The following is a 54,390-nucleotide window of genomic DNA, read 5'->3' as shown; positions in this document are numbered from 1 at the left end:
TTAATGCAGACCACAAAGAAGAGCCTTCTTTTAAATAGCCTCTGGACGATTCCTGAATCACCAATTTAGAAATCACACAGGGGTGAGGAGTTGAATTGGACTGGAGTTAACACAGGGGGATACACATAAGTAGTTTTTTATATAGTGAGTGCACACATTTGATTTCCGAATTTCATGGCTTTGCATTTTGACTGATAGAAGATCAAAACATGGAGGAAATTTCTCCAACCTGACAGCACAGTTTACCGGCCACAAGACGCAAAACAAAAGAGCAGACTGGAGCGAGCACAAACCAGCTGAAACCAGATTTATCCAGGCGGTTAGGGGTGGCCTTGAGTATCACCAATTTACAGTAAGTGGCAAATGCACGAGAACATAAAATGTAATTGTAAAGGATGCCTGTTAGAATGCATTCTCAGGTCCTTTTGGGACCCTGTTGATGTGAGCAGCCACTCGCGTCCACGCCCAGGAGATGCATGACCCAGATGTTTGATGAATTGACCTGACTGTGTAGGTGTGGTGGAGGTCAGAAGACGTTCATCAGGAATGAACAGGAAACAAGCAACTTATTTTGAAATCTACTGTGCTCACGCAAAGCTTAGATTAAAAAAACCAAAATGAACGTTTTTATAGATTTAGAAGCACAAAATGGAAATCCCAACACAACGTTCAGTCAATACAAGACTCACTGAATAAGTGGTAAGGGGCCAAAAACATGCATTATCAATAAAATGCTTTACTTTACGTGCTGCTGAAATGCTAAACCCTGACAAGTTGCTTGATAATATAAATTTATGACTAGATATCGAAGGCACTTTGCCCCTGAAGAGAAAAAAAAACATTCATAACTCCACAAGTTATGTTTCGGTGAAAAGGCAAACAATACTCTGACAAAACAAGGAGAGACACTAATGGATAGAGACGAGCATCAAGCGGAAAGGGCAGGGAGACACGAGGAGAGGTTTGGCATCCAGCAGTTGGCCTCGTGGACAAGGTCACTCCCAAAGCAACTTTCTATGGGGGGTCAGGACAAGCATCCCATAAAGCAGATAAAGAACAATAACAGGAACTATAGGCCACAACGTAACTGGAGACTCTCTGTGGAAGAGAATAATTGAAAGACCCTGTAAGACCAGGACACACGCTCAGCATGAAGGAGACAGGGTGGATAAGATATTTATATAATGTGATTAAAGCTAATGCAATGAAGAAAGTGGGATCATTGGGTCTGCTGCCAAACATGATAACAATTACCATCAAAGTGTGTGGTTTTAATAGCCTTGCAACATTTCAAGACGTTATTTTTTATAAACAATATTGCAATGTTTTCTCCAGTGAGGCACTGTAGAAACATCAACAACACTAAAAATGGAAACATAAAAAGTCTCTGCTTAAGTTGTGCAAGCAGATCGGTACGACAAATGGGCAAGCTTTAAAAATATTTCACCTCAAGTGTTTGAATACATAGGAGAAAATCAGTGAAAAGATTAGGTGAATTTTTTTTTTAAAGAGCTTAAGTGTTTAAGAACTCTTTTTACTTAATTTTCCTTCTGTTTGATAGTGCTGGCAAGTTTTCTGAAAATGCCCTTAATCATGAAATTAAAGGTTTGTCTAAGTTTGCCAATCACTTATTTTGTTATATAAGGACTATTTCATGCAAATAGCCCTTTTTATGTAAATGGGTTTCCAAAGTGATCAGCTGTTTGTGTTCAGCATCATGTCCAGGCCTCTGGAGCAGATCTGCCTGCAGAAATAATCTTTAATCTCTCATTGAAGCAATTTGGATAAAAAAACACAACAACAAAAAAAAACATATCTTTAGCATAAATTTAACTCTCCTCTCAAGATTCACCTCAAAGCCACCAAATGATTTGCATGATTTGCTGCAATAGTTCAAATCTGGAAATTAGTGGAGAGGTCCATGTACCTTATCCACACACGCTGGTAACATTGAATAAAAAAAGTTTATATCAAGGATGAAAAATACACAACATTGTAGCATTGTGTGTGTGTTTTGTGCTCAGGCATTTGCACAATTAAAACACATGATGGGTTGTCATTTATGAAAGAGTGAAAGGACTTAATCTAGTTTTGGGTTGACACTCCATATCCTTTTCCATCCGGCGCATTGTTCCTTTAACAACTGACTAATATCTTGTTTAAACAGTCTGCAGACACATCACTCTGTTGGTGTGTTTATAAATGCTCTGGAGCTAATCAACACAATGGCTCACATTCTTGGAATTTAAAGGAAGTCCCTTATATCACAGCGTCTGCTCTCCACCAGAGACATAAAGATTCTAGGAATATGACTCAGGAACAAAAACAACGCTGCACATGAATGTCTGCTTATTGCATTCATTTTGAAAGGTGGGGGTGCTTCGGCCTTCTGACAGTCCCAGAGTTTTAGCTGCTCTTTGCACCAACACATCCGTGAACCTTTCACCTACTCCCCCCGTTTGACTCTGCTGCTGAATTTGTGGAATAACAACAGCGCACGCAGAGAGGAATAAGTGCAAATTAGCTCGTGTTTTCTGTTTTTAGATTTCTAAGTAAATAAAAATAGACAAGCGATCAGAATTTAATATTTTGGGTGGGTCCCAAAATATTAATGTGATGTGTGCACCATTAGAGGGGGGGTAAAGACTTGCTTCTACTCTGCAACAGGAACAACAGAAAGACAGAGTACAAATACCAGTTCATTTCCACACTTGCACTTTCTTGATCATTTTAGATTCTTCGACTTACCTTGCATTCATATCTTCGACTTATCTTGCATTCATAGGACACAGGGACTCTTTTGCTGTGGTTAAAAAACTGACTTGGAAGACAACATTATCAATAAAATGTGGTAACATTGAAAGAAAAAAGGGAAACCCTTTGACATGGTGAAGACCACTGTAAGTGAGAATATAGATGTTGCCAATCCAATACGTGGATATTTGTTTTTGCATGAAGGTGATTTTATGTTAGAAAATAGGCTATCCAGATTGAAACCTCTTTAATAATCAATCCTTGAAACATATTTATATTCTACAAATTTCATGGACATTCCCTTAGCATTTTCTCTAAGGTTCACCAGACAATCTTCTAGTGTTGTCTGCAGTTAGCAAGTAAGCTAAGAATGTTTACCAGTAAATAAAAATAGGGTGGGCAAAAGAATATTTCAATGAAACTGCATAATGCTGCTGATTCCTTTCAAGTGTTTTTACACTTGAAAGGAATTCTATTACAAACACTATAAAAATTAAAATCTTGTAGTTTTCTTCAACATCTTCTCTCTGTTTGGATTGCTTTATGTTTTCTAATACAAATACCAGTAATATGCTAAAAAAATAGTCTAAAATGATACTTGCAAAGAACATGATTATCAGGATTTGCCAGCTAATGAGTGAGATTTATTGTATTTTTGAACCAGTTGAACTCCTCAAAAAAGGCAGTGTGCCTTTTCCTATTCTCACTGCTAACTGAACATGTATTATTGTGCTTTTTTGATTTCTTATCTATGAATTTTCTTTCCTTTGAGCCGGGGTCCTTTCAGGTTAAAATCTTTGGGTGGTGTCCAGTGCAACGGTTAAAAAAAATAGCCACTGCCTGCCCTTAATCACGTAGCCTCCTGGGATGACAGACGGTACTCGTGAGACGGCGTTGATTTGGTTGCAGCGTGGATAAACAGGGTCTGCATCAGACATAAATTCTCACTTCCTTTTGCTTTATATTCACCAGCCAAAATGAAACTTTCTTTTGTTTGTGATTTCCTTGCGATTAATCCTTCCTAATCGTTTCAAGAGGAGCTATGTGCAATCTGTCCATAAACTGTTTGTTTTCACTGTTCCAACATTCATTTTACAAGTACACTGATTTCCAAAAGTAGCTACACCACTTAAGATTTTTTTTCACAGTTTATTGTATTACAATCACAAACTTTTATGCACATTACAGGAATTAACACATCCTGGGACAATGCAACTCTAAGAAACTCTGAGAAGGATGGAGAGCATTCATATTAGATTCACCCCATATTATTATTTTGTAGAAAGAAATTCAATTGCAAAAAAGTACAGGTGCAAGAGTAAAACTGTCTATAAGTTTTGCACATTTAAATACATTCTTGCTCATTCGCCTTTAAAAGATAGCTCAGAGTAAAATTAGACATCAAGGATTTACAAACACCAATTTTGACGATTTGAACCAGATTCTCCCTTGAATTTTGGTGAGAACTTTGACTGGACCATCCTTACACATGGATATGTTTTGATCCAAACGTGCTGACATTCAGGCACCCATACGTTTCAAAACCATTCCTTCAAGCAGCCTCACTGGTTAAAATGATATATTGCTCAAACCTAGAAGTCTTTCGCATAACAGTTGGATTCACACTGGAATTGATCTACAAACAGGCGCAATCTAATTATCAAGCATACAACCAGGGTTCCAAAGCAAAGATTTAAATTAAAGGGTGTTAGAATGTCCTAGTCAAAGTCTCAACCTAAATCCAACTGGTAATCAGTAACAAAATTGAAAATCTGAAGCTAAGCTGCTCCAATGCAGCTACAATGCATGCATCACTCGTCAGAAGTTAATGACTGTGTGTCTTACTTGGTCTGTCATATAAAATAACAAAAAACATTGAGGTTTGTAGATAAGACAGATTTTTTAAAAGTTCTCCAGAAGGCTGCCATAACAGCATAATATGCATATATAAACATATATGTATATATATATATATATATATATATATATATATATATATATATATACACCTTGATTTATCTTCTTTAATCTTGTATTTGTTCAGAGCTCTCATGTTTTCACTCATCCCCAACAAAGAACATCTCACTCATCAAATTCAGTCTCTGTTCATAGTCTAGTTGTGTTTTGATCCATGAACCAGGTTTCCATGTGGGATTGAGTTTCACAGAGGTCTCATAGGTACCTATGACTTTCCTTTTACCTCATGGCTACACAGTTTAAACACCCCCCCGGCCCCCCGCCCCCATTACAGACATCCATCCCTCTCGGAAATGAACATAAGACAAGGTTTGAGGTTACACCTCACCTCCACATACAATACAACTTTGATCTTTTTGGGCGTCTCAAAGTCCTACACAATGTCTCAACTGTGCCTGCTCTGAGTTTGTACCCACCACTTAGCTGTGCATTGGAAAGTGTGCGTGTGGGAGTGTGTTTGACTTTTTCTCCTGGAGGATGAGAAAAAAAAATCCCTTTAGCAATAGGACCCAGAGAATCTCTGCTGGCAAAATTGAACGGGTACATCTTTATGTTGTCCGAGGCAGGGCCCAAGATGAGGAAAAAAGTTGGTCAGTACTGTAACTAAAAAAAAAAAAAGTTGAGCTTTCTGCCTTGTCATTGGCTGAGAAGAGTCTGACAGGAAAATGCAATGGCTCCTAGAGTGAGGACAGTCTGCCCTTATATTTATTGCAACTTAAAATATACACTTTGACTAATTCAGCTGCAGCATCTGAAGGGATAACCACCCTCAGCTCGACATGAGCGCTTCCGTAGCCGTATACAGGAACATTTACACGGAGGACCGCTTCAAGCAGGCCTATGGCTCCGATGACACCGCGTCTGGGAGTCTGCGGCTGCGGGAGAAACTGGCCGGAAAGTGCAGGTGTTCAAGGCGAGCTTGCCTTCACCTGCTCGGTGAGAGAGTCCCGCTTTTCAGCTGGCTGCCGAGGTACAGACTGAGGAAATGGATAGTCGGAGACGCTATCGCCGGGCTGACTGTTGGTATTCTTCATATTCCTCAAGGTATGCGCAATCTACTTAATAATAATAATAATAATAATAATAATAATAATAATAATAATAATAATAATTGTGTATTAGTATGAGGATAACATCATCAGTATAATTATTTATTAAATACATTTATTTAGAATTGCTCAGACTTTTCCTCCATCTCATTTTCTGACTCTGTCCTTATAAATCTCACTGCTGGCCAAAAATAAATATATCATGAAACTAATAATTACATTGATAAAATAGTTAAGGGGAAGTTGTCCAATACAAGATGTTCCTCATCCAAGTCTATTAGTCTTATTTACAGCAAAACGAGTCACACTCTTAGGATCACATACATAACCCTGTCTTAAAAAATAAATAAAAAAAACTCTTGCACCATGACATGGAGTCAACTGGACCCGTGGACAACAACAAAAATAAACAAACAATGGCCCCAGGCTGTTTATGTGCAATACGTGTGCTTACATTGAAATTTCACCTTAGACTATATGCTTTTTTGTACTTACTTTGATTTAAGAAGGAAGTGGTGACATTAAAAATGGGACAAATGAAATGTTCTTAAAATTTGATTTATTTACTTTTTTCCAACCAGGTATGGCCTTTGCTTTGCTAACATCCGTGGCTCCAATTTTTGGCCTCTACACCTCCTTCTTCCCAGTCGTCCTGTATATGATCTTTGGCACTGGGCGCCACGTGTCCACAGGTAAGATCTCTGTCTACATTTTATGTTTTGCTAAAGTCCCTGTTGAATTTTTCCACATTTTGTAACATTACAACCACAAACCTAAAAATTATTTTATTTTAATTTTTTTTTGTAATAGACAAACACAAAGCAGTGGTTAACTCTTTTTTCGTTAAAGTTAGCACTGCTTTAAGATTCTCCACAACTTCATCCCTGACCTGTCTGCTGTGTTCTTTGACCTTAGTGATGCTTGTTCAGTGATGTTGTCTAACGAACCTCTGTGACCTTCACAGAACTGATGGGTTTATGCTAATACTAGGTGACCTCTCAAACATTTTTGTTGCTCTACCTCTTAAATGTTGTGAGGACACTGGTGTCCTCATAAACCCATTGAGTAACATGTAAGTGTATTGAGGTGATGGTTAAGGGGTTAATGAATATATTTAGAGGCAATATTTTTAGAGTTTTATTTTGAAAAATCCTTTCACTCTTCAACTATGCAATACCTTATTTTTGTCGGTCACAAAAATCCTAATAAATAGCATGTATGTTTTCACTTGTAACATAAGAAAATGTGATAAAGTTCAATAGGCATTTGCTGAGAAGACTTTGTCTTCACAGGTACCTTTGCTGTAGTGAGTCTGATGACTGGTTCTGTGGTGGAGCAGCTGGTTCCTACTCCTCTGGCCTTCAACTCCAGCTCATCTGAAGCAGCAAACTTCGAGGCCCAGCGGATTGGAGTGGCTTCTGCTGTAGCACTACTTTCAGGAATCGTCATGGTTTGTGAGACACAAATTTTCCATCTCATGTGAATGCTTTGTCTTTGTGCGGATCCGGCTTGATTACATGTCTCTCATATTTTGTCCGGCTTCATCCCAGCTCTGCATGTTTGGTCTTCAGCTCGGCTTCCTCTCCACCTATCTGTCAGAGCCGATTGTTAAGGCTTTCACCAGTGCTGCTGCCTTCCATGTCACCGTTTCGCAGCTGCAAAGCATGCTGGGCCTGAGACTCCCTCGCCACACTGGGACCTTCTCTCTCTTCAAGGTGATCTGTGTTTCTTATTCTCATACTGTTCTAGAAAAAAAATAACAAATAAGTGAAGCGGTTTCAGGTTTATCACTTCTTTGTGGGCTCAGACTTTAGCCTCAGTGTTGGAGAACCTTTCTCACACCAACATGGCTGAGCTGCTGATCTCTGTGGTCTGTCTGGCTGTACTGGTCCCAGTTAAGGAGATCAACACACGTTTCCGGCACCACTTGCGCACGCCCATCCCTGTGGAGATCTTCACGGTCAGTCAGTTGGCTTCTAATGGATAAGACTTGTTACTTACATTACAATGAACAAGTACTAATTTATGATTTTATGTTCTGCTCTCCAGGTGATTATCGCTACATGTGTAGCCTATTTCTCCTCGCTAGATTCCAATTACAGCATCGAGATAGTTGGCCATATTCCTGCTGGGTAAAACTTTAAATGACAAAAAAAAAAATAAAAAATCTTACAAGCCTTTTAATTTAAAATAAAAATCAAACACATTTTCTACGTTTAGATTCCCAAAGCCCCAGTTGCCTGCTTTCCACACTTTTCCCGCCATTGCTGGAGACACGATTGCCATAACTTTTGTTGGATACGCTGTTTCGGTCTCACTGGCGATGATTTATGCTGACAAACATGGATATTCTATACATCCTAACCAGGTAGAACCCATGACTGATATACCTGCTTCCTGAACCATTTGCTCTGAGCCCAACCAATCTGTGAACATTGCATCGAATCAACGGATTTTTGTTTTTCAGGAGCTGCTAGCTCATGGGATCTCCAACACCGTGTCTTCGTTTTTCACTTGTTTCCCCAGCTCAGCCACTCTGGCCACCACCAACATACTGGAGAGCGCAGGAGGATACACACAGGTATGGGCTGCAATCATAACCATAACAACACAGTTGTTTGTTCACGTCTGGACTGAGGTCCTTCGGTCCAGGACAGAAGAGTTACACTAAAAGGATAACACTGTGTTTGATTCCTTCTATGCTAACAGCTATTTTTAAGTAAAAATCCTGCTTTGAACTAATAAATATATTAGCACATAATCAGAAAAAAGTGAAATTCAATTATTGATTCATTACACACAGTGATGGATCCAAACATCTCAACAGAAAGTTAAGTGGAATGAAAAAGTGAAGCTAGAGAGATACACAAGCAATATATAATTGTAAAGCCATGGATATTCAGGAGTTTGGGAGATACAGATGGCCTGGAATTCGACTGGAGTCAATTCTTCAAGAGCAACCACATTCAGTCATGATAAAGCTGCGGTAGGCAACTTTCATAAAAATGTATTTTTGTTAAAACTGTTATTATGTCATGGCAACAGAATATGAGACAGATAATTTGTGATAAGATCAAGCTCTTATGGCTCCTCTAAGTGGTCCTACAGCCGTTCGCAGAAATACACTACAATACTACAGCTCAGAAACAACCAATCAGAGCCAGGAAGAAGGTCTTAGGAATGTCAATTGTGCTCATGTACGTGCTGCTTACTTCCTTCTGTAACCTTCCCCCGTTCCGCACGTGCAGTCATTCAAGCTCAAGTTTACAGATCAGCTTCAATTGTGCTAATGGTGGAGAAACAATTGAACATTACAGGAAATACGATAATTTCTGAAGTTCTGGGCACGCACCGCTGCAGAGAGCAAGGCTGGGACCTGTAGGGTGTGCTTGTTCAAATCATCAGGCTTGGAACTCCCTACTGCAACATTAACATGGTCTAAAACTATAGCATTTCTTGTACTTATATATATATGTATATATATATATATATACATAACTTTTTAATCCAGTGGTACCCATTTTTGACACTTATCATACTGAAAATTGGTGAAGTGGATAGACATGCAGGAAAGATCTTGAATTTGAAAATTCAACAAGGGACAACTGTGTGAAAGATCATTAGCCTCATATATAGCAAGGCTATTAATCAGTACTGCTATGCTACGAGCCATCCTTGAGCCAGAGGCAACATCAGAAGTGTCTCACTTGGACAAAGAAAAAAAAGACTGGGTTGTTTCTCATTGGTCCAAAGTTGTCGTCTGAGATGAAAGTAAATTTTGCACTTGGTTAGACAATCAAGATCCAAGAATCCAGAGCATATTCAATAATTTTAATCATTTAAAACCAATTAAGTCTTTAAGTTTCTTTAACATCATGATTACATTTATATTTGTGTGTTCTTGCAGCTCTCAGGCCTTTTCACCAGTCTGGTTGTATTGATCGTCCTGCTGCTGATCGGACCCCTGTTCTACTTCCTGCCTAAGGTGTGCTCTCATGACTGTCTCTGTACATGAAGAAAAAGGAAGGAGGATATCTCCACTTATCTTCCTTTTTATCTCTCCCCGCAGGCTGTGCTGGCATGCATCAATGTTACCAGCCTCAGGCAAATGTTCTTGCAGTTCCAAGACTTACCCGAGCTTTGGAGGATCAGCAGGCTAGACTTTGTAAGACTGCTTCATAGATATTTTTGTTCAGAAGAAAAAGGAAAAAGAAAACAGACGGCTTAATACTGTAGCTTGTTTGGCTGCTGGCGAACTAGCGGGTGCATCTTTAACTGCAACGTCACCCTTTTCAGATTTTTGGAATCAAGTATCTCCACTGAATATTTTTTCAATAATTATGTTTTTTTAATTAATCAAGTTGTATTTACTTAGACTGACCTGTTCAGTTTGATTTGCTAAGCTTGGTGGGGATGTTGTCTCTGTCTTTAGATGGTTTGGGTTGTAACCTGGCTGTCTGTGGTGGTACTGAACGTGGACCTTGGCCTGGCCATCGGCGTGGTTTTCTCCATGATGACCGTCATCTGTCGAACACAAAGGTGCAATTTCTGTCAGAAAGTATCATTGTTAAATCCAGGAACTGAGGCTAAGTGCTTGTTTCTGCCAAGCTAGAACTGCAACCTCCAATGTGTTTTGTTGAGATTTTCCATGTTGCTAAAGTTATGCGTGACCTTGTATTTTCACAAATTACTATCTGGAATAACATGAAATGAATTTCTGTTGAGCACCTTTATTATGAATCTCCCAAATAAAGTCCAGTTCAAGCAGCTGCCTCCAGAAATCACCTAGTTAATAGAGTCCACTTGTGTGCAGGGTTAGGTTATAAAGCAATATACCAAGATTTGAACCTCTGTACAAAAAAGGGGTAAAACATGGCCGCCCACCTAAACTGAAAAAAGATGGGGATTGATCATAGGCGAATGGCACCACTGAAGGAGATTCAAAAATCCACAGTACAGTTAGGAGAAGAAATCCATAAGAAGTTGCTTTAGAGCTGTGACAAACTGAAAAAGTTGTATGAGTCTGAATACATAAACTTGATACATATGTAAACAGATGATCAATGCTTTAACAGGGCTGATTGCTCAGTTCTTGGGCGGGCGAGCAACACAGAAATATACAGACCTCTGGAGAGCCACAGCAAGGTGAGTAGAGCTTGTAATTCTTTCACTTGCTGCAAATGGTCAGTGCACTTAAAGTTGAGGTGAACGTGTCTGTAAAATGTCCATTAAAGGAAATGAATTCCAGCACCATGACCCTTAATCTGAGAGATGATCAGACATTGTTTTATCAAAACAATAAAGATGAGACTTTTTTTTTTTTTTTTTTCTTATCCAGTGCTATGAAGTGCCTGGTGTGAAAATCTTGACATACAACGGGCCCATCTACTACGGCAATCGCAGCTTCTTCAGGGAGAAAATGAGCAGGGTGTTGGGTCTGACGCCCGAAGAGATCCGCAGCCGGGAAAAGGCCAGGAAAGCTTTGGAGAAACGAGAGAGCGAGGCCTCTGTCAGCACCGTGGTATGAGTCATCAATAACCATTAGTTGGGACAAATGTGACATATTTATAAACTGTGAAATGTAACTTCATTCAGCCGTCTTCTTGTTTTCTCCCTATGCTGTTGTTTAGGAGAGAGGCATAGCAAACACATCATTTTCTTCAGTAAATGAGTTCTTTGAATCAGGTTCGTAGTTGCTTTGTGAAATCACTCAGCTTGGATGTGCTCACACAGCAGACATTATGAAACGGTGTATTTTCACCCTATAGAAACACCAGAGACAGAGGTCCAGGCTGTGCTAATTGACTGCAGCAGAGTCGTATTTGTTGATGTTGCTGGAGCGAGGCTCTTCACACAGGTCGGCCTTCAACAAAAGGACATGGTTCCCCCTCGTGATTTGGTCACGTAATGTGATTTTCTTCCTGCAGATGTGCACCGAGTGCCAGAAAATTGGAGTTCGTGTCTATTTGGCAAATTGCAATGGTAAGCCTTTTTAATGTCAGATATTTCTCTCATACATTTTTTTTCCTGTTATGCTATAGTATAGGTTGGGTTAAATGTGTTAAGTGTGTGTGGATTTATCTTGTTCCCTTTAGAGAGTGTCTTAAAGATCTTGACATCAAGCGGCCTGATGAGTCACATGAATCCTCAGCATATTTTCATCACCGTTCACGATGCCGTAATGTACATTCAGCAACAGAGGGTACAAATAGTAATCGCTTTCAATATAACCAAAGAATAAATTATTTTCACATTTAAATAACAATGTTATCCTCTGCCATAGGAAAAACCTCCAGAGAACAACACAACAGTTTGGGTATGAACCAAGAGCCCAGTGTCTGGGACCTGAGACATCAGCTGGAGCAGAAGAGCAGCTGGTTTGGACTTTACAGTAGGGGAGTCATTCAAAGACACAGTGGCCTGTTGCAGCAGCATTTAGTATTTTTAATGGTTATATTCCAGCATTAGCCGTTCTTTTTCAGATACCACACTCCCTGCTGGCACACTTAAATCGATCCTAGCTGGATTTAACTAAAGGAAATGCTGTTCCTCAACACTGTATAACTCTTCTGGTCTCTCTCTTCTTCAAGATTTCATTTTTACAGTCACGTGTATTCTGTATTTTGGCATTGTAATATTTATATGTGTTTGTTGTTCGCTACCTTTATGTAATAAAATACCAAGTGCATCTGAAGAATTTGTTCTATGTTTGTTAATCGTCTGCAGCTGGTCCAAGACGCTGCTGCCCGTCTGCTTATAGGTAACAAACAACGCAAGAACATTACAGTACCTCCATATTGCTTTGGATGCATGCAAGTTTTAGGATTGATTTTTAATTTTGTTTTTAAATGTTTAAGCAGTCTGTCACCTCATTTATGTAACAGAGTTTTTACACAAGCATCCTCTCACACTCAAACAGTCTCCTTATTTGAATGATGGCTAATATTTTTGAATGATTTTAAGGCCCTTTTGAAAACCCATCTTTTTAACTTGGCTTTAATGCCAGTTCAGCAGTTGTCTGTTTCTGTCTCTTTTTTTTAAGTTGATCTTTTTTTTCATCTGTCTGTTTTATTACAGGTGTTTGTGATTAATTGGTCGTGTTTTAAATTATGGATCTCTTTGGCCACTCAGGCTAAAGTGTAAAATGCTCTAAAAATTGTTGATTGATTCCAGTAGCTTAGATGACATTACATTACAACAGCTGTGTAGAGTTCAATTAATGCTGACACCCACGTGGTGACCCATGATGTTGGCAACATCATGCCAGGGGCATGCTTCAGCAGGGACAGGGCACCCGGCCAGAAACGGTGGGAAGATGGATGGACTCAAATGCAGGACAATTCTGAAGAAAAACCTGTGAGAGAGGCTCCAAAATACTTTGGTAGAGATTACCCTGTTTAACAGGATAATAACCCTGAACAACGATAGAATTAAATGGCCTGAGAATAAAACATATTCATGTGTTAGAAAGGGCTAGTCCTAGTCTGGACTTAAACCCACTTTAGAATCTATTTTGGACAGAAAAATGGGCAAAAAATTCATTGTCTCTATGTGCAAAGCTGCAGAAAAATTGATTTTTTCCCCTTTTTCATCCAGGGAATTGCAGAAAAAGGGAGAGCTCAATACAAATACACAACACACTTCATATATGATCTTTGCATAACCATCCAGTAGCCAGCGATTGTTCTTTTTATCTTCTCACAAGAATTACAGTCAATACATAATAAAAGGTGGATTTCTTCCTATATTATGGAAGAAATATAGGAATATATATTTTCCCCTGGAAAACTTTTTTTCCCCAGGGGATTGAAATGGAGGGTGGTGTGGAATGTGAAGCATGCCAACCTTGTCAAATTTTGAAGAGGGAAGAGGAGGTGTCTTTGTACGCACTTAGATAATAATTATAAAAAATATGCCTCGGATTTGAAAAATTAAGAAAAAAAAACAAACTAATTTGAATATGGAACAATGACAGGAGATTTGTTTACTGTCTGACAAAGACAAAAACAGAGTAATTACATCCACAGAGTTGGTTCAGTGCGATTAAAGATACAGTGTAAAAAGATTCACAAGAATCATATTTCCTTCCAACTATTGTTTTCTTAAAAGTTGGTCAATTCATTTCAAAACCTTCCATGATGGAAACTGCCTCTTTCTTGCCACGTTGCTGCCCTCTGCTGACCAACATCTGATACTTTCACAACCCCGCTTATACCTGATGCCTTGGCCTGATAAAACTACATCCAGTTTTGAGTTCAAAACTACGGTAAAAAATAAAGCAAATAAATAATTATGTCCTTGTTGTGTGTTTGATAACCAAGTTGATCACATTTCCTCTTTTTTTTTTCTCTCGGCATATTTTAAGTAATCCTCCTGACACTGTACCCGCTGGGGTTTTCCCTTTAAAGCTCAAGGAGTATTTCACTAATTGGCAGGAAGTAGTCCACTTCAATTAGGACGTGATGCACGAGTATCTGGCCAAATGTTTATTAAGCCAGATTCTACAGTAAGACCTAGTAACGTGAACACACATGGAGAGGAATTTTAAAAATAACCCTGCAAAATCCTCAACAAATCTCAGACTGAGTTGTCATTTTAATAAACTCTCACAGGCAATAGTGCAACAAGATCTATATATATATACTTAAAATGACCAAATCCCCGCATATGACGGGAGAAATTAAGATATTAGAATTGCAGCCAATGTTTTCCACCACAAAGTGACAAAAAGGAAGCTAAAATAATGAAATATAATGAACACGTGTTAATATTTCTTAAATGTTCCTCCATCCGATAATTAATTACTTACAAATGATTTGTTCAAATATACTGCAAAACATTTTACCTGATCTTTTGTTTCCCTCTGCTGGTGAAACATTGTAATTAATTTCTTTTCTTCGTCACTTGACTTTTAAATACGAGTGCTTATCAAATTTTACATTCATTTACTGTCAGATTTTCAAATGTTTTCATCTGGAAATGTAATATAGGGCAGTGTCCTCACGGCACACTGCCCTATATATTTTTTAGATGTTTCCCTCATTTAAGATACTTGGTTCAAATGACTGAAGTTCAGCAAAAGCCTGTTAACCAGTCATTAATTGAAATCATGTGCAATTGAAGCAGGGAGACATTTAAAACCTGCAGGGCGGTGTCCCTTGAAGACCAGGGCTGGGATCTAACATAATAAAAACATTTGGAAATCTGACATTTTTACATGATGTAAGAAAACAAATAACTTGATGAATTGGGAATAAGAGTCCAATGTGGACTTTTGTGACATTTTCTGGAATTTATTATCATAAATAATAAACATATTTATTATTTATGTATGATAACAGAGTGTTACCTGACTTCTGACTTAAGCGTGTAAAATAAAAATAGAAAAAGAAAATGTGCTCATTTTACATACCCGTCCCGGTGTGGTCCCGGGTGACCTTTGGTTTCCCGGGATGTATGTAAAACCCAGGATGTTTTACATGCATCCCGGGACGTTTTACATACATCCTGGGAAACCAAAGGTCATTAATTAATAATTAGTTAAATGAGGAAGTAGACTAAAAACTACTTGTGCTATTATAAATGTGTCACAAGAACTGTTCATTATTGTTGCAACCTGTATAGACACTATAACAGAATTTGTAATTTGAGTTAACATAAAGACAACAAGTTTAGCGTTTTCTTTTTCCATTTTTTTGTGTACAAATTAAATACATTCCCTCCTCTGGAGGATCAATGCATCCTGACAACTTATAATAGCCCATTTACACACAAAAATACATATTAACAACACAAAGTTAAAACTGATCTGAAATTCAAATTACTAGCTCAGTGCAATTAGCATCAGCATTGTACCTTACAAATTCAAATGTAAACTTCAAAAGAAAACATGTGAAAACAGTAAACAAATTGCAAAAAATGAGGATTGTTTCAAACAACAAGAACAGGCTGGATTGTTAACATCACAACAGGTTGTTTAAAAAAAAAAAAAAAAAATCTGGTTGTCACCAGAAAAAACAAAATATCTCTTAACCAAGAGCAACAACTATTTGTTCTCATGAAACCAGTGGAAGTGTATTTTTATTGACTGGTCATGCACTTGAATCTGTTCTTAAAGTAAAAGATCTCATTATGGTTAATACCCGTATTTCTAGAAGAGTATCGGAACTGTTCATAGGCCTTCTGTGTTTCTGTTTTAGTCCATGGCAGCTTGATCTTTGACGCATGGTTAATGATGACGTCACTGCAGGAGCCGACGTGCATGGTGCCCAGAGCATCTACAAAAAACTCTGCAGAAATAAAAGGCAAAAATAAGTTATGCATGTATTTAAAGCTTTACTCTAAGATATTAGCATATTTAATGGCCTCTAACCTAGATGGCCTGTTCTTGACAGGCGCGGGTCAAAGCCAACTTGCCGAACTTTGTCAGTTCGAGCCATGAAGAAGTTGATGACGGCGTCTGCTACTACACAGTTGGGAAATCCCTCTACAGCATGGTAGAATCCGTTCCTCATATTTAAACAGTCGCCTTCCTTTCCGCCTTCTTCCACTGAAATGGTGTGACGGTATGTGGCAGTGTAACCAGTAAACTCTCTCACTGCACCACCAACCTGACATTTGTGAGAAAAAAGAGATAAATATGTTCACTTTTTTTATTTTGTTGTTTTATTCTCAAAATAAAAAAAGAAAAAAAAATAGCAAGAAACGGTGGACAGTCTGGTAGGGTCAGTGCACACTATCTGAATATCGAGTTTATTTGTTCATCTTATACCCTACTTGACTTTGTATAGGCTAAGATATGACACTTTTACACCTTGTTGAGTCATCTAATATAAATTATTAGTGGCGACATGCAGATGTCTCTGTCTATTGCCTTATACAGAATGAACTCCATCAAGCAAGCATAAGTACGGTTTATGGTGGCTCCAAAACCATTTAGGCCGTTTACGTTATGGCCTAAACACATGTTTAGACCGCATGTTAGACCACAGACCGCATTTTAAACTGTTTGACTTGAGTCATAACTTTCAGATACCCAACAACAAGCCATACCTGTCAAGACTTCCACATTGTCTGGGAAAGTACTGTTTTTCTGCCCCCCCTTCCCACCGTGCTCACGTATTAGTATTTTCCTGTAAATAACTCACATTATTGTGTGGAAATTTCTATGTTCCACAGTAGGAAGCTGTAGGTGGGTGTGAGAATGTGGAAGTTTGTATTTTAATTCAAGTACAAAATCATTAACTTCTTAAGAAGTGTTAATACCTAGATGGTTACCTAGTCAGAGATCAGAAAGAAAGTTGTGACTTGACTCTTGGCCTCCTAACAGTTTGAGATTCATATGGATTCAACAGACAGGTAGTAATTACATAGATCTAAGCCCTTTGATCTTTCTTAAATATACTAGTCAGTGGTGTAATTTATATTTTTTAAACACAAATATACACTGACAAGAAAAAAGACAGGATAATGAATCCATAACAAGATTTTACAAAGCATGATATTTCTATTTCTAAACGTTTACTGGAAAACAATCAAATTCCTCTACAGTAGGTGTGTATAGGGCAAATGACCTGACATGAAGTACAGAAATTGAGGTTTGCAATTAGAGGGCCGGCAATACACCGGCCCTCTAATCTGGGCCGGTGTATTGCCCAGGTTTGAAGGGTTGAAAGAAGGCTTTGAAAAGTATGCAATAAGAAATATAACAAATTACCAAATCAGAGCAGCTGATTTGTTTTGATCAACTTACCAGATCCAGTGTGGTTTTCTCCAGGATGTCCACCATCTTTTCCAGCTTGGTATTTGCAGTAAAGATAAAATCATCATCCACCCAGAGCACATACTTGGTGATCACTTGAGACACTGCCAGATTTCTTCCTGCAAACCAACCCTACAAAGAGAAATTGAGTTACCTTGACTGAATCATTATATTTTTACCAGAACATAGGATCAAGCAAACATTTTACCTTTCCAAATGGCATAATGTATTGCTCAATATGAGGGCCGGTCACTGGTTGGGTGTGTTCGTTATCATCCGCTATAATTATGAGGATGGTGGGATAAAACTCCCTTATGCTGGCGATGAGATCTTTGAGCTTGTCGTAGCGCAAAAAGGTCTTGGTAGCGATGGTAACCAGAGAGGTAATGTTGTACCCTGAGTGACAACAGAAACAAAGCAAATAATAAACATGATAAAATGCGTTCTACTATAAATTGTTAATGAAATACAATATGTGCTCACAAACCTTTACTTTGTCCAGAGTTGTAAAGTTTCGGAATGACTCTGTGTCCAACCTTGATGGTGAAAAATGACTCGTGGCCTTCAGTCACAAACTGAACTGCCGGATGAAGCAAAAGCTGATAAGTGAAAGTACATAAGAGGCAATGAGCTTAATAAAGAATTGAAGGCACAGCAAATTATTCTTCCTCATATTTCCTGCATAGTTAGTATGATGGTCAAGAATTTAGAGTAAAGTGTACGCATCTCAAAATCTTGTAACCAATCAGATTATCATCTTAGCTATGGTGAAATGTTTCTGCATACATGTTTCCCTCTACATTAACAAACCCTGCAGGGTTTGGTATTGAGAAACATTCTCAGATCATGATGTTGCCGCTGATGTTTACAGTGATGTACTCTCGGGTCTTCTCCATTTTCACCAAATGTGGGACTGTTAGCTGTAGCAGACAAATAGCTGCTCAATTATGAAGTCAGTTAAAATTCATGCAAACACTTATTTTACACAATGTAATGTAAAGATGTGTTTTAACTTTTACATCAGTCAGATTACATTGACAATTGTTTTACTCATAAACGCAACTAAATATGAAAACATCTGAGGGGTGAAAATTATTTGTAGACATTTTAAAAATTGTTGCACTCAATTCCTTGAGACGTCTCTTGAAAATGCGTTAATGTTGTTTAAATGCTTAGGATTCTCAATTGGCTTGTATTCGCTCTACGCATCTTTCTTTTCCATCTCCATGTCAATTACATTTGAAATAAACACAAAGCAATTTCTATAAAAGTTTCATATATATCAAGTTCAGTATCTTAGCGAAAGCCACAAAGCTGCGCATGTGGAAGTAAATGTGCTGGGCCTCAACTTGGCACTCAGACAACAAATCTAAGTCCCACCCTGCAGGAAATGATACAGTCTAAAAAAAGAAAACCGAGAAAAAAAGCACAAAAAAAAAAGCAAGAATGAGAATTCGTTATACAAGAAAAAGAGGAAGTTCTCTTTCGATTTGGAATCTTTCCTACATTTTGTTTTAAAAATCGCTCCTGATACAGTGTCATGGTATTAAAACGTGAACTTTACCTAGGTCTGATGTCATCGGATGAAATATGGTGTTGGTATATGTGACAAACTGGAGCTGCCTGTTCAGAGCGTAGAGAGCTGGACTCAACAGTGAAATGTGCTTTTCACCCATTCCTTTTACAGAGACCCTGTCCACTGTGGCAGCAACGTCAAAAGTCCCCATTGTGGCTGTCAAATTTACCTGTTTTTTTTTATAAGTATTAGCCACATTAGACAATCTGTGTAAAAAACAAACAACAAAAAAGTTACCATATAGCTGCTTCTGCCTTCCAGCCTTAGACCCAGACCTGTGGAGAGAGTGGTGATGTGGATGGAACGCATTAATGGAGCAGAAGATGTTCACTAGTAAACTCAAGATTGGATATTATGGTGAACTGCTTATACCACAGTTTCTGACACTATCACATGTAATTAAGTATTATTACCTGGGATGATGATTGTTTTGAGGGGTTGCACCTTCACACCTTGGGTCGGATACTGAAGAGGATTGTCAGCCTCGGCAATGACGAGCATATCTGCTGCAGTATGGGACCTGCACGGAAAGGCAAATGGGAAAAAACAGGTTGTTGTGACTGAAGCTACTATTGAGTTCACCAGGCTGATCTCTTTTTTACAAAATAATGCAGTTAGCCTGCTGATGCTTCCGCACTGATAGCAGAAATACACCCGCACAGAAAGTTTCAATTTACATATGACTCAAGCATTTCCATCAATTACTAGTGCAAAGCAGTACGATTAACTGATCAGGTTAATAAAATAATGACATGCAATAAAGTTCCTTTATCTAAAATAATAGACTAAAGAACAATTTTCTACTTTCTTCATTATTTGACCAATTAAAAACCTTGGATATCCTACTTCTTGGATAGCAACACAAAGCTTACTTTTGGTGTTGTAAAGAAAAAAAAAGATAATTTAAGTGTTGAATTACTCAAAAGTCAGATTTCTTTTCCAATGTCCTTGGGATGAAGTGTTAATTGTTAATGACCAGCAGCCTGGTTTTTTATGTCCCTATGATTAAGAGCTATTTGTGTGAGCTTCATAGATCAGTGCTCAATTTGTGGTATTGGAGGAGACGTTTAAATGGCTCTGAAAAAACTTGTGGCTTTCATTGTGAGAGTAGCTGCTTGCTGCAAAGCCAGACAGTCTATCACAGAAAGCTGCAATCTGAAAGACAAAAAGATACGTTGCTCTTGTAGGTGTAGGTGGCATTGATGCTCTTTGAAATACTTTCACTTTCAAAGTGACTCCAGCTCACTCACTTGATCCACGGATCAAACTGTTAATGTTTTTCCACAACAACTGGTTTGTTTAAACAAGTTTAAACTAGATCCCAAATTCTTCAGCGCCCACATTGCGTATTGAGATAAGAGAAGGGTAAGGTCACAATAATCTTATCCGGATTTTTACCTTCTCAAAAACTGGTGGTACTCCTCTGCTCTCTGTTGCTGTACACTCTCAGGATCAGATTGTATTTCTAAGAACGCCTCCTGGAGGTTGTGAGCCCAAACACGAGGGAAGAGTAGATTGGAGAATGGTAAATGAAAGGTTTCCTCTCCGGCCTGGCACACACATGCGTTCTGAGACAAATGACTGTGGGAAAAGTTGAAGGAAATTAGCAAGGATGAAAAGATGAATTTACAGTTAAAGAAAAAAGTAATAATACTGACACCTTGCCACATTTTCTTTGATCTTGTAGGGAATGTCACAGTAATCTGTTATGATGCTTTGACTTTTCTCAATGAGCAGTTTCTGGATTCGACTGCCTTGTCTTGGTTGTATATTGACTCCTAAGGTGTTTGAAGGGCTCCAGAAGTAATAGAGGACAATTAGCAACAAAGCAAGATATGGAATCACTTTAAGGCCCCATCTGCAGTTAAAACGCATCTGGAGAAAAATGACAGGAATATCAAAATGACATGACAGAAACACATAAATGGAGATAGATGACATTATATTGTTTTACAAAGCAGGATTGTAACTTCCCTCCCTATAAAGAGGAAATGTCTCTCCTAGGGACGAGTTTCACTTGCTGGAAATCTGCTAGTGTCGGGAACTAGAAGATTTCACAACTGACTTAGCCTGCTGGTTTTTTTTTTATCAGTGAATGGACCACAAATAAGACTTTACCATAGCTGCTCAGTGTAAATATATTTGTAAAAAGCAGCAGCTGATGCAGATAAAGTTTCAACTCTTCTGTTCAAAGAGCTCACCCTACCATTATCCAAAGTGGTGTTGTGGACGGATTCCACCACCATCCTAACATGGATTCAGTCAGATTCCTGCCACTTCAAGGTATTCGTAGGAACTCGAATAGCTGAAATCCAAGAACTGACAGATAGCTGGGCTTGGCAGTATGTGACAACATCTGACAACCCCACAGATGATCTAACTAGGGGCAAAAGACTGCAAGACCTCACATCCCAGTCCCAGTGGGCATGTGGACCATCATTTCTGCAGCTACCGCAGGACCAGTGGCCGGAGCATCCAATTACACCATGCACCAACTTTGCTGAGGAGCAGCGTATCAGCAACTTGCTTGGTTGTAACCTCTGAACCCTGTCTGCTCCCAGATGCACAGAAATTTACCGGTTTTAATGACCTCTTAAAGGAAACTGCCAAATGCCTTCAGGGGTCAACTGGTGACAACCTCACAGCAGAGAACTACAAAGAGGCTGAACTTACTCTCCTGAAATCTGCTCAAAGAGACAATCTCCCAGATGAGATCCAGTGGTTGACCACTGGGAACCACCGTCCACCGTCCAGTCGTTTAGTCACCCTGGCTCTGGAATATGACAAGTCACTCCAATTCATCAGAGTAGGAGGCAGACTGATTTTGTACCTGCTCTGACTCATCCAGTAGTCTTGGACCCAAAACATCCTGTCACTAAAATACTCATTCGACAGGCTGACAGAGATTTAAAGCACCCAGGAGCAGAGGGATTGTTTGCCGAGTTGAGAAGGAAATACTGGATTCTTAGGAGCCGTGAAGCCATAAGGAGTGAACAGTGCTGTTGCCCCGAGTGCAACCTGTCAATCCAAAGGTGGCAGACCTTCCCATTGCACGCCTTCGACTGAGCCAGCCAGCCTTCTTTTCAACACAAATCGACTGTTTTGGTCCAATGCAAGTGAACGTTGGTCGGCGAACTGAAAAACGCTGGGACCTGCTCTTCAAATGCTTGACAACTCGTGCCATTCGTATTGAGGTGCTGTCTATCCTCAGTTCTGACTCATTTCTCATGGCATTAAGAACATTTGTCTTTCGTCATGGTAAACCAATTGAGATACTCTGCGACCAAGAAACTAATTTTCGCAGAGGAGAGAAAGAGCTGCAGGAATCCTTTAATGCTCTACACCCCTCCTTGTAATCCCAATTAGCAGAACATCAAATCACGTTTCGATTTAATCCTCCCAGTGCTCCCCACTTTGGAGGATCCTGGGAGCGGGAAATCAGATCCATAAAAGCAGCCCTGAAATCCACAATAGGCTCGCAGGTTTACTAGAAGAAATCCTGCAAACAGTGCTGATCGAGATTGAGGGAATGCTCAATTTGAAACCTTTGGAGTACGTATCATCAGATCTAGCCGACTCAGACCCCATTACCCCAAATATGTTGCTGATGACGTTTATTGCTACCCCAAGTGTTATAACATGACTCAGAGCTCATTGGACAGCGACATTGGAGGAAATGTCAAGTGCTATCCGATCGTTTCTGGACACAGTTCATACGTCACTACCTGCCTACATTACAGACTCGGTCAAAGTGGCAAAAGTGGCACTTCTCCTATCCAGTTGGGTACTGTGGTGACGATAGTGGATCCCCAACTCCCCAGAGCCTCATGGCCTATTGGAGAGATCAGCAGAGTATTCCCGGGAGCTGATGGCTTGATCAGGACCGCAGAGGTCAAGGTGAAAGACCGCATGTACATACGACCAGTGAGCCGCCTTATCTGACTGTGAGGTTTAAACTGCAAACTGCAAGTTTGGGGGCGGCTATTCTGAAGGCCATGTTGTAGTTCCTAGCTTCACAACCAGGTGGCGTGGCCATTTGTGGGTAGTATTTCTTTTTCATATACCAAAACATTGTTTGAGAAGCCGTGCCGGTCAGTGGACATAGTGTTTGAGGGTGGTTTTGTGATTTCGCTAAGAGTGTGCGTCCATATGAGTGGTAGGTTGCAGTGGCATTTTATCAAATTTGATATAATAGATATAATGTGTCTTATTCTATAATGTTAACCTGCTTTAGCCAGAAAATCTTAAGGACAGAAATGCTTTAATTCAAAATAAACTTGCTGATATCACTCATTTTAAGTCTTATAATAAAGTGACATCAAATTAACTGCTAGTCACTCACAGCAGCAGCACAGGTTGTGGATATATGAATGTGTGGAGAGGGTAGCTGATTTCCGTTTCCTGGCGGCCTCACATGGAACATGAACACCTTCGAGCTGATAAAAAAGGCCCAGCAAAGACTGTACTTCCTGAGGGTTCTCAGGAGGAACAACATCAAGGAGAAGCTGCTGGTGTCCTTCTACAAGTGCTCCATAGAGAGCATACTGACTTACTGTATCTGCGTATGGTATAACAGCAGCACTACGGCTCAAAGGAAAACTCTCCAAAGGGTTGTGAATACAGCCCAAAAAGTCATTGGCTGCCCTCTCCCCTCACTGGAGGACCTGCACAGCGACCGCTGTCTAAGAAAAGCACAACACATCACAAAGGACACTTCTCACCCCGGACATTCTCTGTTCACACTGCTGCCTTCAGGCAGAAGATACAGAGCAACCAGAACAAGAACCAACCGTCTCAGAGACAGTTTTTACCCGATAGCAATAACAAAACTAAATGCAATCAAAAACAAACATTAATCATCATGAATGATATATGTGAGAATGTGGCTATTCTTATTTATTAGGGTTTTTTGGGGGGGGTGTTTCCAGTTATTTGTTATTTCTTACATTGTGTGTGAATTGTGAGACAGTTATTTTTTGTTTTTAAGCATATGCACTGACTGATGGCACTTTTTAAATTCCGTTGTTCTTGTGACAATGACAATAAAGATTTATCTATCTATCCATCTATCTATCTATCTATCTAGGTTGCACGCTCTATACACTTTTTCTGCAAGCAACACAACAAAGAACATCTGTTAGTAATCTCAAAACCACATCTTTCTCACTCTGCATTGGCCAGTCTGTGCTGTGGCACAGACTTATTGCCATAGCAACTGACAGCAACGCCCCTAAAAAAATACTGAAATATTTCCCACACAAAGAGCAGAACATTCAGTCTGTTGCAGTGGTATGGTTTTAGGCTTAATGTTTATTTTGCGATTATTAATAAGTGATTGATGTGGTAAGAGGAGAAATCTATAAATATTTCGCTGCACTTTACTGTATGGCTAGCTCGCTATTACTGTCTCTTACTCTGCAGTTGTGGAGTCACAATGTCTGGGATCATGAGCGCCCCCTGCCATGAGGCAAGAAAACTGCCTGCCTCACCTCGAATAAGTTGTCTGCAGTTTCTGATCGCTCCTCAGCACACGAAACACGTTACACACAGAGTTGGTGAAAAAGCTTATGTACATTATATACATAAGCTAAATTATGGAAAATCAGTTCATATATTAAATGTTTTTTAACCACTTTATTGGCGACGTATAGACAGGAGGAGAATGCTCTCATAGAATGGCAGTAAGCGAGAGGTTGCGCAATCCAAGGTGAGGGTCAGCGCGATGCTGCCTCACCAGCTGCGCTTCCGAGCATTTGAATGGGAAAATGCAAAAATTCAGCGATTTTGAAGGAAAAATAATCAAAATTTGTTAAGCTAATACTTTACAGTACAAACCACAGGGTGAAAAATAGCAATATAAATCATTTTATCATTATATTTTTCCATTATGACAGGTGAGACTCTGTCTCACTTGCCTCCCCTGACCGCACGTCACTTATATATATATTTATATATATATACATACTGTATATATATACTGTATATATATACTGTATATATATGGTAATTTTTCATAATAGGTTGGCTCCCTGGTTTAACTGAGAACATCAGAAAAATTTTTGATAAAATGTCAATCTACATATCTAGAGTCCTACTTGGAGAGATAGTCCATTGCAGTATAAAAAGTCTTCTGTTCATCACCTACTTGTGTGCTTTAAGGGCAGGATGTGGTCAAATGTGAAGTGTGAATGTGAAGTGAAATAACTCTGTACAACGTACAGAATAGACTGACTAGTTCCGTGTCAGAGTGTTTGAACGCTGTTTGCCTTTGAATAAACCATCTAAAGACACAGGTCGACCTGTCTCTAATTTATTGAGCTGTTTCCTTTCCCTTTTGATAAATAATTTTCACAACACCTTCTTGTCCCTCGTCAGTGTGTGACCTCTGAAATATATTTATGAAAGAATAGACAAAACTTCTAATGAAAACATTCCTAAACCTTGTGGAGAGCCTTTCTGGAAAGTCACGGCCATTTTGGCTGCAACAGGCTGACATCACTATAAATTTTATGATTTATTATAGAATATCATTATAACTCATATATGTGTGTATATGCTTAAAAATATTAACACAGTTGAATAAAACATTGTGATCCCTCAGCATGAGAGATCACAAAGTGGGAGCAAATTAGATGCAAATAGTGGATGGTTCTGAGTCACCACAGCACAAAGTTTACTCTGTGAATCCAGGGTTGCCTAGGGCAGCGGTTCCCAACTGGAACTACTGCTCCTGCAGTAGCGCTGGAATGCTGCCAATCATGCTATAGATGTGTGTCTGTTACAGCACACTTGATTCAAATGACTGCAGATCTCCTCTGCAGCCACTAAATGCTGCAGAAGCCTCTTGATAACCTATTCATTTAAGTCAGGTATTTGGAAGCAAGAAGACACCTAAAACATGCAGAGCAGGGTTACTTGAAGACTAGGTTTGGGAACCACCGGCTTAGGGTGACCATGTTTTGATTCCCAAAAAAAAGAGGACACTTGACCCAGTCCTGAAACAGACTAGGGATGCACAATATTAACGTTGGTATTCGCCGAAGTTAGTCATTTTCAAACAAAATCAGTATCAGTTTAATACAAAACACAAAAACAAAAACTGGAATGTTTATTTCTACCTTTGTATCATTTGTAAATGTGTTTCAAGAGGGGGATATGGTTGACCATATGGTACTTGTTTGGTCATGTGTAGAGATTGACCAGTGCAGGTTTTTTAAAGCCTATACCATTTATTTTATGGTCTGTCAGGTTTTGAAAATGGGCAGACAGTTCTAAGATCGTAGATCTTGTAGTGTGCGCTGGGCTTTACACTAAGGAAATGAGGAAGGGGGGGTCAGTGGAGAGCACCGGAGTTGAGCCTTTTTTCATTCAGTGTCATTAACAGAAAGAGAAAAAGGCCGGAAGAGACGATAATGCCGATAATTAAAATGACGTCGATAGTTTTAATTTATCGTACGATTAATTGATTTGTCGTTTATCGCGACAGGCCTACAGGAGTTGTAAGTACTGCAAAGTTGTCTGTTATTATTAAATCTTAAAACAAGTGAATTTTGCTCTTGTCATTTACAATATCTTTCAGAAAGTAATAGTTTGTGTCACATCTACAGGTTCATAACACCAAGAGTAATAACCAAATCTTACTCAAGAGTTTAATAAAAATAAGTGCCATAAATCCAAGTGCATAAATGTTCTTTTGGCTTTTCATTGTTGATAGTGACAGATGTTACTGTTCAAAATACTCAATTTCAGATTGATCAAGAAACAACAACTTGCTGACACTAATGAGAAGGGTGATGCTGAGATCTGGATTTCAGTAAAGAGGCCAGGTCTGGTTTGTGGGCAGTGGTTGAAATGCGTAAAATGTCATGCAAGTGGGAGTCACTTAGTCTCCCAACAAGAACCAATTGAGGTTCTTGTTTAAACAAGAACCAATTGACACTGTTTGGTAACACTGTTATGTGTGAGAATGTCTTCTCAGACAAATATGTGGAGCCAAATAAGCTCAGCATTTTCTTAGTAAATGTTCGCATTTCTGGAAACCTATCTTTATCCAGCTTGCTGGTGTTTGCCGCGCCATTCATCGTCACACTGCAGCTCAATGAGCTCCAGCTGCAGCTGTGGAGGAGCATCATCAGGGTCCACAGAGAAGGGAGAAGAGAAAAGCAGCATGTCCTTTTCAATAACTGCAAAATCCCAAAAGTTTTTTTCGAGAGAAGAACATAGGTATCGGTAGTTGTTGTCGCTCTTTTTTCTTCTGGGCAAAAGAATTCTTATAAACCGACATGCCACCATCGATTATGTGAAATCTGGCAAGATGTTTTACGTACGTGTACATATTAAACCACAACGTTATTGACACACAGGTAGAGAAGAAGTGGAGAGACTGTTTAGCCAATCAGAATGCAGAACACAATGCACGATGCAAATCCGAGAAGCAGCGAGACCGCGAAAGGTGAACCGTGATATAGCGAGGGTTCACTGTATAGCAGGAAAGTTGCTGAACTGTCAACAGTGGAGTAATTATTGTTAACATGACTTGGTGGGCCGGTGTATTAATTTTTCCACAACACAGGTAAACCTCTCTCATAGGAGCGCCAAGGACAGTAATTTTAAGAAATTTTGACATGGTTTATAAATCGTCCGATCACCGATCTCCCGTAACTAAGAAAATTGGCACAGATAAATCGGTTGGTCAATAAATCGGTGCACCCATAGAGAAAATGGAAAGAGGAAATGTTAGCGTAGAAAATAAATCAATGTATGTTTTAAAAAAGTGACTGCAAATGAAAAAAAATACAGAAAATGGAAAAAAATAATTAGGTGAAATGTCACAATAAATAAAAATATTGCATTAAATAAATACTGAATATGAAAAATGGAAAAAGTAACTGAAAAACAAAACTAATAAAAACTTTAAGATTGGGTAAAAATGAAAGAACACTGGTAATGTTATGCTGTTGAAAATTATAAACAAATATTACTTCATTACTTCACATTGTATAATTGAAGAAGTTTGGGAAGTTCTATATTTTGGATGCAATATTTGCCACATTAATTATGTTATCCAGCCCGTTATTTATTTTAATAGTTATTGGGAATTTTGTGCTGGTATGATTTTTTAATTTTTTTTTTTGCCAAATCGAAATAGATGTGTTTCGTAGAACTGTAATTGAAGCACTTTTTCCACATGTGTCACGTGATCAACAGCCGGATACTAGGGTAAAAACCTCGAAAAACAGGAAGGATCTCAGTTGCACTCAGTTGCCAAACCAACTGAGAGCCTTGCCACCTCTGTTGCCACCCTAGCTGGCGTCTATAAATTCAAGAAATAGTTATGGCAAATCGGACATTAAGAGCATGAATCTCTTTTTTCTGGCAATATGAATGCAACACAATGTAACCCGACACCTACTCCTAAGTAGCGGCAAGTACAAGAGAAGCTGCAAGGATAGAGATTGAACATTACGTCACTTATGGATAGATAGATAGATGGATGGATGGATGGATGGATGGATAGATGGATCTTTATTGTCATTGTCACAAGGACAACGAAATTTAAAAGGTGCCATCAGTCAGTGCATATGCTTAAAAACAAAAAATAACTGTCTCACAATTCACACACAATGTAAGAATTAACAAATAACTGGTAAAAAGACAACAAAAAACTAATAAATAAGAACAGCCACATTCTCACATACATCATTTATGATGATTAATGGTTGTTTTTGATTGCATTTAGTTTTGTTATTGCTATCAGGTAAAAACTGTCTCTGAGACGTGCGCCACATATGCGCTATTGCTATGCTCAGGCGAAAACTTGATAGTAATCGCAATATAACGGACTGAATGATCTATTTTGTTTTTACGTACTTTGTGTGTCTGGTGTTGACTGACTCCACCTGACAGGCTTGAACGCAATCTCTGCTCTAGATGCTCATTGAGCTGGTGTCTGTCTGTTGCCATGGCAACGGGTCGGCGTGTAGGGTCGAAGGTCACACGGAGCGAGAAAAAGGTGGTTTTGTTCTTCATCGGTTTATCAGTGTTACTGTACCTTTATTGTGGCGCACTGAAGCAGCTGCAATTTCTTAAACTTAAACAAGCGACCAAACTGAACTAATTCCCTGCTTTGTTTGTCAAACGTGACGATATAACAATCATCAAACTATGGCTCCTACAGCAGCGATCAATCATGCAAAATAAAATGATTGACCAACATAAGAGAAATTCGCCCCTTCTTGCAACTTGACAGAACTAACAGAAACCAATTTTTTTTATAGATTTGCATCAGGGAGAATTTATGTATCAAACATTATCTTAAGCCATATTTAATAAATGTCTCTGATAATAAATGATGGTGCTACTAATATTTTTGTGACAGATTTCTGGTCATCCTGCATTGGAATAGAATGGTTTTATGGACATAACTCAATGGCGTAATACACAGCGACAAATAAGCGCTGTCAAATCCAGTAATACATATCAATTGGAAGCAGTACAAAAGACGTAAAAATAACTCACTATACTACATTAAGAAATTATATTTAATCCTCTGTGTTACATGAAGCAGATTTTGAAACAATGAAAGTCAAAAACAATATTTTGCTACAAATAAATAAAGTCCAATGTTAGGTCATTTGATTACTGTTTCTCCAGATGTGGGCAGAATGCCTGAAAATTATACTCATGTATAACAATATATATATATGGTTCAATATTGAAGAACCCCGGTGCCACACACTAATCAGCTAATTAACTCAAAACACCTGCAAACGCTTTTAAATTGTCTATCGGTCCAGTTCTGCAGGCTACACAATCATAGGGACGACTGCTGACCTGACAGTTGTCCAAAAGATGAACTTTGACACCTTGTACAAGATGGCAAGACGCACAAGTCACTGCTAAAGAGGCTGGCTGTGCACAGAGCTCGGTGTTCAAGCACATAGAGGTGAATAGGAGGAAAAGGTGTGGTAGAAAAAAAGTGGACAACCATTTGTGATAACTGCATCCTGGAGGGGATTGTGAAACAAAACCCATTTAAAATGTGGGGATAATTCACAAAGAGTGGACTGCAGCTGGAGTCAGTGCTTCAAGAACCACCACACACAGATGTATCCAAGATAAGGGTTTCAGCTGTCGCATTCCTTGTCAAGCCACTCATGAACAAGAAACGGCGTCAGAAGTGTCTCACCTGGGCTGAAGACAAACAGGATTGGACTGCTGCTGAGTGATCCAAAGTTATGTTTTCTGATTAAAGTAAATTTTGCATTTCCTTCGGAAATCAAGGTCCCAGAGTCTGCAGGAAGAGAGAAGAGGCAGAGAATCCACGTTGCTTGAGGAACAGTCAAGTTTCCACAGTCGGTGATGGTTTGGGTGTCGTGTCATCTGCTGGTGTTAGTCCACTGTGTTTTCTGAGGTCCAAGGACAATGCAACCACCAGGAGGTTTTAGGGCACCTAATGCTTCCTACTGCTGACCAACTTTATGGAGATGCAGATGTGAAGGAAAACTTTAGTAACAATGTTTAAATAAATTTGAATGTACACTTTATGATGTTTTTATTAAAGGTTTGCACTCAGTTGCAGCTCAACAGGACATATGCTCTTCTGACCCTCCTCAAAAAAGTGAAGAACAGATGAGGGGACGTTCAGCCCCAAGTCAGAACTCATCCGATTCTCACTGAGATGTGAGCTTTGTATGTTTTCTCCATTTGCAAATGATATTCAAATCTTTTGACCAGACCCTGTAAAAGTAAAATGTTCAGCATAGTAAAAATACCCCTGGAAGTACATTTGTTTTTCAAAAAGTATATGTAATTGAGTAAATTTAACTAGTCACTCCCAAACTCTTCCCTTGTCAGGGAACAGAAGAAAGCGGCCATGGCTGACATGGTGATCTCCTTCAGGAAGAAGCAGCCATCAGCAGAGAGATGGCAGATCTCCACAGAAAAGAGTTCAGCCAAAAGCCAGAGGAAAAATAAATTCTGTTGTGCTCAAACATAGCAGCCTTTTTTCTTAAACCCACCACACACACGTTATAGCTTCCATGGTGTTGTGGTCCTCCTAAAAACCTCTGCAAACTTAACTTTTATTGAAACACAGAACATCCAGAAATGTGATGAACTGCAGAGTGAAAACACAATGAGATGAAAATATCTGTCTATATTATACTAAAGACATTAACACTACCCTGCACATTTTAAAATGTCTGTTCCAGAACAGCTGATACATATGATAGCATTAGCTCATCCATTCCACTCAGAAACCTGTTAAAGTGTCTATGTGAGACTGTTTTTAATTTTTGTTATCATATTGAATAATTTCAGATTTTTGTCTTATTTTTTTGTTCTAAAATGGATTGCTTGGGGGGTTAAAATAGCTTAAGCTCAATATAATCTTCAAACAACAAAGCTACAAAAATAGAATACAGTATTGATTGAAAGTTTTAAACCCATTTTCCTATTTTGGTTTCATGTTACACTGAAGATTCTTCAACACAACAACTAAACAGTGAGTGGATAGAAATATATAATGCAAGGTAGAAATGAACAAACAAGCCATCTTCTTAATAGCAACCCTAACAGTTATTTTAAACTGGTTTATTGAATAATGCATGTGTTATCTTGTGGATGCCTTCATTTGGAAATCTATTATGTGAAATTATCAGTAAAATACTTTAATCCACTCAGTTCTCAGGTCGGTCTGCCCTGCATGTTTCAGGTGTTTCCCTTCTCCCACACAATTAGACAAAATATTGTCATCAAACAGCCAGTTAGTGAGCCTGGGACACAGGAGAAACAAACCTGTCAGACCAGCCATCCTGCCCCAAAAAGGAAAACAAAATGTGCACCAATTCACGAACAAACGAGGCTGCAAACGTCAAAAGTTACATCCCGCGAGTTTAAGAAAACTGCTTTACTTGTTGATGGGAAGCTTATACAATAATGATGTTTAGACGAGGTCATGTTTGTATTACAGCATAATTAAAACAATAATAATTATGTAGACGTTCTCAGAGAAGAGAGGTCTCGTAGATAGGCTAAATTCTACCTGCATCTGTTTTCTGCAGAAACAAATGCAAGCATATCCTAATGTTCGCCTATCGGAAGATTTTCCGAAATAATACAATTCGCGTCATTTTTAAACACGTTTTCAAAGGCCAGGTCTACAAATAAAGCTCAAACATAAGGGGCAAAAAAGTTTAAATCTTACTGTAATTATTCTCGTTAAAGTTTGCATCTGGTCCAGACTTCCTCTTAACTCAGATTAGAGAAATCCAGTGGCTGTCTGTGTTTGGGTGTCGCAACCTTGCGCACAGTCGGTCTGGGCGTGACGAAGTAATTAAACGGGCTCAGGTGCTGCAGGGCCACTCATACAAATAGCTCAGAGTCACAACTGTAATACATTTTACATGGAGTGCAATGTAAAAAAAAAATAAAATAAAATAAAAAATGTAATTGAAGAAACCTCACTTCCATTATAATGTCTGTTTGACAAAAAGGTCAAACTGATCGTCATATTCAATACATCGGAATATTATTGAAACGCTGTCTGTGTTTATTAACCTTAATGTACCATTAGTTTATGTTTACAACCTTTTGCTGTTTGTGATTATCTTCTGCTTACAGACAAGACTTTTATCAGACCATTAAAAATAATACAGAAATATTATATTAAAAGCTGTTATTCAAAAGGTATTTAAAATCTGACAAGCGATCAATGTTACGTGTATTCTAATTTTTTAAATTATGATTTTACTGAAAGGTTTAATACTGCCTATTTCTGGATTCAAACGTCAATTCGTGTTGCTTGCATAAAAACGTTAGGGCGACCTCCAGCGGTAAAGAGTTGTACAGCTACATGTTTGCCTCCATTTCTTTTCCTTTTGCATCTTGCATTTCTAATAAAACGTGTCTTGTTTACAATTAAACAAAACATCGCATATCTAAAGCAAAAACGAAATAAATAAATCTATACATATATTATGTACATATCTAAAACGTTTGAAGCCTTCTTCCTTATGCGTCACTGTCTGTTAGCCAATGAGAAACCGCATATGCAGAGCTAAGCCGTGTGGGTTTTGAATGGTGTAAATCTGGACGCTGTGTGGCTTTTCTCACTGTAATCAGCTTATTCAGCCACGCAAAAAAACAAAAACAAAAAAAAAAAAAACGCAGAGAACCTCAGTCATGAAGAACTGTTCGTTGGCTGAACGTGTGCAGCATTTACCGATGCGTTGTGTGCCCATTCGAGGAAACACTCACAAGCTTTAGGAAAGCAGTCCGTGTCCACAAATGACTGATCCCACAGCGAAGGTAATAAAACACACACACTGGATTTATATTGGTCTTTAGCCATCTGTGCAAATAGAAACATGATACTTTTGCTATTTCTGATGATTTACGGCGAAACGTGGAGTTCATTTTGTTTCTTTTTGTGAGCTCATACCGCATGTCAGATTGCTCACTATATGTGTATTTTCTTTTCTTGTGTGAGGATTCAAGTAAAAGACAATAAATACATGCAAAATAAATCCTTTCATTCCAATAAAAAAATTATAATTAGGTTCATTATGTTTATTGGGGTGCTTAGTTGACAGTAAATCATAATATTTTTATTTCAAGAAGCATCATAAGTGAAGCTGAAGGACATAAGCCACCTTTTCAGTTGCAATATGCAAAGTTTTTTAGACTCTCTTTGTAAATGAGTCTCTTACTTTCAGCTGGAAATATGTAGTTGTACACTATCAGGCCATGACTCCCTAAGCCACAAAACTTCACTGGATTCCTGAAGGTGAAACGTGTCTGACAGCAAGATGTTTGCAGCGGAAACTTTTAGCCTTCCCATAACTATTGTGTAAGTGCAGATAGGATTTGACATTTGGGATGAATTGTTGCTTTACCATTAGTTCTGTGATATAAATGTAACTGCATAAATACTACAAGTTAAAAGTATTATTTTTTTTTAAAGGTGAAGACACACTTGTATATTAAGTATTATAAGTTGTAAAGCCAGTTGCACTTTGTTTCCCCTGCACATAGCCAATTACTTTTGCTGGATTGCCAATATATCTTCCATGGGTTATTTCTGATAGTCATTATGACCACTGCAGATCAAGAGGACTCCAATAAAGCTGTGGTTGTGGAGAAGTTCGACTTGGAAATGACCCAGACGTCTCGCCGTGACTATTTGACCCTTTCCAAACTTAACAGCCAAAAATTTACCTTTACTTTTTTTTTTTTTTTGCTCCAAACACATAATTTTAAGTCCAGTTCCGCAATGTGGGGAAGGTCAACAGTTAGTGTTATTGTTCTTGTCATTGTTTGAAAACCTGTCAAATGCAACTGTGGCAGAAAGCAGCAGGTGAAACAAGAAAAACCAGTTTGAGTAGAACATTTTTCTCACCACAAGCCTAACTTGACATGAGGGTTGTGTATAGTTTCTCAATCTTGGGAAACTGTCTCTATGATCAAGATTACAGACGTTAAAGCAATACAAGTAGGCATTGTTGAAGGAACGGTAAGTATGCAAAGTTTACTTATAAAACGCCTCTACAAAGTCCTGTACAAGAGGGTTACAATCAAACTCCAAACACTATAAAAGTGGTGACTTGTTGAGTCAAGGTTGGATAGAGTGGGGGGTGGATAAATAGATTTTACCTTGGTCTGCTCTCAGATCTGCTGCTCCAGTCTGTCATGGAGAAGAAAGAACTTTGTCACAAAGGAAAACTCTCAATTTACCAGTCGGTCTACATTTTGACCCCGACCTGTAACGATGAGATAAGCATTATGGTTGTTCTTGTAGATTTTCTGAGACTATCCAATGAGAGAAGGTCATTGATTCAACACTTTCTAAAGGAGCAACTTGTGGAAACAATTTAAGAGTTTATCTGGTGTGGGTAGATTTAAATGTTTGTAAGTTGGTGAGTAGGAGAAGAAGGGCAGGGAATCATAATATCTTGTATCTTCTACATGCTCTTTTTTGAACAAATGATGTAAAATTGCATGCCAATGGGCTTCATTATTTGTTTTCACTTTCTTTCTTCTGTCTTTATTGTTTGTTTGTTCAAAATAAAGAAATTGTCATCCATTGCTCTTAACACCTTGGGACAATGAGACAGTGCTTACACACCGACGACCTTTTCATATTTTATTACATTTTATTTTTATTCATTTTTTATTTTATTTTCTTAGGTGCCAGATTTAACAGTTGCTGTTTTCATGGACCTCTAGAGCTTAGGTGTCCAGCTCTAAGCTCTGTTACAATTGTGTCAGACCGAGACAAAAAGTTAACTTTCTTTTTAATACTGGAAATCCTGAGCTGCACCTGAACATGGCTTGATAAACAGCTAATCTTATTTCATAGTTCTACCCAGAGTTCCAACCAAAGGCATGCTGGTGTTTGGATCACTCAGGAGACTGAGTGATCTGGTGCAAAACTACAGAATGCTCTGAAAATGCATCACCCTATGTTATTGTCCATTGAACTCTTTAAGGAATAGAGATTTGCCAGATGAGGGTTTAATACTAATGAAATAATAAGATGCTCATCTCATCAATCTGATTAATTTGTGCTTTTGTTCCATGTAGGCATGCTATAAGTTGGGACTTTGCAGAACAGGAGAGATTTTCACTATGAAGGGCCCGAGCTCCAAATGGGCCTTCTCACTTGGCTTAGTGGTGGGAACCTGCAGCATGTACTTCTTCCTGCATCAGCTGTGGTTCGAGCGAAGCTACCCTGTGCTCTCTGAGGCTCAGGAGACAGCCACAGTAGCAGGGGAGCGGCCAACCATTTGGAGGAGAGAAGGAGGCGCACTCATCAACCTGCTCCACCCTCACCAAGCAGGTGCTGTGCATGCATGTTGTGGTAGATTTAAATGCTAAACGGCCATTGTGGTTCTTTTCTGTTGCTTTTTTAGTTAGCAAGACTGTCTACAGAAGGAAGCACTTGGTAGTTTAACTGTACAGACAAAATAACTCCTTTAAAATGAATAATCTTCTGAAGTTATCCAACTTAAGAACTGCAAGCCTCTAATTTGAACAAACACCCCGAAGCAAAGTTTAGAAAATAGAGGCTAAAAACTACTTAAAAATTGTCTCGTTATAGAGTAATTATGGTCATCCCATTTTCTTGTTAGTCAATGAAAATATTACAACTGAAGAATTTCAGAGTATACTGATTGATTTGACTTAATTAATAAAACATAAGATGGTGTGCTGTCTTGCAGAAGAATTGAACTACTTATCCTTTTACAATTTAAAACCACAAACTTCAGAGTTATTTATTGGGATTTTATGTGATACCAACAGAAAACTGTAAAAAAAAAAAATGGTTACATAGTGTCCTTGAACATCTAGACACCCATATCATTACCAATTTCAAGCTTAGCCAGATTAGTTGGAGAGCATGTTTTGTTCTCAATTAGATTTTGACCTCTACTTTGACTGGGTCACTCTAACACATGGATCTGCTTTGATCTGAACGCCTGAATTGTCGCTGTGGCTGAATGTTTAATTACTTAATCTGCTGGAAGCTGAACCTCCTCCTCTGTTTGCAGCGTTTTACAGTCTGTAATAGGTTTCAGGGTGATGTGTTTTGGCAATTGGTTGCACAGGATTTAAAGGTAAAAAGGGTTAAACACATTTTTGATGAAAGGCTGTACTGTATATCTGTTGCCTTGCAGCAAGAAGTTCCTGGTTTCAAATCCTGGCCCCTCATTCTGCATGGACTTTGCACGTTCCCCTTATGCATGCATAGGCTCTCACCGCCAGCTTCCTCCCACAGTCCAAAAACCATGGCTGTTAGGTTAATTGGTCTCTCAAAATTCTCATTAGGTGAGAGTGTGTGCTTGCATGGTTGTTCGTCCTGTCTCTGTGTTGCCCTGCGATGGACTGGCGACCTGTCCTTTGACTGCGGGAGATAGGCACCAGCTTCTCTCATGACCCTGCAAGGATAAGCGTGTTTGATGATGAATGGATGGATTGTTAAAAAATATTTTCCACTTCACAATTATGCAATACTCTTTGTCGATTGGTCACAATAAAATCCAAATGATATACATAAAGGCTGCTGGTAATAATGTGACTAAATGAGGTTAGGTTTAAGGTTTGCCTTATGAAATTGTAGAACCACACATACTGTGCTTACAGAGTAGGATTTGTCTTGGAAAATAAAATTTTGGCTTATTTACTGGGAAGAATGAACTAATAACAAAGGTTTTTGAGCAGGAACTGATAATGGAGGTTTCAGTGAAGATGTTTTTCTTCTCTTTTCCACTGAAACTCCTTTGAACCGGGTAAATGAGAGAAACTCCCAGGGGAGAGATGGATGGGAGGTGCTGTGTACATGACTGGAAAGATATATAAGAGTGCTTTAAGTTTCACTTCTGTCTTCCTTTTCTTAAATCACACGTTGATTTCTGAGCCTTTTTCTGATTTTCTAAATAAAATATCTAAAGACAAATGCGCATTTCTCTGATTGATTCAGCATTTCTCAGCGTATCTCCCTTTATCAAAACAAAAAATAATTTTCTTAAGCAGATTGTAACACTGGTGTTTTGTTCTCTGTGTCTAGATGAAGACAGCAAGGTGGCAGACATAATGTTCCAGAGGGTTCGCATTCTCTGCTGGGTAATGACAAGGCCATATAACCTCGAGAGCAGGGCCAGCCATGTCCGAGCCACTTGGAGTCGGCACTGCAACATTGTGGTGTTCATGAGCTCCGTGGAAGACCCCTCCTTTCCCACTGTGGGGCTGGGCACCAAAGAGGGCCGCGACCAGCTCTACTGGAAAACCATCCGAGCCTTCCAGTATGTCTACGAGCATCACGTGAATGAAGCAGACTGGTTCCTTAAAGCTGATGATGACACCTTTGTGGTGGTCGATAACCTGCGTTGGCTTCTGTCCAACCACACTCCTGAAGAGCCTATCTATTTTGGTAAACGCTTTAAGCCGTACACCAAACAAGGCTATATGAGTGGAGGTGCGGGGTACGTGCTCAGCAAGGAGGCCCTTAGAAGGTTTGTCGAAGGTTTCCAGACCAAGGCTTGCACACACACCACCCCTGTTGAAGACCTGGCCTTGGGGCAGTGTTTGGAGAAGATGGGTGTTCTGGCAGGGGACTCTAGAGACACGTTGCATCGGGAAACCTTTCACCCGTTTGTGCCGGAGCACCATCTCACCACAAAGTTCTCCAAGAGCTTCTGGTATTGGAGTTATTGTTTCTACCCGATTGTTGAGGCAAGTTCCTTCATGTGCTATATCCGGTACTAGGGTTCAGCGCTGTAAAGTGGAACTGTGGCAGTAACTCTTAGTATAACTAATCAACATGAAAGCCAATTACTGATAGTTCTCATTAGGCAGACATCCTCTGAGTGGATTAGCCTTATTAGAAAAGGGCATTTCGGGTGAAGAAGCCATGTGGATGAGAGACTGAATGGAGAAATAGAAAGACTTCATAAATTCATTTGATTATAAGCTGAAATTCTTGGTCTAGCTTTCACTCCAATTATTTGCTGTGAAAAGTCATATTTGTTTATGATGAATGGAAAAGAACAAGCTGTTCAGTCAGATGTGAATCAATTTATGGAGGAAGATGCCAGTTTTTCTGTTTTCTTCAAACTAAAAGTGCAGTAACATGAACACAAACCCCACAGAATATTCATTTCATGCAATAATTGTAAGCATATATTGGAGCAGCATACCAAAGTCTTCCTAATAGGAGAACGCCAATGCTCACTTTTGCATCTTGCTCATAAATTGCTGTTCTCGTGTGCGATTGGCAGACATTAAAATGCTAAGCATGATGTTTGTTGTGTATTCTATATGCTTGATATGCACTTTTCTTTTTGTGTTTTTTCAGGGTCCACAGTGCTGCTCAGACCTGGCCGTGTCATTCCATTATGTGGAAGCAGAGCTGATGTATACTCTGGAGTATTACACCTACCACCTGAGAGCTTATGGCTACGTACCACGCTACCTGCCCTCTGCGCACCGCAGGCCGAGACTGCACCCGCAGACGAAGATGGCCGCTGCTGTGAGCGTTACAATGTCTCAGGAGGTGATGGACACAACCAATCGCACAGCCCCTGTTCTGCTTGTGAACAGAAACCGAACCATAGAACAGACACTAGCAGAGAGGGGCAGGAAAGAAGATGCTGATTTTAATTTACCCATAAATAAGACTGTAAGTGCACAAGGCAGCCATCACTGATTCCAGACGCTGCTGAAGAATCTTCAACTGCTGTTTATCTGCTCTGGTTACAGCTTCTTCCACACCATGACAAGGTGATCAAAGCCAGAATGGAGACTTTTTGCCCTCAAAAGGTTTGCTGCTCTGTGAAGTATATTGGCCACGGTAATATTATAATACCCCCTTGGATATAATCTCAGAATATTTCACAGTATTTCTCAGACAGCGCTCCCAGTGGGAGTGGAGACAAATTAATCATGGCTCAGTGGCAGCTGCGTATTGCCTGGGTATATTTTTACCTAACGTAAAAACATGCTTTTTGCTTTATCATGTTTGACTGCGCCTGGGTTTGTGACCTAATCAGCGATTTTGTAGTGATGCAGAAACATTTTCACTTATGTCATCATTAATTTTATGTTATTTTTCTTATTAAATGGAGAGCAGCAGTACATTGTGAAACTGTGAAGTATCCAGGATTTTTATGGACACTTTGATTTTAATTAATTAATGATTAACTTCTTTTTCTATTTTAACTTTTTAAACCACAAGCACAAATAAACTTTGAAATATTATGAGATCCTGGTCATCTTTTTGTGTTGAATTCTAGTTTGTTTTCATTAGCAGCTCAATATTTAACGTGCAGAGTGATAGTGTTTGATACAGCAGCAACTGTGCTGCAGAGATGCTTTTTGACTGATGCAAAGCTCTAAAGTCCTAATGTGCATTTAAAAGCAAGCTGTTCTGTTTCAGAGTGGCGATAAACATAATTACATATTTTCAGTGAATCCCATCATGTGATGCCATATTGTTTGAATTTCCAAATCACGAGCTTGCAAAAAGATCACCATCATTAAATAATAAAAAAAGTAGTACTGCCAATGGATTAAAAATGTAATGTGATTAATCACTATGATTAACATTGTAAGCCTGAAATACATTATGCATACAGTTGTGGATCTTGCAGGAATGGTGCACATAAATGCGCAGATGTGGGTTGTGAAGCGACGCAACACAAGAAAGTTGAACAAAGTTAAACCTTTGTTGCTGTCTGGTATTGAGGAAAACGTTCACCTTGCGCTGTCGTTCGTCGCTCCGCGCTGCTGTGAACAAGGTAACCCTCTGTGACAGAGACGCTTTTAGGTCAGCATCATTAATCTGCATTTATAAGATTATTATTGTAGCACATTTTTAGATCAATCGCATGTGTTATCAGGTTAATGTTGACAGCCCTCTAGAAAATATGTGAAATTTATGTTTATTTTCAACTTTGAACAAAAAAAGAGAGAACAATAAAAACTGAAAATATGACTTGTAATCAGTGGCGGCGCCAGGGGGGCCCAAAGGGGTGCTATAGCTCCCCCTGGAGAAGTCATAGCACCCCCAACAAAATATCAGATTACCATTTTTCTTCTTCATCCATGTCACTATTCTTTAGTATGGGGTTGTTGTGATATTTCCCTCACAAAACACAGCTAATTAATAAAAACAACAACCAATGATCATATTGAGTAAAAAAGAAAATCCCATCTTGCAACAGGAAATAAACTTGTAAGCCTATTTTCACTCCCGGTAAACAACTGAAAGGAGCAAGTAATGCAAAAATGGATTGTTTTCTACTACTCAATTTTCCAAAGATGGGATCAACAGCTCAAAAGGAAGCTGTGGAGAAAACAGGAAAGGTCACATTACCAATTTGGCAGTATTTCAGATATTTAAAACAAACAAATAAATTATCAATAATTATTGATATCGGCTGTTAAGATATCATGACATGTTTCTCAGCCGTATTGTCAACCCCTATGTATGCTTTAATTAAAGCCGCAGTGTGTAAGTTTAATAAAAAATGTGTATTTTACATATTTGTAAAAACTATTAGCATGTTGTGACAGTTTAAAATGAGAAGATCAGAAAAGAACAATCTCTTCCACCTCCTCCCTGAGCTACTATTGCTGTCTGTAGCAATGGACTGCTCCTGACCAAAAACAGCCAATCAGAGCAAAAAGGAGGGTCTTAGCTCTGTTGACTTCACATACTTGCTTCTCAAAGTTCTAATGGCGGAGAAACAACTTACCGCTACAAGAAAATTGTGTATCTGCCATCATTAGTGGCTATGCTAGCTAGCATAAACATTTACAACAGGCTCTGATATGTGGAAGGAGCAGTAGCAACAAGAAGGAGCTCAACCATGGATTCATATCCATGAGATGAGCAGCTCCATGGGAGATGGTGATTGACAGCACTAAGACCTTCCTCCTGGCTTTGATTGGTTGTTTCTAGGTAGCACTGGGAAAAGGCAGAGGAGCTTGATTTTTTTCACAGATTATCTGTTTCATACCATACTGTCATGGCATATTGACAATTTAAAAAAAAAAAAAATACATATATATATATATATATATATATATGTATGTAAAAGTTACATACTGCATCTTTAAATAGCAGATTACCACATATTAACTATACACTTTATTGGTCACTGGTGAATATATCTGAGTTTTGAGTGCGCCTCTGTTTGTGCTTGCTTCTGTGTGTGTTGGAAACTTTAAGAACAAATGATCCTTTGCAGCACCCTCAGTAAAAAAGCTTAGCCCCCGTAAGCACCTTCAGAAAAAAAATCTCTGGAGCCGCCACTGCTTGTAATTATTCTTTGTCTTTCAGGTAAAACAGTTACAATCTGCTTGGTTTATGGTTACTTTCATCAACCAGCTGCTTGGCTGTTTTTCCATCAGACTTGTTGGCCGTTTGTGCTCCTCTGCGATTTTCAATTGAAGCCAAACTGAAAAATGTGTGACTGAGTCTCTACAGCCCCTGAAGTGACCTGAAAAAGACAAACAAAAAAACAAAGATATCATATGCGGAAATTATAAATCAGCAAACTATATATATATATACAGCATATGTATATGTACATGTACAGTACAGACCAAAGGTTTGGACACACCTTCTAATTCAACAGGTTTTCTTTATTTTCATGACTATTTATAAGGCAAAAAATCCCACTTATTAACCTGCCAGGGCACACCTATGAAGTGAAAACCATTTCAGGTGACGACCTCTTGGAGCTCATCAAGAAAATGCAGAGTGTGTGCAAAGCAGTAATCACAGCAAAAGGTTGCTACTTTGAAGAAACTAGAATATAAAGGGTATTTTCAGTTGTTTTACACTTTTTTGTTTAGTGCATATTTCCACATGTGTTATTCATAGTTTTGATGCCTTCAGTGTGAATCTACAATGTCAATAGTCATGAAAATAAAGCAAACTCATTGAATTAAAAGGTGTGTCCAAACTTTTGGTCTGTACTGTACATATATATATATATATAGATAGATAGATAGATAGATAGATAGATAGATAGATAGATAGATAGATGCTTTCCTGAAACTCACCTCAGTCTGAACTTGTTGAGAAAAATTCCTCTCCGTTCTGGATACTCTCTTCTCCAGGGACTATTATCTAAGAGAGCAGACGAAAAGGTTCATTATAGGAGCACAAATTACAAGTCTTATATTGTCTACATACTAGAACCCGAAAGAGGAATTTAGATGGCCAATGAAAAAATCAGCGCAGCAGCTTTTGTACTCCTGAGATCTATAACACTCACCAGAGTCTGAGCTTCTTTTCCCCATTAGACCAAAAAACAGCTCATCTGTTTCCCCTAATAAAGAGAAATCAAATTATTGTTTTTATTCCACATACACACTCATTGGTTTATAAGGATGCAGTTATGTTGAATCTCACTTTTTGCTGCAGTTTTCGAATCTTCATCTGTAAGACACAGAGGAAATACAAAGTCAGGTAACAAATTCTACCAAAACAAAAAAAAACAACAAATTTTTACAGTTTACAATTTGATTTACCAATTTACTAAGCCATTTGGCATTTTATCTTCACTTGTTGATATTATAAAAAAAATAGTAAAAAAAGAAAATACATAAATAAAATCAGCTAGACATATTAACAACAGTCTAGCCAGTATTTCTTTTGCCGTCAACCACAGAAAGCTCTCAGGATCCGGTTCTGTCTGTTCTGCTTCAGGTCTTCCAGCAATAAAATTTTCCGAAAAGAAATTTACCATTTGATTCACCATTTTATCTTTAGTTGATTATACAATTTTTAAACTAGTACAATTGAAAATACATAAATAAAGCCAAGCAGATATATTCACAACAGACTAACCAGCATTTCTTTTGCCCAGCATCCCGTAAAAGCTGTCAGGATCCGGCTCTGCCAATCTCCTTAGAATGTTCTGCTTCAGGTCTTCCAGTAACAAAGTTTTCCAAAAACAAAAATTTACTATTTGATTTTACCATTACATCTGTAGTTGATGATAATATATAAACAAACTAATAAAACAGAAAATACATAAATAAAATCAGCAGATATATTCACAACAGACTAACCAGCATTTCTTTTGCCCAGCATCCCGTAAAAGCTGTCAGGATCCGGCTCTGCCAATCTCCTTAGAATGTTCTGCTTCAGGTCTTCCAGTAACAAAGTTTTCCAAAAACAAAATTTACTATTTGATTTACCAGTGTTACCATTTTCTCTATAGGTAGCAATAAAACATAAAATACATACAATAAAATCAGCAGATACATTCACAGCGGACTAACCAGAATTTCTTTTGCCCAGCATCCCGTAAAAGCTGTCAGGATCCGGTTCTGACTGTCTCCGAATGGTTCGCTGCAGATCTTCCAGTCTTACAGTCTGCTGAAGATATATGAATAAAATAGTCAGTTTCCCTGAGAGGGGGAAAAAAATCATCTGTGAAAATCTGCTTGATTTACGAGTTTCAGGGAAACCTACGTCTGAGGAGGCTGTGCGCGATCCGGTTTCTTCGCGTCTGGAATGACTGAAGTGAAGTTTCATGATGAGGAACAAAGTCACCAGGAGCAAGCCTCGTTTCATTTTCTGAGCAGCAACTGTCCGAAAATATTCACAGTTACTCTTTTGTTTGTTTATTATTATTAGTAGTATTGAGGAGAAACGAGACTCTTTAAAAAAAAAAAAAAAAGAACACATCTAATTGTTGCGAGCAAATAAACAAAAACTACTGCGTAAAGAAGCGCAAATAAAGGTTTAACTGAAATGACTCATCCAGGTTTGCTTATTTTTGACATAATAAAAAAACGTAAAACAGCATAAAAGCAGACTGCAAACATAAATTGTACTTCATCAAGAAAGATTTCAAACATTCAGAAATGTATATTTACCTGTTGTTGTTTTTTTCCTCTGGCAGATTTGTTAAATGCGTCAGCTGCGTGCGCCCTGGTGCGGAGTGGAGCGGATATGCGCTAAGATCCAGTCTTGATAAATGAGACGTCCGCGCTTTGCTGTATTAAATATTAGCCAGAAACCTACGTAAAGCCAATCAGCAGCTGGAGCGTAGGAAGGGTAACAGGTCTTACGTCACGTCAAGCTTTCTCCTTGATGGTTGGGCACAACTCGCCCCTCCGCACCCCTGGACATGAAATAATAAACAGTGTTGGTAAGGTAAGGGGAATGGGTTTAGGAGCAACCACATGTAGGGACATAAAATACGTTAATGAAAGTGGGTTTACATGTTTTACAGCATCCTCTAGATCTTTGACTTTGACGTATGTATGGACAAAATTTTTAACAATGGCTTGTTCAAATTATTTTCCCAAGATATTTTCTTTTTCTCAAGATGCATCATCAGAGCTAGTGATGCACATATCAGTCAAATCAGATATGGAAGTGGCCAACTTTGTTTTATTTGACTTTGGTCCTTGATTAGCAGACCAGAAATAAACTTTCTTTGTTTGTTCGTCAAATGCACGAAAAGTATGACCTATCATTTTTCAACATATTAATTAATTAACCAATAGAAAATACCCTGCCACTATTTAGATCTAGTGCCACACAAGGTAGCAAATAGGCTGGCCTTGAATTACATAACAGCTGCATGTTCACTGGGACTTTTCCACACAGTAGACATAGCCCTCTCTCTATAGGGTGCCCTGGCTCAAGGGTGCCATGAGGCAAAAAAGAAAAAAGAATATGTTAGCTGAACATTGAAGGAGTTTCTATTTGTTATTTGTGTGTCCACTCAGTGGACACTGAGCAACAGAATGAGGGGATCACCTAGTGCAGCATTCATGTCTTTTCTGCTTTGATTAGTCCAGTGGATAAGTAATAAAAATAAATTTTTCTTTTGATGCCAACATCTATTCAGCCTGAGAAGGTCATTATAGGGCCACATACCCATGTTTCCTGGTGTTTTCACCAGGAAAACATGCAGAGTTTGCATGTTTTCCTGGTGAAAGTATCAGCTCTCTCTGAGTGCTTTGGCTTTGACACATAATCCAAAACAAGTGTATGTTTGGTTGTTTGACCTCTAAGTTATGACTGAGTTTTTGAATGCCTGGTTGGGTGTCTCCGTATGTTGGTCCTGTGATGAACATACAGCCTGTAGTGAATCACTGTGCAACTAATGGAACCTGCAGTCGTATGTTTTGACTCCATCTCCGTCTGTCCGTCCATCCAAAGTCAATGCGCTTTACATGAGCATAACACAATAACAGATTATGAAACAAGCAACTAACATTACATTTGACCAATTTCCACAATCAAGAATAATCACCAAATATACATCTAATATAATAAACAACGTTCCAGTTTGTATTAATCAAAGTGGGATTTTAGCTGTGATTTAAAAACACTCAGTGTTATGGGTGTTTTTCTGTTCACTTTTCTGGAAATTTGTTCCAGGTTTATGGTGCATAAAAACGGAGAGCTACTTCTCTATGTTTGATTCTGTCTCTAGTGATGCAGAGCAGGTCAGAGCCAGAAAACCTGAGTGGTCTGGAAGGTTGATACAACAGTTCTTTCTAAAGTGATTTATAAAATAAATATTATATTCTAGTGTAAAGACTTCAGACTTTAGAACTGGGGTGATGTGCTCTATTTTCCTAGCTTAGCTGCAGCTGTCTCACTGACTTTGTTAAGTTAACTGCTCAAACACTACATTTTAAATAATTTTGCCTATGAAGGGAAGGTTGGAAATCGGCCTGTATTTCTGCAGTAGTGACTTGTCCAGATTGTTCTTTTTTAACAGTAGTTTGATAGCTGCTATTTTTAAATCCTGATGAAAGGAGGTTTCTATTTGATGTAACAAATAACAGGCAGAATATTTTTAAGGAAAGTTGTGGGTATTTCCTTGATAGTTGAGAATCTAAAACACCTTGACAAATCTGAAATGAAAAGTACATCATATATCTTTTTGTGCCACTTTGCACAACAACATTTGACTGAGTTTAGTAAGCACTGTAGGAAAGGCTTTTAAAAAAATAAGCATTTTCAGGGAAATTACACTTAGTACTCATTTAAATATGGAAAAGACATTTTAATGTTTTCAAAATAAATAAATATTGAAACCGACAAAATTGACACTAAAAACACCATGATGGGTTTGGTTTTAAGAGTTCAAACCAAACCCATCACCCATTTTTTTTTGCAATCACGCATCCAATTACAGTTGCGCTTGTGTATGTGCATTCATTGGAAATGCACCTGAGTAAAGCAAACTTTGATAACAGGCAGGTGGAATTATGTTGCAGAAATAACTGGCTGCAGCCGTTGGAGATTTACACCAACAGCTCAACAGCAAGCGAATCCGCATACGTAATTTTACTAAAAAGGTTATCGACTGTTTTACCAATGGCTTCCTTTTACTGTATTTGTTTTCCTCCTGCATGTAATGGTGCTGAAGGTGTGGTTGAAATGAAGGGACAACAGCCGTGTGGAGGTGTGGGAGGGGAGATCTAAAGGAAATAGTGAAGTCATTAATGGCATATTTACATTATTGATGAAGATTTTTTTTTTTTCATCTCCCGTGGTAATCAAAGTGACTCTCCTCTTGGAGCACAGTGTCGGGGGGCAAAGAGCGCCAGTGGCTGTTTATCCACAACGTACGTTTTCATCTAACCAAAAGACAATTGACTATGAGCTACAGGGCTGGAGGTGCTGCAATGCATCACAGATATTGTCAGCTGCCCTCTGGACGTCTGAACAATATGACGTGAATTCTCTGCTCGTATGTTGCTTGGATGTCACCTTTTCTTGGTACCTGACTCACTATCACATTTGTTGCACTCGTATTGTGTTTGGATTCCCCTCGGAGTCCCAGACAGCCTAACATGTTGGGGGGCAATATCTCTCTTTGACAGGTCAGCGGGATGGTCAACAAGCACTGTTCTGACACAGTATGAGATTGTTTTAAGTACTTTCACAGCAGGCGTGATATATTTTTAGGGAGGACTATTACAAGATAAACCTGTTGATTAGGTTTAGAGACGGTTCAGATTTTTTTCACAAAGATTGTGTGTGGTCTACTTTGTTTGATTAGTATCTTACCAGCAGAATAACACAGAAAGACTTACGTCAAGATTGGGGGGGAAGGGAATCTTGTTTTAGGTTTTAAGGTCTGTTAAAAGATACATTTCTGTATCAGAGCACCGCCACTTAAAATATAAAAAACTGTGTAAAACAATGCAAAATATCCAGCAATCTTCTGTAAGGTCATTAACCCAACATTACGCATGAACAATTGATCAGGTTATAATATTAAAATAAACAATGACACAAAGGAGTACACAGACATACCCATATTGATTAGTTGGGTTAATTAACAGATTGTGAGCTGCTAAGGACTCCACAATTAGCACAATGATTAACACTAAATATTCCCTTCTAGACATCTTTAATTATTTCAAAAACAAGAAGTAGCAGCACAATCGACACAATTAATTATAAACACAGAGAATCTGTGAAAAATCAGGCTCCTTTCCCTCCTCTCTGTGTTTCCTAAGGTCTTAGCACTGCCAATCAACCTTAGCACATTAGCAGCTGTGCTAATGGCAGAGAAGCTACAGCTACCCTCTGCCATCATACTAACTAGCTTGTGCATTGATGCGAAGTTCTGTTGTGGGGAAGTAGCAGTAGAGTAGTAGAAAGTTAGAGGAGGGATGTGAGCAGCACATACATGAGCTTGATTGGCAGCAATAAGATCCACTTCCTGGCTCTGATGGGTTGTTTCTGACCACGATGTGTGTTTCTCTAGATGGCTGTGGGATCACAGGGAGAAGGCAAAGGAGCTCAAGTTTTGGTCACAGAATATCAGTCTCATATTATTCTGTCATATTTTTAACAAATATGTAAAAAAACATATTTTCTATAAAAGTTTCCTTCTGCAGCCAGTTCATTCTGCTGCAAATCATCTCCATCTTGTGGTGATTCTATCGCCACTATGCTTCACTGTAGGATCGGTGATGAGTCGTACCTGGTTTCCTTTAAACATGGCACCTGACGTTCACACCAAAGAGTTCAATCAGACCAGAGAATCTTGTTTCTTGTTTTCGTCTGGACATCGTATCATACAGATCCAATTAGTGATTTTCTGCAGAGATGGTCATCCTTCTGGAAAGTTTTCATCTCAGAGAAATGCTGGAGCTACACATATAAAAAATTTTTTTAAACATGCTGCAGCTGCAAATAGAAACTACTTTCTTTATGTTGCAATCCATATGTTTTTATTGAAATTCCACCATGACTTGCCATCAAATAAGAACTCTTTAATGTCTCTCTACTAAAAGGTGAAGAACTGCAGTTTTTCTTTACCGTTTCAGGCACAATGGTATCTATTGGAATAGATTAATATTAAAATCTTATTGCTTTGTAGGAATAGACCAAAGCTGTTCCACAACCTGAGCAAAACTATTTTCATCTCATCAGAATTTCACAATTTGCATGAGATTGCAAATAATTGGATTCTTCAAATTAAATTTGGTGAAAATTAATTCAGAAAAACAGCTTGTTCCACAGTTTGTGTTTCTTTTTAAAATCTCAATAACTCTACAGCTGCTGTTGTCATGCCCTCTTTGGGACGTTGTTAGTTTTTATGTTAACACAAAATTGCATGTTTGGGTCAATATTCATTTTCTGAGCTTCCAATTTAGATTTGTAGTGCCTTGCAAATCCACACAAACAGCTTGAATTTCTTATTTTTCATGCTAAACAAGCTTGACTTCCTGGCATTTACATGGTAGATGATACCAATTTGAATTGGAGAACAGGCATAGTTGTACATATGTACTTAACCCCTTTTACTTTGATATTCTGAAATAAAATCCTGTGCAACCAGTAGCAAGTCCATGCAAATGCAACCATAAAAGCAGACGGTCAAACCTTTTTGTCACACTTCATTTGATGTTTTAAAGCAGCAGATAGAGCCTGCAGTACCACCACACCGTGATCCCTCTCTCTGATTGAGCTGCCAGTCCTCCATTGGTGCAGACTTTAGCAGCACGAGAGTGAAAAGATAAAGTAACTTCCAGTCTGGACTTCCAAGGAGAGAATAACGTAGTGGCCCCTGCATGGGAAAATGCTATGAAGAGACTGTGCAAGCCAACGCAGCAAGAGGCATGTGTGAAGGCGCGAAAGCACAATAAAGATGCGAGAAATCACAGTGCAGATTTAGCTATATTCATATACAATATGGCGCTTTGAACAAAGTGCAGAATCTCTGGCCAATAACTCCAAACGGTATCCTGAAAGTGTGAACCCTGTCACAGAAAAACAGTTTGTCACACTCTTCAGAGCCATCTTGCTTTTTTTAGCCTTCATGTTGCTCATGGCGACGTGAGAACTAAAAAAAAAAGCAGGTCTTGATTCAAAGCCTCACCATGGTAGATCATAAGAAACACCTGACAATAATTGACTTAATGGGTACTAATCAAGTGGGGGAGTTTTAACTGTGAGACCACTTTATACCCCTCCCAGGGGGCACGCAAAATGACTTTGATGGATGCAGTTTTTTCTGCTCGCTCTCCTCTGGGATCTTTGACTCACAAGGTCCTGAAGTGTCACTTCCATCTAAATGTTAATTTGAAGGCTGCTTTTTCAAAGCTGCCATGGACGCTGATGTTTTTTGATAAGTCATTTTACATAAGATGATATTTTGCATAAAACCAAATAATGGCAATGTCTGAGCTATAATAGTTTTTTTTTTAGTGTTTTAAAATTTGTTTTTTTAGGTCCATACTGGGAAAGAAATCTTTTGTTCCAGTCCCACAATAGCTGGCAACAGAGGAAAAAATAAGATGCTTTGATGGTTTTGAGACCTTTGAATCTCTATTTAAATAAATGACCTTTTTTTGATCTGTTTTGAAACTGTATTGCCTATTTTTCAGCCACTGAGCACACTCTAAAAGACACATTAGTCTCCTGTCCTGGTTATCACAGGCGCAATCAGCGTGTCTTATACTGTCTCCCCACTTTCTTATTTACACTTCAGTACATAAAATTGCTGCAATCAGGATGACTCACATAGGAAATTGTTTTAAAACTAGAAAGTATCATGTTTGAGTAGAAACAGAGATCTGAATCAAACAAACCTTTGGCTTTATAGGTTCTTTGCTTTGGTGGCAAAAGTTTGTCTGTAAACCAGAGGTGCTGTTCTCCACATCATAAAACTCAGGGAAAGCCTGGACACCTTACATTGCCATAAAGTTAATCAGTGAAGTGAAAATAAACTTTCAGAGTATTTGTTACCTTGTTATATAATGTAGTTTCCCCGAGTCAATTCTACTCAGTTTATTTACATGCAGTGCCAATTCACAACGTCAAAGTGAATTCAATCATAGACAGATTCCAACATCCATCCCAAATGATCAAAAATTGCTGTAAAGTTCTGTTGATTGTTCAAATTGGTTTAAAAAATAATATCCAAGGAAATCCAGCAGATTTAAGCAAATCATTCACTTCGTCGTAGCATTTCCTTTTTTTTTTTTACAAGCATGTCAAAATGGTGGACACAGAAGAATTTTTCCATATTAATCATTGGCAATAGTTGCTCTTTTGGTGGCTTCATCTAGGACAGAAACAAACCTAAGCAGAAAAGCTCTGAGCCATTTTTCAAGTCTATGGGATAAAAGACAGTACATGCAGTTGATCAAAGTAAAGCTCAGTCAATAGCTCTGTATGAGACACAGGGTTAAACAATGAACAATATTGACCCAGCCGATGCACTGGGAAGGTGTCCCAACCAAATTCAATATAGAGTAAAAGTCAGAGCAAATATAAAATTAAAAGTTTAAACAACAGCAAATAATGCAAAATTGGAGAGAAGGATTAGAATATACATGTAGCAGTTAGGAAAAGCGCTCAGTTTGTCATCCAGCAGTCCAAGTCTGTAGCAGCATGACTACAACTTAAGCCAATATTAGTGAGATTTATCAAACAGGAAAGTTTTTACACTAGTCTCAGAAATAAAGTTTCTGGCACATGGGCTAAAAGTGAAAAATAGCTTGGTCATTGGTTGATCATTAATGCTTCACACATTAACCTATGTTACAGAAAGATTTATTCACCAAGGTGCATAAATTTTGGTGAATAAAGATTTACCAAGAATCTTTATTCTTGGTAAATCTGAATTCTGAATTCTGTCCAGTTCAGGACAGAATTAGAAAAAAAATCGAATGGAAATGCACAAAGATTTACATATTATAACAGCAAGACCAATATAATGCATTGTGATCAACATAATATTAGCAACTGAAAATGTAAGAAAAGGCAGAGATTGTACATAATCACTTGCATTGATTAGTATGCAAATACTTTGCATCAGAATGCAAAGTATTCAGAGAAATGAAAAACTGCTTTTTGGTGTGCACAGGTGACACGATGATTTGAAGATTGTAGTTTTGAGAATGTCCTTTTTTTTTCTAAGAAATGCACTAAAATGACTAAAAAACCTGTAATTACCATGATTATAAATGCTGTAACATTAACAGAGTAACTGTTCTTACTCTTGTTTAATCTTTCCTGCCTGCTCACAAATTGTGTCAAGTGCAATTATGCAGTCAAGACAGGAACCATGAACCATGCTTACATTTCTCACCCTTTAAATCAAACCAAACATTTATCACTAGGATTTAATGATCTGCCCCTTCTCCGTTGGAAGTAAGTACGTTCTTTTGTTCCTACATGTAAAGATGTATTTAAAGATCAAGAAGATCTTTATTAACACCAATGTACAAATAGAAAATTTTCTGGAACCATCCTAGAAATATTGTAGACCACACTGATAGTCCTTGTTTTTATAGCAGATGATACCAAAAGGATCTGAGATAGTTTGTTTTTCCCATTTCTAAATACACACCAGTTTAATTCTAATATTAGGTATGTAAAAATGTTGATGTGTTTTGAGTGAGTGACCTGAAGGTGGCTCATTTCAAAATGTATACATATGACTGCAGACTAAAGACACAAAACAGCATCGCTGCCAGATCCAAAGGTGAACTCGGCATGAAGGCAATTTCAGTGACAATGATAAACTTTGCTGTGAATAACCCCTTTTTGCTGCACTTCGTCTTAGTTTCTCAGGAGACCAAGTCAAGTCAATGAAACATATTATTCATGAAACAGTCACCTAGAAACTGCTGTTATTGCTTTCACATTGAATGAAGGGTTCGTCCTCGATCAATACTGACATATCAACACTCCAGCACTTATTTTACAAGGGAAGCTGCAATAGTTATTGACAAGACTTGATCTAATTTCTGATCAGGTCTTGATAAAGAAAATAATAAAGTCATTTTTGACCTACACACAGCCTGCACACAAATCTTTGAATGGTTGTCCATTCTGCACAATCAAATTTTCCTTATGGGTCAAAAGACTAATATGTTCTACTAGAACACATTCCTACTGGGATTTTAAGAACTGGAGTCCATATTAATCTAAAATGTAGAAAACTGACAGATGAAGCACAGAAAACATCTTCCTTATCTTCGCTCTTGGGGGTGCAGCCAATCAGAGCCAGGGAAAATTCATGACGCTGCCAAACGCCAGCTGTCCAGTTATACCTAGGTGTTATACCAAGCTACAACATGGACAAGATGGCGCCAGTGTGTACGGCAGGCCGTCTGTCCTTACCTTACCTATGTGTGTTAATGTTTGTATTAGCGCTTATTTGCCAAAGTTTTTATACCAGCGCTCTACTGATCTATGACCGCCGAACTCTTTTGGATCTTCGATCCTCAGCAAAGACGAAATTTCTTTATGGAAATCCGAAAACTTTGCCTCCGGTTTTCATGGGAGTACCGGATTACCTCCTCTGCATACTGGCCACACCTTTCCGGAGAAAACGCCATCGCGTCCGGGGGAGACGCAGCGGTAGGCTGGTGAGGTTGAAGTTCAGCTTATCACGGACTGCCACAACTGGAACGAATCTTTTTTGGTCCCCTCTGGATTCTGCTTATACCTGGTTGGTGCCGCTGGCTGGCTCAGAAGGACGGGTTTTTCAGCAACGGCCCCGCTACCGTATTCAGAGACGCTCTAGACAGCAGGGAGTGAACTCGACGAACCTCCAGGCTCTACGTCGGGGTGTTTACAGCGCTAAAGACCAGAACCGACCGGCCCCTGTCAGGATCGGCTTGGTAAATGCCAGATCACTTTCAAATAAAACTTATATTCTTAAGGACTTCTTCACTTCAAATCGACTGGACTTCCTGTGTGTAACAGAGACTTGGCTGAGTGTTGGGGAGTCCACTGTATTCTCTGAACTTTTACCGCCAGACTGTGTTTACTTGAATTGTCCCCGAAAGTCTGGTCGTGGAGGAGGAATAGCAACCTTTTTCCGGAATGTATACAAATGTAAGCCGCTGCCCGCGTCTTTCTCCTCCCCTAACTCCAGCTTTGAATTGAGTATGTTTGAGTTAGGTCGCTCGTACCCAATGCTGTGTGCTGTTATTTACAGACCCCCTGGATATAATAAGGACTTTTTGAATGATTTTTCTGAACTGTTGGCATATGTTTTGCCTCTATATGATCAAGTTCTTATTGTTGGAGATTTTAATATTCATGTTTGCTGCCCGGACAAACAGATGGTAAAAGATTTTTTAAATTTGATTGATTCTTTTAATTTCACTCAGTGGGTATTTGAGCCCACACATGAAGGTGGTCATGTATTAGACCTTGTTCTATCTTTTGGGTTGTCAATTTCCCACTTGATGGTTGGTGATGCTGTGTTTTCAGATCATAAACCGGTGTTGTTCAATATTGATAT

At 38.6% G+C, this 54,390-nt stretch overlaps 3 protein-coding genes across 7 annotated transcripts; 2 read left to right on the top strand and 1 right to left on the bottom strand.

Moving 5' to 3' along the window:
* Positions 1 to 5,216: 5,216 nt before the first annotated feature.
* Positions 5,217 to 12,474, top strand: slc26a10 (solute carrier family 26 member 10). Its single transcript, XM_028012690.1, has 18 exons — positions 5,217 to 5,775; positions 6,362 to 6,472; positions 7,073 to 7,230; positions 7,331 to 7,495; positions 7,588 to 7,740; positions 7,830 to 7,912; positions 8,001 to 8,148; positions 8,248 to 8,361; positions 9,688 to 9,765; positions 9,850 to 9,945; positions 10,213 to 10,319; positions 10,856 to 10,925; positions 11,119 to 11,301; positions 11,411 to 11,465; positions 11,549 to 11,637; positions 11,708 to 11,762; positions 11,876 to 11,982; positions 12,064 to 12,474. The coding sequence occupies exons 1-18, from the start codon at positions 5,511 to 5,513 to the stop codon at positions 12,100 to 12,102; spliced, it is 2,076 nt and encodes a 691-aa protein (XP_027868491.1). The 5' UTR covers positions 5,217 to 5,510; the 3' UTR covers positions 12,103 to 12,474.
* Positions 12,475 to 15,448: 2,974 nt separating this feature from the next.
* Positions 15,449 to 32,465, bottom strand: b4galnt1a (beta-1,4-N-acetyl-galactosaminyl transferase 1a). 4 transcript variants are annotated; one of them, XM_028024417.1, is made up of 11 exons: positions 32,325 to 32,427; positions 20,778 to 20,992; positions 20,516 to 20,698; positions 19,531 to 19,637; positions 19,355 to 19,392; positions 19,106 to 19,286; positions 18,029 to 18,121; positions 17,750 to 17,937; positions 17,533 to 17,673; positions 16,153 to 16,390; positions 15,449 to 16,069 (listed from the first exon to the last, which is right to left on the bottom strand). In XM_028024417.1, exons 1-11 carry the CDS (start codon positions 32,349 to 32,351, stop codon positions 15,861 to 15,863), a joined length of 1,620 nt encoding a protein of 539 aa, XP_027880218.1. In that variant the 5' UTR covers positions 32,352 to 32,427; the 3' UTR covers positions 15,449 to 15,860. The 4 variants fall into 4 exon arrangements, with proteins under 4 accessions (XP_027880218.1, XP_027880226.1, XP_027880210.1 ...); XM_028024425.1 differs by lacking the exon at positions 20,778 to 20,992 and having other exon boundaries at positions 32,325 to 32,416; XM_028024409.1 differs by lacking the exon at positions 32,325 to 32,427 and having other exon boundaries at positions 20,778 to 23,523.
* Positions 32,466 to 33,164: 699 nt separating this feature from the next.
* c1galt1la (core 1 synthase, glycoprotein-N-acetylgalactosamine 3-beta-galactosyltransferase 1, like a) lies at positions 33,165 to 39,877 on the top strand. Of its 2 annotated transcripts, XM_028024743.1 has the most exons (5): positions 33,165 to 33,427; positions 33,835 to 33,968; positions 35,702 to 35,957; positions 37,686 to 38,350; positions 38,973 to 39,877. In XM_028024743.1, exons 3-5 carry the CDS (start codon positions 35,747 to 35,749, stop codon positions 39,321 to 39,323), a joined length of 1,227 nt encoding a protein of 408 aa, XP_027880544.1. In that variant the 5' UTR covers positions 33,165 to 33,427; positions 33,835 to 33,968; positions 35,702 to 35,746; the 3' UTR covers positions 39,324 to 39,877. The 2 variants fall into 2 exon arrangements, with proteins under 2 accessions (XP_027880544.1, XP_027880534.1); XM_028024733.1 differs by lacking the exon at positions 33,835 to 33,968.
* Positions 39,878 to 54,390: the final 14,513 nt, after the last annotated feature.

Source organism: Xiphophorus couchianus, chromosome 1 (genome assembly GCF_001444195.1).
Source record: "Xiphophorus couchianus chromosome 1, X_couchianus-1.0, whole genome shotgun sequence".
Taxonomy (NCBI): Eukaryota; Metazoa; Chordata; class Actinopteri; order Cyprinodontiformes; family Poeciliidae; genus Xiphophorus; species Xiphophorus couchianus.
The sequence above is the reverse complement of the archived record's forward strand: the minus strand, read 5'-3'. Positions and strand labels throughout refer to the sequence as shown.

Coding starts and splice junctions, on each gene's coding strand:
- slc26a10 (XM_028012690.1), top strand. CDS start 5,511: ATGAGCGCTTCCGTAGCCGTATACAGGAACATTTACACGGAGGACCGC. Junction 7,496..7,587: donor GGACCTTCTCTCTCTTCAAG/GTGATCTGTGTT, acceptor TTGTGGGCTCAG/ACTTTAGCCTCAGTGTTGGA. Junction 7,741..7,829: donor TCCCTGTGGAGATCTTCACG/GTCAGTCAGTTG, acceptor TCTGCTCTCCAG/GTGATTATCGCTACATGTGT.
- b4galnt1a (XM_028024409.1), bottom strand. CDS start 21,058: ATGTCATCTATCTCCATTTATGTGTTTCTGTCATGTCATTTTGATATT. Junction 19,638..20,515: donor TACCACCAGTTTTTGAGAAG/GTAAAAATCCGG, acceptor CTTTCCGTGCAG/GTCCCATACTGCAGCAGATA. Junction 17,938..18,028: donor CAACTCTGGACAAAGTAAAG/GTTTGTGAGCAC, acceptor GTTGTCACTCAG/GGTACAACATTACCTCTCTG.
- c1galt1la (XM_028024733.1), top strand. CDS start 33,407: ATGACTGATCCCACAGCGAAG. Junction 35,958..37,685: donor GCTCCACCCTCACCAAGCAG/GTGCTGTGCATG, acceptor CTCTGTGTCTAG/ATGAAGACAGCAAGGTGGCA. Junction 38,351..38,972: donor GTTTCTACCCGATTGTTGAG/GCAAGTTCCTTC, acceptor GTGTTTTTTCAG/GGTCCACAGTGCTGCTCAGA.